The sequence below is a fragment of the Saccopteryx bilineata genome, chromosome 1 (assembly GCF_036850765.1).
Source record: "Saccopteryx bilineata isolate mSacBil1 chromosome 1, mSacBil1_pri_phased_curated, whole genome shotgun sequence".
NCBI lineage: Eukaryota > Metazoa > Chordata > Mammalia > Chiroptera > Emballonuridae > Saccopteryx > Saccopteryx bilineata.
The window spans coordinates 150934609-151006697 of NC_089490.1; the positions used below are offsets into that span (position 1 = coordinate 150934609).

Here is a 72089-nt window from a genome sequence, read left to right on the forward strand (position 1 = left end):
TCTCTGATCACAATGGCATGAAACTAGAAATCAATTACAATAAAAAAACTGAAAAACATTCAAACACTTGAAGGCTAAATGGCATGATATTTAATAACAAATGGGTTAACAATGAGATCGAGAAAGAAATAAGAAAACTTCCTTGAAACAAGTGAAAATGAAAACACAACAACCCAAAATCTAGGACTGTAAAAAATACAGTCTTTAATACAAAGGACTGTAAGAAATACAAAGGGGTGTAAGAAAGTACTATGAAGATCTATATGCCAAATTAGACAACCTAGGCAAAAATGGGTAATTTCCTAGAAATATACAATCTTCTAAAACTCAATCTGGAAGAATCATAAAACCTAAATAGATCAATTAAAACAAATGAAATTGAAACAGTTATTAAGAAACTCCCAGCAAACCAAAATCCTAGACCAGATGGCTTCACAGGTGAATTTTAAAACCAAACATTCAAAAAAGAACTAACACCTATCCTCCTCAAACTCTTTCAAAAAATTCAAGAGGAGAGAAGACTTTTTCAAGCTCATTTTATGAGTCAAGCATTATTCTCATTCCAAAACTAGGTAAACACACTACAAAGAAAGAAAACTATAGGCCAATATTCCTGATGAACATAGATGCTAAAATTCTTCACAAAATATTAGCAAACTGGTTCCAGCAATACATTAAAAAGATTAGACATCATGATCAAGTAGGATTTATCTGGGGAGGCAAGGCTTTGCAAAGGTACAGTATTTGCAAATCAATAAATGTGATTCATCACATAAAGAAAATGAAGGATAAAAATTACATGATTATATCAATAGATGCAGAAAAAGGCATTTGATAAAATCCAGCACCCATTTACAATCAAAAACTCTCCCGCAAAGTGGGAATACAGAGAACATACCTCAACATAATAAAGGCCATCTATGAACAAAACCACAGCCAACATCATAATAGGGCAAAATTAAAAGCAGTCCCTTAAGATCAGGAACAAGGCAGGGGTGCCCCCTATTCATCACTCTTATTCAACATAGTCCTGGAAGTCCTAGCCACAGCAATAGACAAGAAGAAGAAAAAAAAAAAGGCATCCAAATTGGAAAGGAAGAAGTAAAACTGTCATTATTTGTTATGACATGATACTGTATATAGAACACCCTAACATCTCAGTCAAAAAAACTACTAGACCTGCCTGACCAGGCAGAGGCGCAGTGGATAGAGTGTCAAACTGGAACATGGAGGACCCAAGTTTGAAACTCTTATGTCGCCGACTTGAATGAGGGCTCACCTACTTTATGCATGGGTTCACTGGCTTGAGCATGGGATATAGATGTGACCCCAAGGTTGCTGGCTTTAAGCTCCAAGGTCCTAACTAGCTTGAGCAAGGGGTCACATCACTCTGCTGTAGCCCCTTGGTCACGGCACATATGGGAGAGCAATCAATCAGTGAACAACTAAGGTGCCACAACAAAGAGTTGATGCTTCTCATCTCTCTCCCTTCCTGTCTGTCCCTATCTATCCCTCTCTCTGAGTCTGTCTCTGTCACATACACACACACACATAAACCATACACACACACCACAACACACACACACACACCCTACTAGACCTGATGAATGAATTTGGCAAGGTGGCAGGATATAAAATATTCAAAATCAGGAAATTTTTATACATCAACATAAACAGTCAGACAAGAGAAATTAGAAGAAACAATGTCCTTCACTATTGCAACAACAACAATAAATAAAGTACCTAGGAGTAAAGTTAACCAAGGAGGTAAAAAATTTGTACTTGGAAAATATAAGACATTGAAAAAAAGATCAAGGAAGATATAAACAAATGGAAGTATATACCATGCTCATGGATAGGAAGAATAAACATCACTAAAATGTCTACCCAAAGCAAACTATAGATTCAATGCAATTCCTATTAACATATCAATAACATACTTCACAAATATTTCAAAAATTTATATAGAACCAAAAGAGAACACGAATAGCCTCAGCAAGCCTGAAAAGGAAGAACAAAGTTGGAGGTGTCATACTTCCTCATATCAAGTTATACTACAAGGTCATTGTAATCAAAACAGCTTGGTACTGGCATAAGAACAGGCATATAGATCAATGGAACAGAACTGAGAACCCTGAAATAAACTCAAGCCTTTATAGTCAATTGATATTGACAGTTGGTACCTGGCCCGTCTGTACCTTGTTGTAGAGCGGGTGCAGCTACTTCAGGATGGGCACCAATGGCTGCGGAGCTGCAATCGTTGGGGCGCCTGCGCCTCCCCAGGACGGCGCCCCTGGCGGGCCTGACCAGGAAGAGTCCAGGGGGCACTGTGGTGGTCTTGCTGCAGTTGTAATCCATGCAGAGGATATTGGCGTCCCCAGCACGGGGAGGCGGTTGCATTTCATGAGCTCCAGCCAGGCTAGGTTGTACTGCAGCATGAGTGGAGAGCAGCCGGCCTTGGCGCGTCCCTTGAAAGAGACCTTTTCCCCTCTCTAAAATTTGCCCCAGGAGAGGTCATCAGCATCAGAAATGTAAATAGAAGTAACACTGCAAAGCTACCAAACAAAACAACCCCCTTCCCTCACTCAGGCCTGTGGCCTGCTACACATGCGCGACAGGGACACCTACTTGTGGCAGGCAGCTGCCGTGGCCCGGTGACCCAGTCCTGTCTGTGAGCACTGCGCTTGCCTTGGCATAGTCCCAAGTGGCCATGCTGCCGCCATTCTTGTGGCTCTGTTGCCAGCGACAGCAAAAGCAGCTGGTGAATTGCTGCCACAACTCCACAGTCTTGTTGGACCAAATCCAGATGCCAGACATGATACCCACTAGGAGGCACATGAAGTACTTGAGCATGAGCTCCCAGTACTCCAGCTTGGTGCACAGGTGGCTGGAGTCTTGGCCTGGGCACACGCAGGTGAGCGCAGCCTCCCAGCTCTCACAATAGTGCTGCTCAGGTAGCAGGCCATAACAATGCTGGCTGGCACTGTGTAGAGCAGCATGAAGATGCCAATTTGGATCATGAGCTTCTCCAGCTTGTCCGTCTTGGTGGCACCCTGCTTGATGACTCTACAGATGCAAAAAAGCAACACGAAACCTGCCAGGAGGAAAAGCGTGCCCATGAGCAGGTAGAGCACCAGAGGGCCCAGCATCAAGCCAGGCAGTGAGTTCAGGTTCTGGTTGCCCACATAGCATATGCCAGCCACTGGATCCTCATCCATGTGGATGAGGATCCAGTGGCTGAGGATGATCCAGATGGGAGTACTGTGTATAGCCTACGATGGCCTCATTGCCCCACTTCATGCCAACTGCAAAAAACCAGGCGAGCGACAAGATGACCCACCAGATGGAACTGGCTATGCCCAAGTAGGCGAAGTACACCAGCAGGAAGACAACAGTCTGCAGCGCAGGGCCCTTCCTCATAGTCAATGTGGCTGCTGTGCTCACACCCAAACCTACCAGGAAGCCCAAAGATGCACAAGTAGCACCAGCTGACAGGAAGATGAATGGGCACTCAGGAGTAAATGGGAAGCATTCCACATATTTTTCAGGAAGGTGGCCACCGTGGTGGGAAGTGGAGATAAAGCAATGCACTGACCACAGGTCCGACCATAAGGTGGCGAACGTGTGCTCATTTCTCAGGCTGAAGGAGGGCTGGGTAGCAGGGCACCCGCGCAGTGTTGGTACCTGGCCCCGTCTGTACCTTGTTGTAGAGCGGGTTGCAGCTACTTCAGGATGGGCACCAATGGCTCGCGGAGCTTGCATATCGTTGGGGCGCCTGCGCCTCCCCAGGATGGCAACCCTGGCGGGCCTGACCGGGAAGAGTCTAGGGGGCACTGTGGTGGTCTTGCTGCAGTTGTAATCCATGCAGAGGATCTCGGCGTCCCCAGCACGGGGAGGCGGTTGCATTTCATGAGCTCCGGCCAGGCTAGGTTGTACTGCAGCATGAGTGGAGAGCAGCCGGCCTTGGCGCGTGCACGGAGCGGCAGGGCAGCAGAGGCTTATGATAGTCGGGTAAGCAGATGGGCGTGTACATGGAGCACAGGAACAAGAGCAGGTCCGGAGAGCCCTGGATCTCCAGCAGCGGCCAGAACTGGTGCAACTCCAGGCCCGCCTGGTCCTGCGTGTTGTGGTGGAACTAACTGGTTGGGCATGTGCGTCAGGTTGTAGCCTTTGCCCCAGCACATTGGTACGATGATCTCCTGGCATCCCGGAGCCTTGGAGGAGGCCAATGCCTGGCCTGCCAGCTGCGCCAGGAGCAGCAGCAGCAGCAGCAGCAGCTGAGCAGAAAGAAGAGTCAGGCCGAGCTATAACCCCTCCCTCCCCTCGCTTCCCTCGCATAGCCCGCGCAGGACGCCAACGCAGACAGGGGAAACCTGGGCCAGGGCTGCCCTCTCCCCTGACTTGTGTGAGCCACCGGGCCTAGCAACCTGTTGGCTCTTCTTCTCTTCAAAAAATCCGCCCCAAGATAAACTGTCTCAGGAAGGGCTGCCTCCCTCAGCCCTTAGCTCTTTGCTGGATAGAGTTGAGGAGGGGCAGTTAGGGTAGTCGCGGGGCGGGGGGCAACGGGGTCTATCATGCCCAGGCTCCACTCGCAGAGAGGCGCCAAATGGTCTCCAAGACAAACATGAAAGGCTTAGTAGAAGGGGTGGGGGGACCCAATCAAGTGTCCCGCCCGGGGCGCCAGTTATGTTCGCTAAGCCACTGAGTTAGGGCTCCGATTCTAGGGAAAGTATTCTTTAAAAAATGAAGAAAAATTACTACTCCCAGTTAGAGGGGAGTCAACGTCTCAGTCCCCGGAAGCGGTCTCCAAACCTCAGATCAGGGGTCCCCAAACTTTTTACACAGGGGGCCAGTTCACTGTCCCTCAGACCGTTGGAGGGCCGGACTATAAAAAAAACTATGGGGCCGCGGCGGCTGCGGGGCGACGCGCAGGCCGGACCCACTGAAGCGGCGGCGCAGGGAGCGGGGCTGCGGGGGTCTCGGCGGCGGCGCGAGGGCGGCAGCAGAGCGCGGCCCCCCTAACCTCCAGCCGCGGGAGCGCACCACCCGCTGGGCCGGCCCGCAGCGATGTCCGGCGCAGAGAAGGCCGGTGGAGGCGGTGGCGGCGGCGCTGGGCGAGGCAGCGGGGCCGGGGCTGCCGGACGAAGCGGGCCTGGCCGGCGCCCGGCAGCTGCAGGAGGCGGCCGGCGACCCTGACGCACCGCCCAAGAAGCAGCGGCGGCGGCGGCATCGGGAAGCTGGAGGAGCGGCTCTACGCGGTGCTGTGCTGCACCGTCTGCCTGGACCTGCCCAAGGCCTCCGTGTACCAGGAGGGGGCCGACCCCAACCCGGCCCGGCCAGCGCCCCGGGCGCCCCGGGCACCACGTCTCCTCCGAAGCCAGGCCCGAGCCCCGGGATCCGGGACCCAGCGGCCGGGACTTCCGGCGTCTCTTTGGAAGCTCCTCATTTTTCTCTTCTCGGGACTTTGTTTCCTCCTTCGAACCCCCCTTCTTTCTTGTTCCGATTCCCCGTATTTCCCGATTCAAATCTGTCTCCCCTCTAGATGTTTCTTCTCTTTGCAGCTGCCCACACACACTCCGCAGCCCCCTCGCAAGCTGACCCCCGATAAAGCTGGTGACAGGTGCCCCCCGCCCCTCACTTCAGAGCTCGCTCCCCGCATTTCTCAGCTCTCCTGTTCACTCAGGAGCTCCTCTGTTCTTTTACCAGCCACCTCTCCCCTCAAAACCTGTCTCCTCGGGCTCCTCCTGCACCCCTACCTCCTCCCAAGTGGAAAAGTTCTCTTGGCCCCCTTTTTTTCTGGAAGAACTCTGAGGAGAGAGGGGGTCGCCTCTCCTCTTCCCTCTTCCATTTCCTTCCCCCTCATCCCTGGTCTGGATGAAACACCTGCATCCAGCCCCACAGTCTGGGTCCCTTCCCCAGGCGGACCCTGTGCCTTAAAAAAAAAAGAAAAAAAACTATGAACAAATTCCTATGCACACTGCACATATCTTATTTTAAAGTAAAAAAACAAAATGGGAACAAATACAATATTTAAAATAAAGAAAAAGTAAATTTAAATAAAAAACTAACCAATATTTCAATGGGAACTATGGGCCTCTCACTGACCACCAATGAAAGAGGTGCCCTTCCAGAAGTTGCGGCGGGGGCCGGATAAATGGCCTCAGGGGGCCGCTTTTGGCCCACGGGCCAGGCTGTAGTTTGGGGACCCCTGCTCCAGATTAAGCTCTCCATTCTCTTCTCTCCCCTCCACCTCTTGAAACCAAACTGCTGACACCCCGCCCCACCCCGCCTTCCTTACCACTGGGCCCTCCAGGCTGGGCCGCGGGGTCAAACAGATCAGCCCCCTCCAGAACAGTACAAAGGACCAGGGGGAACGGGGAGCAGGGAAGGCGCGGGCTCTCACCTCCGCGGATCCAGAGAGAAGATATGCTGCAGCTAGCCTGGGTTCTCCATCCCTGGGACACTCCACTCAGAAACGCGGCTCAGAGCCAAGCTGGCAGCTGGAAAATTTGGCGACAGACTGGGTATCCGAGGAGGCCGCACATGGCAGCAGGTGGAGGCGAAGTCTCAGAGAGATGGTCTGAATGCGATCGCCACAAGCTGGTCACTCACCCTCTCCTCTAGGGCCCCTCGCATGATGCGGGCGGGGCAAGGCAGAGGCAGGCCTTGCGTTCCTCCGGGGTTCTGAAGCCTCACGTAGGGCAAACACGCTGGCAGCATCTAGGCGAGAGGAAGGTGGTGTGTGGTGACCGGGAAACTCCACTCCTCACAGCACCACGAACAAGCGGCATTGGCCTCGCCAGGGACTGCACGGTGCCTGCGTGCCTGTCAACCGCGTCCCGGGCAGCCACTGGCATACTCCCCTGTACGGGGCCCCTTGCTCCAGTCAACTCCTGGGGCGGTGGCAGAGCTCAGGAGACGCCTGGCTCTGCTCCTCCCCGAGTACCTGGCACCTTTTAGCCTACCTCGCTTGGCGCTAAACAGTGCCCCGCAGTAAACTAGAAATCAACCACGCCTGACCTGTGGTGGCGCAGTGGATAAAGCGTCGACCTGGAAATGCTGAGGTTGCCGGTTCAAAACCCTGGGCTTTCCCGGTAAAGGCATATATGGGAGTTGATGCTTCCAGCTCCTCCCCCTTCTCTCTCTCTCCTCTCTCTCTGTCTGTCTCTCCCTCTCCTCTCTAAAATGAATAAATAAATTTTAAAAAAATTAAAAAAAACAGAAATCAACCACAACAGAAAAACTGAAAAATACTCAAACACTTGGAAACTAAATAGCACATTATTAAATAACTAATGGGTAAACAATGAGATCAAAGAAGAAATTTTAAAATTCCTAGAAACGAATGAATATGAGCATATATCAACTCAAAATTTATGGACAAGCAAAAGAGTCTTGAGAGGGAAGTTCATAGCATTACAGGCATACCTCAAGAAGCTAGAAAAGCTCAAATAAACAACTTGACCCTACATCTAAAAGAACTAGAAAAAGAACAGCAAGTAAATCCCAGAGCTAGTAGAAGGAAGGAAATAATAAAGATCAGAGCAGAAATAAATGACATAGAGGCTAAAGAAACAATACAGAGGATCAATGAAACCAGGAGCTGGTATCTTGGAAAAGGTAAACAATATCGATGAACCTTTAACCAGACTCACCAAGAAAAAAAGAGAGAGGACTCAAATAAATAAATTAGAAACGAGAGTGGAGAAATAACAACTGACACAACAGAAATACAAAATATTGTAAGAAAATACTATGAAGAACTGTACGCCAAAAAACTAGACAACCTAGATGAAATGGACAAATTCCTTCAAACATATAATCTTTTAAAAATCAATCTGGAAGAATCAGAAAACCTAAACAGACCCATTACAACAAATGAGATTGAAACAGTTATCAAAAAGCCTCCTAAAAAAGAAAAGTCCTGGGCCAAGATGGCTTCACAAGTGAATTCTACCAAATATTCAAAGACCAACTAACTCCTATCCTTCTCAAGCCATTTCAAAAAATTCAACAGGAAGGAAGACTTCCAAGCTCCTTTTACGAGGCGAGCATAATTCTGATTCCAAAACCAGACAAAGACAACACAAAGAAAGAAAATTATAGGCCAATATCCCTGATGAATGATAGATTCTAAAATCCTCAACAAAATATTAGCAAACCGGATCCAGCAATATATGAAAAAAATCATACACCAGGATCAAGTGGGATTTATTCTTGGGAGGCAAGGCTGGTACAATATTTGCAAATCAATCAATGTGATTCATCACATAAACAAAAAGAAGGAGAAAAACCACATGATAATTTCAATAGATGCAGAAAAAGCATTTGATAGAAGTCAGCACCCATTCATGATCAAAACACTCAGCAAAGTGGGAATACAGAAAACATACGTTAACATGATAAAGGCCATCTATGACAAACCCACAGCCAACATCATACTCAATGGGCAAAAATTAAAATCAATCCCCTTAAGATCAGGAACAAGGTGGTTGTATGAAAAGGAGAGAAGGTTAGCACTCCCCTTGACAAGGATGGAAGAGGCTCTCGGGCCTAACAACACGCATATGGTTAAGGCATTGCCACCTACTTCGTGGCATCTAACCACTGTTTTTAAGAAGATGTGGCACATATACACCATGGTATACTATTCAGCCATAAGAAATGATGACATCGGATCACTTACAACAAAATGGTGGGATCTAGATAACATTATACAGAATGAAATAAGTAAATCAGAAAAAAATAAGAACTGCAGGGTTCCATACATTGGTGGGACATAAAAAGGAGACTAAGAGACATGGACAAGAGTGTGCTGGTTAATGGGGGCGGGGGGAGGGAAGGAGGGAAAGGGAGAAGGGGTGGGGGAGGGGCACAAAGGAAACTAGATAGAAGGTGAAGAGGACAATCTGACTTTGGTGATGCCGTATGCAACAGAATTGAATGACATGATAACCTGGACATGTTTTCTTTGAATATATGTACCCTGATTTATTGATGTCACCCCATTTAAAATAAAAATTTTTATTAAAAAAAAATCAGAAACAAGGCAGGGGTGCCCCCTTTCACCACTCTTTATTCAACATAGTTCTGGAAGTCCTAGCCACAGCGAATTAGACAAGAAAAAAAAATGAAAGGCATCCAAATTCAAAAAAGAAGTAAAACTATCATTATTTGCAGATGATATGATACTGTATATAGAAAACCCTAAAGTCACAGTCAAAAAACTACTAGACCTGATAAATGAAATTCAGCAAGGTGGCAGGATATAAAATTAATACTCAGAAATCAGAGGCATTTTTATACACTAACAATAAACTGTCAGAAAGAGAAATTAAGGAATCAACCCCCTTTACCATTGCAACCAAAAAAATAAAGTACCTAGGAATAAATGTAACCAGGGAGATTAAAGACTTGTACTCAGAAAATTATAAAACATTGATAAAAAGAAATCAGGGAAGATACAAACAAGTGGAAGCATATACCGTGCTCATAGTTAGGAAGAATAAACATCAGTAAAATGTCTATATTACCCAAAGCAATTTATAAATTCAATGCAATACCAATTAAAATACCAATGACTTACTTCAAAGATATAGAACACATATTCCAAAAATTTATATGGAACCAAAAGAGAACACTGAATAGCCTCAGCAAGCCTGAAAAGGAAGAATAAAGTGGGAGGTATCACACTTTCAGGTATCAAGTTATACTATATGGCCATTGTACTCAAAACAGCCTGGTACTGGCAATAAGAAACAGGCATATAGATCAATGGAACAGAACTGAGAACCCAGAAATAAACGCACACCTTTATGGAAAACTGATAGTTGACAAAGGAGGGTAAGAGCATACATTGGAGTAAAGACAGGCTCTTCAACAAATGGTGTTGGGAAAATTGGACAGCTACCTGCAAAAAAATGACACTAGACCACCAACTTGCACCATTCATAAAAATCAACTCAAAATGGATAAAAGACTTAAATGTAAGCCGTGAAACCAGAAGCATCTTAGAAGAAAACATAGGCAGTAAGCTCTCTGACATTTCTCGCAGCAATATATTTGCCGAATTGTCTCCACAGGTAAATGAAATAAAAGACAGGATAAACAAATGGGACTATATCAAACTAAAAAGCTTCTGCACAGCTAAAGACAATAAGAACAGAATAAAAAGACAAACTACACAATGGGAGAATATATTTGACAATGCATCTGATAAGGGGTTAATAACCAAAATTTATAAAGAACTTGTAAAACTTAATACCAGGAAGACAAACAATCCAATCCAAAAATGGGCAAAAAAAATGAATAAACACTTCTCCAAAGAGGACATACAGATGGCCAATAGGCATATGAAAAAATGCTCAACATCACTAATCATTAGAGAAATGCAAATTAAAACCACAATGAGATATCACCTCACACCAGTCAGAATGGTGCTCATACAACAAAACAATACAGAAATAAGTGCTGGCGAGAATGTGGAGAAAAGGGAACCCTCCTGCACTGCTGGTGGGAATGCAGACTGTGCTCAGTCACTGTGGGAAAACAGTATGGAGGTTTCTCAAAAAATTAAAAATCGAACTGCCTTTTGATCCAGCTATACCAGTGTTAGGAATATACCCCAAGAACACCATAGCACTGTTGGAAAAGAAGAAATGCACCCCCATGTTTATGGCAGCATTGTTCACAATAGCGAAGATCTGGAAACAGCCCAAGTGTCCGTCAGCAGGACGAGTGGATTAAAAAGCTTTGGTACATATATACTATGGAATACTACTCAGCCATAGAAATGACGACATCGGATCATTTACAACAACATGGATGAACCTTGATAACATTATACTGATCGAAATAAGTAAATCAGAAAAAACTATGGGGGTGAGGAGAGGGAGGGAGATGGGGGAGGAGAGGGGCATAAAGAAAACCAGTTAGAAGGTGACAAAAGACAATTGGACTTTAGGTGATGGGAATGCAGCATAAGCAAATGGCAAAATAACCTAGAGCTGTTTTCTCTGAACATATGTACCATGATTTATCAATGTCACTCCCATTAAAATTAATAAAAAAAATTTAACCAAGGATGCGGAAGACCTGTAGTTGAAAAATTATACAACACTGAAGAAATTGAAGATATAAATAAATGGAAGCGTATACTGTACCAATAATAGAACAAATTAACATTCTTATAATGTCTATACTACCCAAAGCAATCTGTAGAATCAATGCAGTTTCTATTATATACTAATGCGTGTATTTCATAGAACTAGAACAATAATAAAAAAATTATGTGGAACCACAAAAAAAAAATACAGAGAAAGAAAGAAAAGACAGAGGAGTGAGTGGAGAAGCAGATGGTCGCTTCTCCTGTGTGCTCTGAGAATTGGACCTGGGACATCCACACACCTGCTGACACTCTACCACTGAGCCAACCCGAAGTCTAGCAATATTTTATAAGTACAAAATGACACTGCACTGGGCACTTCTGTATATAGGGTGAAACAGAAACAGACGTCCTTACCCTCATGGAGCTTACTGTTTCTTGGGGGAGAGAAAGATTTCCTGATGTGGAAGGAAGTTGAAAATTTTGAGAAACTGAAAGAAGATACTCCTGGAGCATAATGGACGGCATGAGCACTCAGTAGGGCAGGGGTCCCCAAACTACAGCCCGCGGGCCAAATGCGGCCCCCTGAGGCCATTTATCCAGCCCCCGCAGCACTTCTGGAAGGGCACCTCTTTCAATGGTGAGAGGAGCATAGTTCCCATTGAAATATTGGTCAGTTTGTTGATTTAAATTTACTTGTTCTTTATTTTAAATATTGTATTTGTTCCCGTTTTGTTTTTTTACTTTAAAATAATAGATATGTGCAGTGTGCATAGGAATTTGTTCACTAGTTTTTTTGTTGTTTTGTTTTGTTGTTTTGTTTTTTAAGGCACCAGGGTCCGCCTGGGGAAGGGACCCAGACTGTTGGGCTGGATGCAGGGTGTTTCATCCAGACCAGGGGATGAGGGGGAAGGAAATGGGAGAGGGAAGAGGAGAGGCGACCCCCTCCTCTCTCAGAGTTCTTCCAGAAAAAAAAAAAGGGGGCCAGAGAATTTTTCACTTGGGAGGAGGTAGGGGTGCAGGAGGAGCCCGAGGAGACAGGTTTTGGGGGGAGAGGTGGCCGTAAAAGAACAGAGGAGTCCGAGTGAACAGGAGAGCTGAGAAATGCGGGGGAGCGAGCTCTGAAGTGAGGGGCGGGGGGCACCTGTCACCAGCTTTATTCGGGGGTCAGCTTGCTGGAGGGGCTGCGGAGTGTGTGGGGGCAGCTGCAAAAGAGAGAAACATCTAGAGGGGAGACGATTTGGATCGGGAAATACGGGGAAATCGGAACAAGAAAAGAAGGGGGGGTTCGAAGGAGGAAACAAAGTCCCGAGAAGAGAAAAATGAGGAGCTTCCAAAGAGACGCCGGAGTCCCGGCCGCTGGGTCCCGGATCCCGGGGCTCGGGCCTGGCTTCGGAGGAGACGTGGTGCCCGGGGCGCCGGCCGGGCCGGGTTGGGGTCTGGCCGGCGGCCCTACCTGGTACACGGAGGCCTTGGGCAGGTCCAGGCAGACGGTGCAGCACAGCACCGCGTAGAGCCGCTCCTCCAGCTTCCCGCTGCCGGCCGCCGCCACCGCTGCCTTGGCCGCCTCGGCCGCCCGCAGCCGCTTTTTGGGCGTTGCGTAGGGGTCGCCGGCCGCCTCCTGAAGCTGCCGGGCGCCGGCCAGGCCCGCTTCGTCTGGCAGCCCCGGCCCCGCTGCCTCGCCCAGCGCCGCCGCCGCCGCCACCGCCGCCGACCCCGCGGCCGCCCGGCCCCGGCCGCACCGCGCCGGCGGACCCCGTCGCCGGACCGCCTCCACCGGCCTCCTCTGCGCCGGACATCGCTGCGGGCCGGCCCAGCCGGGTGGTGCCTCCCGCGGCTGGAGGTTAGGGGGGCCGCGCGCTGCTGCCGCCCTCTTCGCCGCCGCCGAGACCCCCGCAGCTCCCGCTCCCTGCGCCGCCGCTTCAGTGGGTTCCGGCCTGCGCGTCGCCCCGCAGCGCCCGGCCGGCCCCATAGTTTTTTTATAGTCCGGCCGTCCCAAGGTCTGAGGGACAGTGAACTGGCCCCCTGCGTAAAAAGTTTGGGGACCCCTGCAGTAGGGTGTACTCACCTGTTCTGTGGTCTGTCCAGCTGGCCGCCGCTGCTGTTGCTGTCCCTGGGTGTTTGGGGCTCAGGGTGCTGCTGGTGCCAGGCCACCTCTGCGGCCACCGCGGCCCACTGCTGCCCCAGGGAGGGCTGCGCACACTCGCGTGCCCGCTTGGACCGCTTCCAAGACCGCCCCAGCCTGGCTGCCACAGAGGGCTGGTCTGTGCCGTGGGCAAGTTTACGCATGGGCTTGGGGCTCCACAGCCTATGCAAGGGCTTCCGCCTCTGCGGGGAGGGGGGGGCTGCTCAGACTGCTTCTGGGGCTGCTTCAACTCCACTGCTGCCCTGGAAGGGTCCGCGTCGCTGGGGGTTGGTGCACCAGCTCAGACAAGGCTTAGCAGTGACCATGGCTCTCACCTCCACGGCCAGACCCACACGCGCTCACCTCAGATCACCCCCAAGGTTCTCCTGGCTTCCGCTGCCACTGAGGGCATGCCCACGCCACCGACAGGTTTGGGCACTGGCCCGGATCTCTGCAGGTGGCCGCTGTGACTTCTACCCTTGCTGGCGGGATCACACGTGCCCACACGGACCCCCTCTGCTGTTCGCTCAGGCCTCTGCCCTGTCAAGGACGGCCCTATGCCACAGGCAAGACTGTGTGCGAGCCCAGACCTTTCGCAGCGGCCTGCAGCGGTTTCCCACCTTTCGCGCTATCTTGCCTCAACCGCCCTGGCCTCCATAGCTGTGTCCTGGTGTTACAGCCGCCCCCTGCCGCCTCCAGTCTGGCCCGTCCCTCTGCAAGCATTCAGCCGCCGCTGGGGGGGGGGGGGGGTACACGGGGTGTTGTTGTGAACCATAAATGGCAGAACGCCATTGTAGATTTGAGGCTAGGCAAAGCGGCTGAGTTCTGCCCCTCCACCTCCATATTGGCTGTGAGGCTGAGTATTGGCACCCACTTCACTTGCTTCCTTGACTTGCTGGAAGCAATTTACATGCCCTGCCACTGACTCCTTGATTGTTTTCAGAGGTTGGTAGATTTCACTAATGCATCCTGTTTATGCCTTGGGAGAGTTTCTGTTTAGCCTTGGATGTAGTTACTTTGTATCAAAGACTTTCTTGGTTTGCATAGGGCTATATAATAAAGCAAGCTGGGGCTATGGGGCACTCAGATATTGCCATCATCATTTGAAGAGTCTTCCCTGTCCCATTTTTTCTTGATGAAAAAATAATAATAAATAAATAGATAGATAGATAGATAGAACAAAAGGATTGTGGGAGCCAGGCAGGGACTCTCTTAGCAGAGACTGCATTTAAAATGAGCAAGGTGACTTACGGGCAAAGAGGACCACTTTGCCTGGAGACAGAGAGATGAGCTTACAAAACACTCAGTAACAAGAGCAGAACTGGTAGGCTGGAGCAACATTGCGGAGGGCCTAGGGCACCAAGATAAGGAGCTGGAATATTGTTTTCCGTATTGACCAGGGGCAACATGCACAAAACAATGATTGGGAAGTGTATCTGGCCACCCTATCCTAGGTGGTTTAGTAGCAGAGGAGGTCTGAGGTTAGGAGACTCCTGGAGACTTCAGCAGGAGTCCAGGAATGAGGGAGAGAGGCCCAAGCTAGGTCGGTGGCTTGGAAAACTGGAAAGAAGAGAGACAGATATTAAAGCTTTATTCTTCAGTCAGTCTTGCTGGACACACTTTGACATTGTCCACACAAGTGATGATTATCTTGGGTTTTATTATCTTGAGTTTACAAGTGTATAATATTGCTGCTTGTGCAAGGACATGGAGGCCAAAATGACAACTTCGTTCAGTTGTGATCTCTGGCTGTTTGTCCACAGACTGTTATCGACTGAAAACTGGTGTCAACATGCTTCCATCACATTGTGGTGCGCCCAGCCTGCTGTTGTGCCCACAGAGAAGTCATGAACATAAATCCACTTCCTGAAAGCAAAGGCTAGAGATAAAAGTGGTTCTTAAAAGTTATTTCTCTAGTATTGATAGAACTTCATGGATGGTTTTCATTTTTAAAAAGGGGGCTTACTGGCCCTGGCCAGTTCGGCTCAGTGGTAGAGCATGGGCCTGGCGTGCAGGTCCCAGATTTGATTCCTGGCTAGGGCACACAGGAGAAAGCACCCATCTGCTTCTCCACCCCTCTCAACTCCTTTCTCTCTGTCTCACTCTTCCCCTCCTGCAGCCAAGGCTCCATTGGAGCAGGGTTGCCCTGGCACGAGGATGGCTCTTTGGCCTCTGCCTCAGGCGCTAGAATGGCTCTGGTTGCAACAGAGCAATGCCCCAGATGGGCAGATCATCGCCCCCTGGTTGACTGCCTCCCCGTTTCCAACTTCAGAAAAATACAAAAAAAGGGGGGGCTTACTAAAATAATAACATGCAGGTTATTTTAAACCCATTAAAAATTGCAGTAGATTGTGGGAGCTCCTCCACGGTGACAGGAGGACACTACGGAAAAGGGAATATGGTGTAGGAAGCACGGCTTTGCCTTGGGGGCCAACACCTGCTGTGCCTTCAGAAACTACTGGCTATTATTATCATTGTCTACCTGACATTTTCAAATATCTAACAATGACCTTGTGCTTTTTCTTGACCCTTTAATTATTTACTGGTTCGACTTCCTACCAGACTGTGCTATGCTTAAAGGCAGGTTTATAAGTTCTTTTCATTGTTTTTCTTCTTTGCTGGCAAAAGTAATACATTCTTACCACCCTCAAAAAAAAAAGTCAAAAATATCTGCCTTCATCTCAACCTCTAAAGATTATTTTTGTAGATTGTTGTTTCTATACAATCGAAATTGGGGCACACTGAGGTTCCTTTTTTGTCAAGGTCAGGAGAGTAAATATTTTTGGATTTGCAGCCATGTGGTTTATCTGTCACAGCTACTAAACTTTGTACCTGTAACAGTGAAATTACCATACACAATAACTAAACAAATAGTATGGCTGTGATCCAACCATACTTTATTTACAAAACAGGTTTTAGCCCATTTGGGCTGGTTCCTGTTCTGGACAGTACTTGCTATTTAATATAAATATAATGTGAACCACTTATATAATTTATATTTTCTTATAGCCATACTAAAAATTTTTAGAAAAAGAGAAATCAATTTAATAGTACATTTTTATTTAGCCCAATAGATCCAAATATTATTTCAACTTGTAATCAAAATAAGTAATTATGAAAACATTTTACTTTTTGTTTTTGTGCTAAGTCTTTAAAATTTGTTGTGAATTTGTACTTATAGTACATCTTGATTAGAACTAGCCATATTTCAAGTATTCAGTAGCACACATGGCTAGTGGCTACCATCTTCAACAGCTTATCTGAAGAAGCTTCATAGTCTTTGTATGCATATAATTACATTCATTTTAAGAAACAAACGTAATATAATATGCATGCTTTTTTTCCACTGCATAATCTTTCTTGGAGATCTTTCCCTATTTTCTCAAGAAGATTGACCATTTTCTGTACACTTATAATATTTACTTTTTAAATTTATTATAATCTACTTTATCAGCTTCCTATCATGGGTATTTGTATTGTTCTTAATTTTGAATTGTTATTTAAAGTAGTTCAGGGATCGTCCTTCTACATTCAAGTCTTGGCACCTGTGGGAGTATATATTTAGAATGAATTCTGAGGAGTTGAATTGATGAATCAAAGGCTATGGTGACATATAACTTTTAATAACTGTGTCCAAGCTGGAGAGCTGGAACTCTGTCTTTCTTTTGTATCTAGCACGTTTGCTTTCAGTGGAGAATTATTAAATGAGTGATAAAAATCCCACCAATGAGAGAGAAAGAAGGAGAGAGAGAAATGATATGGAATAAAGTGGGGATGGTTAACTGGATATTAAGGAGACAAAAGTGAAACTCCCTGGGTTGGTATCCTGAAAGGTGTTGTTTAATACTGAGTTAAGCTGCTCTGCTCAGGTCCAGTTCCTATCTCTTTCAGAAGTTCTCCAGGCCTTGGGTCTCAGGCTGTGGTTTGTGTTGCACTGGGAAATGGTTCTCTAAGTCTGGAGACCAGATGAGCCCCAGGCTCCCCTGTGGTGGGCAGAACAGAGTTTCCAGTTAAGGGTGGAGGGGCTGGTAGGGGTTGGAGATGGTTAAAGGTGTTGTCTCCTCTCCAGGGCATTAGGGAAACCCCTGCTCTTCAGGGGTCAGACAAACTCTGGAATTCTGGGGTCCCATCTCTGGGATGTCTCTGAATAGGAAACCTGCTGCCCTTTTGGAATGAGAGGAAATGCCCTCCCCTAGACCCTGCATCCTGTCACCACCGTGGCTAAGAAGTTTCCACTCTTTAGTGGCCAAACACATGGATAGAAATTATGACTATAAAAATCCGAATTTATCCTGAGATCGTCCTTGTCCTCCTACCTGCTGAGAATTATTTCCTGGCTTGTCTCTCAAACATGGCTACGGCACACTCACCGCCCTGCATGACACTCTCCCAGGCAGTCTCTCTAACTTTTCTTCTCCAGTTATCCAACCCTCCTGCCACCTCAGCCCTAGAAGTTGGCTTTTCGTAGCGCTCCGGAAGGCAGGGCTTGCTTCTGCAATTCCCCAGAGCTGTTATAGTACCTGGAACATAGTTGGCACTTAATAGATGTTAGCTGAGTACAGGACAAAGTAATTCCCAGACTCTTCAGTGTTGCCCTCCAAACTTCTATAATGGAAATAACTCTCTGGGTAAGCATTGATTGGTGTAGCCAGGCACTGTGACAAGTAAATAAGATAGGCAGGGTCCCTAAGTTCATTAAGCTCATGACCTCAGAGACTTTTCTGACACATCTCGATCATTCTGTACTTTTATTCACTCAAATATTTTTTTTTCTTTTTTGCATTCTTCTGAAGCTGGAAACGGGGAGGCAATCAGACAGACTCCCGCATGCGCCAAACCAGGATCCACCCGGCATGCCCACCAGGGGCGATGCTCTGCCCATCTGAGGCATAACTCTGTTGCATCCAGAGCCATTCTAGCGCCTGAGGCAGAGGCCACAGAGCCATCCTCAGCGCCCGGGCCAACTTTGCTCCAATGGAGCCTCAACTACAGGAGGGGAAGAGAGAGACAGAGAGGAAGGAGAGGGGGAGGGGTGGAGAAGCAGATGGGTGCTTCTCCTGTGTTCCCTGGCCGGGAATCGAACCTGGGACTCCCAGACACCAGGCCGACACTCTACCACTGAGCCAACCGGCCAGGGCCTCACTCAAATATTTATTGGACACCTAGTATGTGCTAACATTAGCTAAACACATATGCTCTAATTTAGTCCTCACAAGAATCCTCCCACAAGGTCATATGGACTATCCATTTTATACTAGAGGAAAGTTGGACTAAGATAACTCACCCAAGTCCACAACTACTCGCAGAGAGTGGGGTCTGGCTCTGGCCCAGCGGCCTCACTCAGCATGTGCAGCCCTCTGTATCCTGCAGCTCCACGCCTGGCAGGAAGCATTCTGACCCCTGAGCAATGAAGGAAGAGCATTCTAGGTCCGGTATGCTCCTGGAGCCCAGCTGGAAAAACTGTCTGGGGAACTGAGAAGCTGGGTAGTGAGAGAGAAGACTAGAAAGGATGGGAAGTAGCTGATGGCAGAGTTAGTTCCCTGAAGTGCTGTTCTCTATACCCTAGAAACCTTAACCCTGGGACCTCTTCTTGTAGTTTCTAAATGTCTCTCTACTCTATATGTGCTGCTTCTTCTTTAGATTTTATTTATTGATTTTCAGAGAGAGAGAGAGAATGGAGAAGAGAGAAAGAGGGGAGAGAAGTGGGAAGCAGCAGCTTGTAGTAGTTGGTTCTTGTATGCGTCTTGATCGGGCAAGCCCGAGGTTTTGAACAGCAACCTCTCTACAGGTGCTTCTGAATGGAAGAGGCCCTGGGGTTCTCTGAGAGGCGGTGGCTCATGGTGAGGGCAGTAATAGAATCTAAGCACCCAGGCTTACTTCTCAGCATATGTTCATTTTTATATTCTGAAATAAAATAGAAGTCAGTGGTGCCATACTCCTTGGGTGGCTATAATCTGAGGGGGTTCTGCAGCATCTGTAAAAGAGCAGGCAACCGCTTCACTTTCAGGTGTTTATTACCTTCAGTTCAAGTTTCGGAGTCTTCCACTTCCTCCTGCTCCTAGACTTCTCCCAGCTGCCAAACTGTCCCCCCACCAAGGCCATGCAGTTGGGAGCAGGAAAAAAAAACAGGAGTAAGTTGTTTTTATTAAATAAAAGCTAAAAAGATCCAGGCAAAATGATTGTAATCATAATCACAGACACCCTACCAGATAAGAGGGGAAACTTCTGTGAACTAAGTCATGCTCACACTCTCCTCTCTTTTTCTGTTCCCTTTGAGCAGTGGACATTTCTGCCTTGGTGATGTTTCAAATCTGCCATAGGCAGGAACACAGAGGGAAAAATATCCCTGCCTATAAAACAAGGAAAAGTTAATGAAAGGGACTTAGAATTTGAGACATACTGGAATTGGCAGCAGAAAAAATCTAACACCGTGGAAATAACGACCAGGCATTAAGTCATTCTGGGGCAAGGCATCCATCCTGCATAGACTTAAAAATGTTGCCTCACCTCTTTCCTCCCCACTTGAAGCCACAGAAGAAGATTCAGGGGATCGTTATTATTAACAGGGGAATTTGAAGAGATACAAGTGAAAACACAACTCTTTGGACCTCTGGGAGAGTTCAGTGGCAGCAGAATAACACCGTGCAGGAGCAGCTATGGGGCCTTGTGGATGTGACTCCCTGGGATCCTGTCGTCCCTCTGCCTGTGCTGTTCTCTGCCCAGAGTTCAGAGCTGAAGTCTCACTGATAAAGTTTCCATCTAAAAACACTAAAGGGTCTTCCATGATCTTTCACATGGCTCACTTCCACTCCCACCACCATCCTAGTTCACCCACCAGAAATTTTTATTTTAGTTTATTTATTTATTATTTAGTTTAATATTTCTTTAATTTTTCCGAAGCTGGAAACAGGGGAGGCAGTCTGACAGACTCCCGCATGCGCCCAACTGGATCCAACCGGCATGCCCACCAGTGGGGGGATGCTCCTCTCCCCTGGGGCATTGCTCTGTTGCAACCAGAGCCAGTCTAGCATCTGAGGCAGAGGCCACAGAGCCATCCCCAGCGCCCAGGCCATCTTTGCTCCAATGGAGCCTCGGCTGAGGGACAGGAAAGAGAGACAGAGAGGAGGAGAAGGGGGAGGGGTGGAGAAGCAGACTGGCACCTCTCCTGTGTGCCCTGGCTGGGATTCGAACCCGGGACTCCTGTGCGCCAGGGCCGAACGTCTCTACTGCTGAGCCAACCGCCAGGGCCAATTTTATTTTCAATTACAGTTTGCATTCAATATTATTTTGTGTTAGTTCCGGTGTACACACAGTGGTTAGACAATCATACACTTCACAGAGTGATCTCCCGATCGTTTGAAATGCCCACCTGACAGCATACGGAGTTTATCACAGAGTTAGTGTCTACATTTCCTGTGCTGTACTTTATGTCCCAGGACCACTGGAGAATTTAGATACTAAGTTCATCCTGGGAAATCTGGACCTGGGTCCCCTGCCCCTGCTGGCAATGCGGACAAAGAAAGAATAAAACGCAAAAGACAGGGAAGTGGCTCCGTACACAGTGAGCTGGAGGAGACACTGGGAGAGCTTCCCTGGATTCAGAGTAGTCACAGATTCATTCTTCCCTAGCCACATTCAAAAGTCACAGTGAGGACTGTCCTTCCTCACTTACACTCCATGATGGGGGTGCTGCTGATGCTTTCCCACCTCAAAGTCAGGGTAAGATACCTGACAATGAGCCCATCCATACTCTTGTGTGTCCCCTGAACACATCTGCTCCTCCCTTCCACTTCTCTGTGGTCACAGGCAGACCTTGGAGACACTGTGGGTTCGGTGCTAGACCATCACAATAAAGCAAATGATCGCAACAGCAAGTCACACAAATTTTGGTTTCCCAGTGCATATAAAAGTCATGTCCACACTATACTGTAGTCTGTTAAGTGTTTAATAGCATCATATCTAAAATACAATGAACAAATTTTAATTAAAAAAAATAAAAAGATCTTAATTGCTAAAAAAAAAATGCTAAAGCATCATCTGAGGCCGTTGGGAAAATGGTGCTGATAGACCTGCTTGACACAGGGTTGCCACAAACCCTTTTCCCTTACTGTGTAAAAAAGACAATATCTGCAAAGACGTGCAATAAAGAGAAGTACCGCCTTCATTGCTTCTCTTTTCCATATGAGGAGACTGGGACCCTGAGGTGTTTGATTTACACAAAGACACAGAGCCATTGAAGGAGAAGCCTGGGCTGGCCAAGGTCTTCCAAACCGCACTTCACGGCATCTTCTGCTCTGAAATGCTGTCTCCTCCTCGGTCCAGCTTTAATCCCCCAAGCCCAGTTCTCTTTGCCTCCATTTCATCCTGCCAGTGGATCATGAAGCCCTGAGTAAAAATGTAGAAAACAGTTCATTTTAATTTATCTATTTCACTTCTAGATATTTACTTCAGAGAACACATATGCCCTCCGAAAAGGCTTGGATATGAATTGTTTCCCCATCTTTATTTATAATATTTGAAAACTGAAAACAGCCCAGGTACCATTGATAGATGACTACACAAATTGTGGTAAGGCCATGCAATGGAGGATTACTCACCAATAAAAAGAAACAAACTATTGGTACAGGAGACAGCACGGATAAATCTCACAGACATTGTGCCGAGTGAAACAAGCGAAACACAGGAATATAAACCACATGGTTTTTCTTATGTGAAGTTCTAGAACAGGCAAGAAATCAAATCAGCATTGACTTACGGGGGCTATAACGATGGGGGATGAACGGTGTTTGGGACAAGGAGAGGAGTAATGGGAACCAGCAGGAGGGAACATTATGGGTGATGAAAATGTTCTGTATCTCGATGGGGGTGGGGTTACAAGGTGTATGCATTTGTTAGAATTGATCAATCTGTATACTTAAGATCTGTCCACTTCAGTATTGTAAGTTATATCTAAATTTTAAAAATAGGATAAGAGGTAGCACATGACTGTTGCAACACTTTATACAGAGAAAAAAATGAGCACAAATTATTTTCCCACATGCAGATTTCAAATCTCAGTGCTCACTGCTGTTTATTATTTCCTGCACTAATCCTCCAAAGACTCTTTCTAGGTGTACAGATGCATATAAATGGGCTCACACTGTCCACTGGGCTGTAGCCTCGTCCATAACATGTAGCACTGAGGGAAGGCTTTATGTGAGATAAGCAAACAGCTTGAAATGACTATTTCTGAGTGTCAACCATTTTTTATTTTCATGTTAAATATTGTCCTTCCATGTTAGATTGCTCAGAAAGATTTTTGTGGATGCTGCTAAGAGGCAAAAGAATGTTCTAGTGACAGCATGTTTTTCTAAATGGTGTTTGGGTTTGGCTCGAGCCCCTTGCCCGTTCAAATGCAGCATGCTCCTTCAGGGTGACATCAGCAGGCCTTGGCCCTGACCGTCTCATTTCCCCCTCCAAGTTTTCAACTAAAATGTACCGAAGGATTTCTCTTCTTTTTGAAACCTATTTCCATGACAGCATTTGATGTTGCATTTTACTGTAAAGAAATTCCTTCATAACTTCTATTTGAGTACTATTGTTTTATTATTTGCTAATTTTTCCCATTTTTTGTATGTCCTATTTCGCTGTACAGAGAGAGACATTACATGTTGACACAGAGTGATGTGACATAAATATGTGACTTAAATGATCCAATGTGAAGTAAAGTCTAACTGCAGAGGGTCGGTCCTGACTTTGCACCTGTTGGTGCTCTCCCTCGGTCAAGGTCACGGCGATCTTGGAAAAAGCAGGCTTGCCGTGGAGTGCTGGGCAGCAGACAGGGAGAGCTGGAGAGGCTGCCAGTAGTCTCACTCCTCCGGGTTTGGCTTCTGGGTGAAGTTTGCATCGAAGGGCATTGGGCTCAGCTTACTGACCAGCAGTTTCAAGCGCCCTTCGCTGGGCCCCCACAGAAAGTGCTGGCTCACACAGCCAGCTGGTCAGCCGTGATAGAAGTCTGACTCCCTAGGAATTGTGGAAGTAGCTCACCTCCCCAGGCGGGAGAAAACCCGCTTTCCTACAAACACCTGAGAGCGCTGAGCTCTAAAGTGGGGGAGCCCAAAAGGGAATGTTGCTGAGCAGGAAGGAACCTTGGAATTGCCCGTTGTGTACCTTTGTAATCTTACCCTTTGCGATTTTGATTTTTATGTGAGAGGGTTATATGTATTTAATACATTAGTATTTTAGTACACACATAGATTTTATTAGTTAGTAGAACTATATTGGAAAACCATGCTTGAAAATTGTTTGCCGACATGGGTTCAAAACCAAAACAGCTTGGAGACTCTCTCATAGGAGAAGAGGAACACCGGTGGAGGTGGTGGCAGTGAGAGCCCGCCCCGAGGTTCCTAGGATCCAAAAGATAAACCTGCATTTGCCTGGGTCGTGCTTCAGGGAGAGGGGAACAGGCCCAAAGATCAGTACAACTGAATTGCTCTCCAATGCTCTTCCCACGAAAATAACACCCTGTGAGACTGCCTGAGAATCCGACAGGTTGTGACCCTCACGGAACAGCCCTCTCATCCCCTGAGCAGCCCCAGGCTGTGGCCCCAGCGATTCAGACAGACCAGCTCTCCTTCCCCATGTCATGAGCTCTGCTGTTCAAAGGAGCAAATGGCAAAAGACATTAAAATGTTGATCATCGCTTGTTCTATAAGAACTGCATGCTAAAACTGTTAAGGAAGCCCTATTCTTCAACCGTCAATGATGGAGATTTAAACAAATCTGTCATTGGTGAGGTTAGAGAATCAGGCATTTCCATATACACCCAGTGAAACTGTAAACTGGCAAAATCTTTCTGCATGCAATTTGAAAATACTCACCAAGTGTTTAAAATATATAGAGATCTACCTAGCCATCAACTTCTCGCCTCTGGTTGTTTTTTAAAGGAACTAAGCAAATTTGTAAATAAAGATTTAAATAGAGAAAACCTTGCTCTTCAACTACTTATTCATTCCACAAATATTTATTGGTGTTTTCATGAGGCAGACGCTGTCCTACATGCTGCAACATCACACAGAATAAAATAGGGCTGCTGCCCTCCTGCAGCTCATTAATGATCATTGCAGTGTTATCATAGGGAAAACTCAGAAGCTAATAAAATAACTAAAAGTAGTTTCCTTTTGCAGCTATGAATTACTATGCAGTCATCATAAATGGTATTGTGGAAGACACTGGAAAATATTCACATTAGGTGGTTAAGTGGGGAAAAGCAATTAACAAAATAGTGTGTACGATATAAGCCTTCTCATGGCCTTCTGCCATCAGAGAAGAGTCACAGCTCAGCCTAGCATTTGAGCAGAGGCATCTTGAAATGAAAAGACTTTCCTTTAGTGAGAAACAAAACAGAATAGAATATAAAAGTATTGGGAAATATAGCCATAATTTTTCCTGCTTCATGAATGTCTTCTGAGGATAACTCTAGGCAGAATTAGAGGAGTGGGTAACAACAGGCTTGATGGAAGGTTCTGAGAGGCAGAAAGACATCTCCAAAGAACTACAGCCCAAGGACGAGTCCGTAAAACACTGATGTGTTGTGGGAAACACTCACTGGCAGTTGCTGGCTTTGAGCTGGAGGAATGGGCAGCATCTATTGATAGAAACTAAAAAAAGACCCTCCAGGAAACAACACAGACCTGCTGCTCCTGGAAAAGGTTAAAAAAAAATGAAAATTTCCCTGGAACCTCTAGGAAACAATGCAGACCTGCTGCTCCCTGCAAAAGGTAAGAAAACAAAATTTCCCCTAGAACGTCCAGGAAACAGTGCAGACCTGCCACACACGTTGCTTTTCACCCAGAAAGACCTACTGTGGACTTCTGAGCTCCAGAGCTGTAAGACATTAAAACTTGTTTATTATATAAGCTGCTAAATTTGTGGTAACTTATTTCACAAGCAATAAGAAATTAAAACAAATGAGTGCGTTTCAATGTTTCCATTAGGGATATAGTATAATACTGGTTATATTTAAACTCAGTGTTTAGTTTTTCAGGATATTCATACTTTTCACAGGTGAATTGTATAATATCTTGAAAAACGCTAACTTTTTCTGTAGTAACTGCCTCAGTTTTGTTTGCTTTATTTTTGAAATACTAATGCCTTTGTGAGAAAGTTAAATGAGAAATACTTTGTCCTGAGACCTGGAGTGTGTGGGATGTCTTTATGCTACTTTCATATTTGATACCTATTTGGATGGGTATAGAATTCTATATTGAAAATTACATATTTTTTTTAAAAAATAGAAAAATAAAAATAACTACAGCCCAGCTGAAAATAAGCACCTCATCCAATATTGAAAAAGAACCAGTGTAATAAAACTGCCTAAAGCCAAGAATGAGAAGACACTCTTAAAAACAGTAAGAGAAAAATGACAGTACAAGTGATCACCAGTGAAAATAACAGTAAACTCTCATCAGAAACTATGTAGGCCACTAGACAGCGGGATGATATTTAAAAAGCTGAAATAAAAATGATAGACTTGTAAATTCGGCAAAATATCCTTCAAAAAAAAGAGACATTTAAAAAATATAAACAAAAACTGAGATAACTGGTCATTAGTAAACCTACCCTATAAGAAATACTAAAGGGAGTCCTTTGAACTATGTATAAGGACACTAAATAGTAATTCAATTAACATTAAGTGATAAAGGTGTCACCATTGGCCATACTAAGTGCCAGGAATATGGATGAAAAGGCCAGACATGCCACATACTTAGGACAGCTCTACTAAAGGCTTCCAAGATCTTTTAAGACAATATCAAGGTAGGAACAAGCATTAAATACTATGACTCTGTAGGATTTATCCTCAAAATGCAAGGTTGGTTTAACATCCAAATATAAATCAATATAATATGCCATATTAATAACTAAAGGACAAAAACTATCTCAATACACAGAAAAAGCATATGACAAAATGCACCACTCTGTGATTAAAAATAACAAAGCCTCAACAAACTGGGATAGAAGGAAACTTCTTTACGTCATAAAGGACATCTATGAAAAACACCATATTGGTAGTCAAAGACTAAATACCTTCTCTGTTATACCACAGCAAGGATGTCTGCTTTCATCACTTTTGTTTTAAATTGTACTATAGGTTCCAGTCAGGGCAAGAAAAAGAAAAGGTATCCAGATTTAAAAGGAAAATGTATATTTGCAGATGACATAATCTTGTATATAAAAAATTCTAAGAAATTCTCTCTCTCTCTCTCTCTCTCTCTCTCACACACACACACACACACATATACACAGAAACTGTTAGAATTAACAACAAGTACAAGATTGCAGGATACAAGGTCAATATACAAAAGCCAATTGTATTTGTATACACTACCAAACAATCCAAAATGAAATAAATAAAACTATTTTTTTGCAATAGTAGAATACTGATAGATAAGTTTAATAAAATAAGTACAAAATCTGTACACTGAAAAATAACATTTAAAAATTAAAAATCTAAGAAAGTGAATAGATAGCACATGTTTGTGGCTCACAAGAAATTATTAAGATGACAATACTTTCAAACTGACCTACAGATTTAATGCATTAGCTATCAAAAATCCTTGCTGGACTTTTTGGTGAAATTGGGAAGTTGATTCTAAAATTCAGTTGGAAATGGGAAACACATAGGGTAGCCAAAACAATATTAAAAAACAATAAAATTGGAGGACCCACAATCTTCAATATCAAAACTTACTACAAAGCTATAGGAATCAAGACTGCTATTGACATCAAGAGAGGCATGTAGATCAATGGAATGGAACTGAAAGTCTAGAAATGAACCCTTACGTTTTTGGTAAACAGATTGTTGTCAATGATACCAAGACAATTCAATGGGAGAAACAATAGCCTTTTCAATAAATGGTGCTGGAACAATTGGATGTCCACATGCAAAAGAACCAAATTGGGTCCTCATCTCCCACCAGACACAAAATAACTCTAAATAGATCAAAAGACAAAGTGTAAGGCTAAAACTATCAAATATTTTTAAAACATAGGAATAAATCTTTGTAACCTTGGGTTAAGCAAAGCCTTTTAGAAATAGCACCAAAAGCACAAATGACAAAATAAAAATAGAAAATGGGATTTTATCAAACTAAATATGTTTGTCCTTCAAAAGATACTGTCAAGATGGAAAATACAATCTATTGGAGAAAACTGAGAGGCAGTCAGATACAAACGCCCACATGCACCCGAACGGGATCCACCTGGCATGCCCACCAGGAGGTGATGCTTTGCCCCTCTGGGGTGTCACTGTGTTGCATCCAGAGCCATTCTAGCTCCTGAGGCAGAGGCCACAGAGCCATCCCCAGCGCCCGGGCCATCTTTGCTCCAATGGAGCCTGGCTGCGGGAGGGGAAGAGAGAGAACGAGAGGAAGGAGAGGGGGAGGGGTGGAGAAGCAGATGGGCGCCTCTCCTGTGTGCCCTAGCCGGGAATCGAACCCAGGACTCCCGCACACCAGGCCGACGCTCCACCGTTGAGCCAACCGGCCAGGGCCTAAATAGCTCTTAAATTGTATCATCACTTCCATTTTGTTTTTCTTTTTTAATCCCATTTAAGAAGGATATGAAAAATTTCAGTATACTTTTACTTTTATCATAATCTCCTTTCACTTTAATACTTTAAAGTTTTATCATTTAGTTGTTTTTGTTTCTAGATTACTGTTCTCTGAAATTATTTTTATATTTTTCTTCATCATAGTAATGGTATTTTGTTTTTGTTACATTAAACATTCATTTTATATTTATTTACTGATATCTGCAATCTAGATCGGTCATCCAAACAGAGAATCAATAAAGATATATTGGCCTTAAACGAAACACTAGAGCACCTGGATATGATAGACATCTACAGGACACTTCATCCAAAAGTGACAGAGTAGACATTTTTCTCTAGTGTACATGGAACATTCTCAAGAATTGACCATATGCTGGGTCACAAAAATAACATCAGCAAATTCAGAAAAACTGAATTGTACCAAGCATATATTCTGATCATAAAGCCTTGAAACTAGAATTCAACTGCAAAAAAGAGGGAAAAAATCCCACAAAAATGTGGAAACTAAACAAAATACTTTTAAAAAATGAATGGGTCAAAGAAGAAATAAGCGCAGAGATTAAAAGATATATACAGACAAATGAAAATGACAATACAACATATCAGAATCTCTGCGATGCAGGAAAAACAGTAATAAGAGGGAAGTTCATATCACTTCATGCCTATATGAACAAACAAGAGAGAGCCCAAGTGAACCACTTAACTTCACACCTTAAGTAACTAGAAAAAAGAACAAAGACAACCAAAATCCAGCCGAAGAAAGGAAATAATAAAAATCAGAGCAGAAATAAAAGAAATAGACAACAGAAAAAGTATAGAAAAAATTAATAAAACAAGGAGCTTGTTCTCTGAAAAGATCAACAAAATTGACAAACTCTTGGCAAGACTCACCAAGGAAAAAAGAGAAAGGACTCATATAAACAAATTCCGAAATAAAACAGGAGAAATCACCACAGACATCATTAATATACAAAGAATTATTGTAGAATACTACAAAAAACTATATGCCACAAAATTCAACAATCTAGAAGAAATGGATAAATTCCTTGAACAGTACAACCTTCCTAGACTGAGTCATGAAGAAGCAGAAAGCCTACACAGACCAATTAGCAGGGAGGAAATAGAAAAAATTATTAAAAACCTCCCCAAAAATAAAATTCCAGGCTCAGACAGTTATACTAGCAAATTCTATCAAACATTCAAAGAAGACTTAGTTCCTAATCTACTCAAAGTCTTCCAAAAAATTGAAGAAAAAGCAATACTTTCAAACACATTTTATGAGGCCAACATAACCTTCATACGGAAACCTGGCAAAAACAGCACAAACAAAGAAAACTACAGACCAATATCTCTAATGAATACAGATGCTAAAATACTAAACAAAATATTGGCAAATTGAATACAACAACATACTAAAAAATTAATACATCACGATCAAGTGGGATTCATTTCAGAATCTCAAGGATGGTTCAACATATGTAAAACGGTTACCATAATACACCATATCAACAAAACAAAGAACAAAAATCACATGATCTTATCAATAGATGCAGAAAAGGCATTCAATACAATACAACACAACTTTATGTTTAAGACACTCAACAAAATGGGTATAGAAGGAAAATATCTCAACATGATAAAGGCCATATATGATAAACCATCAGCCAACATCATATTACATAGCATAAAACTGAGGACTTTCCACTTTAATCAGGAACAAGACAGGGTTGTCCACTCTCTCCACTCTTATTTAATGTGGTGCTAGAAGTTCTGGCCAGAGCAATCAGACAAGACAAAGAAATAAAAGGCATCCATATCAGAAAAGAAGAAGTAAAGGTATCACTTTTTGCAGATGATATGATCCTATACATCGAAAACCCCAAAGACTCCACAAACAGATTACTAGAAAAAATAAGCCAATACAGTAAGGTCGCAGGATACAAAATTAACGTACAAAAGTCCATAGCCTTTCTATATACCAACAATGAAATATTAGAAAACAAACTCAAAAAAATAATCCCCTTCACGATTGCAAAAAAAATAATAAAATACCTAGGAATAAACATAACAAAGAATGTAAAGGACCTATATAATGAAAACTATAAAGCATTGTTAAGGGAAATCGAAAAAGATACAATGAGATGGAAAAATATTCCTTGTTCTTGGATAGGAAGAATAAATATAACCAAAATGGCCATATTACCCAAAGCAATTTATAAATTTAATGCAATTCCCATCAAAATTCCGATGACATTTTTTAAAGAAATGGAACAAAAAATCATCAGATTTATATGGAACTATAAAATACCCCGAATAGCCAAAGCAATCCTAAGGAAAAAGAATGAAGCTGGGGGCATTACAATACCTGACTTCAAACTATATTATAGGGCCACTACAATCAAAACAGCATGGTATTGGCAGAAAAATAGACACTCATACCAATGGAACAGAATAGAATAGAAAGTCCAGAAATAAAACCACATATATATGGTCAAGTAATTTTTGATAAAGGGGCCAACAACACACAATGGAGAAAAGAAAGCATCTTCAGCAAATGGTGCTGGGAAAACTGGAAAGCCACATGCAAAAGAATGAAACTCGACTACAGCTCGTCCCCTTGTCCTAAAATTAATTCAAAATGGATCAAAGACCTAAATATAAGACCTGAAACAATAAAGTACATAGAAGAAGACATAGGTACTAAACTCATGGACCTGGATTTTAAAGAGCATTTTATGAATTTGACTCCAAAGGCAAGAGAAGTGAAGGCAAAGATAAATGAATGGGACTACATCAGACTAAAAAGTTTTTGCTCAGCAAGAGAAACTGAAAACAAAATAAACAGACAGACAACTAAATGGGAAATGATATTTTCAAACAAGAGCTCAGATAAGGGCCTAATATCCAAAATTTACAAAGAACTCATAAAACTCAACAACAAACAAACAAACAATCCAATAAAAAAATGGGAAGAGGACATGAACAGACACTTCTCCCAGGAAGAAATACAAGTGGCCAACAGATATATGAAAAGATGCTCATCCCCATTAGTTATTAGAGAAATGCAAATCAAAACTACAATGAGATACCACCTCACACCTGTTAGATTAGCTATTATCAACAAGACAGGTAATAGCAAATGTTGGAGAGGCTGTGGAGAAAAAGGAACCCTCATTCACTGTTGGTGGAACTGTAAACTAGTACAACCATTATGGAAGAAAGTATGGTGGTTCCTCAAAAAACTGAAAATAGAACTACCTTATGACCCAGAAATCGCTCTACTGGGTATATACCCCCAAAACTCAGAAACATTGACACATAAAGATACATGCAACCCCATGTTCATTGCAGCATTGTTCACAGTGGCCAAGACATGGAAACAACCAAAAAGCCCTTCAATAGAAGACTGGTTAAAGAAGATGTGGCACATATACACTATGGAATACTACTCAGCCATAAGAAATGATGACATCAGATCATTTACAACAAAATGGTGGGACCTTGGTAACATTATACAAAGTGAAATAAGTAAATCAGAAAAAACTAAGAACTACATGATTCCATACATTGGTGGGACATAAAAACGAGACTAACAGACATGGAAAGAGTGTGGTGGTTACCAGGGATGGGGGGTGGGCAGGGCATGGGAGGAAAAAAGGGAGAGGGGAAGGGGAGGAAGAGGGGCACAAAGAAAACTAGATAGAGGGTGACGGAGGACAATCTGACTTTGGGTGATGGGCATGCAACATAATTGAATGACAAGATAACCTGGACATGTTTTCTTTGAATATATGTACCCTGATTTATTGATGTCACCCCATTTACATTAATAAAAATTTATTTACAAAAAAAATTTTTTTAAAGAAATGTACCCCAGAAACCCAGAAACTTATCTTTGTAAAAGATAATTTTCAGTAGCATCAAATAATATAAATATTGTAAATAAACTTAATAGAGATGTTAAAATCTCTATTAAGAAAATTAAATAATTTTACATTTTAAATTAATTAAAATGACAAATATTTTCAAATTCATTTCTTCAGATGCTCTGAAGCAGTATGGGGCTGGTGACTACTGTATAAGACAGCACAACTCTAGAACTTCATGGTTACAGGAAACTGAATATGTATTTTCAGCTCTGCCCGGGTAGCTCAGTTGGTTAGACCATCATCACAATATGGCAAGGTTGAGGGTTCAATCCCTGGACAGGGCACATACAACAATCAACCAATAAATGCACGAATAAGTGGATAAACAAATTGATCTTTCTCTTCCTTCCTTTCTCTCTCTAAAATCAGTAAATAAATTTTTCTTAAAAATGTATTTTCAGAGTTGATTGCAGAGAAGTATGGCATGGTGATCAAGACTTTTGAGCCTAGAAATAGTTTACATTTAGATAGAATTCTGTACTAGGAAGGTAGGAAGGAACATACAAGTTTTGTGAGATTGTGCCTGTATTTTTCTTTAATGAATGGTTAGTATTGAATCACTATTGTTTTTTAAACCCAATTCTTTGTATTTAAAAGACTCAAAGACAAGTCACCCAATAAAAAGTACCTTAAGAGGCACGTGGACACCAGTAGAAGACTGCTGTCGTAAGAGTACTTAACTATTTTTCTTCCCTAGATACTTACTGTTGCATTTTTTTTTCTCCTTTCAGGAAGAAGCAATTCCAGATGATGACTTCAAAAATCATCCCAAAGACAAGTTTGTTTCCCAATTTGTTCATACTCTTTTTAGTGCTACATAACTAAGAGCTGAATATGCTATATTAACTCGGTAAGACAGTTCTTTCATAAAGCATGTTTTCTGTCTTATACACAGAGTATGTTCTTATTTCAAATAAAAGTAGGTTCCTGAAATAATCATCAGAACTTTATTAAGAAAAACCTATCAAAGAAAGTAAAATATTCATATTTCAGCTTAATAATCATTGTGATTTAAAATGTTGTCATTGGTTTTATCACAAACAATTGCTTTCAGTGGTTCTCATCCTTTCTAATGCCGTGACCCCGCAATACAGTTCCTCATGTTGCGGTGACCCCAAACCAAAAAATAATTTTGGTGGCTACTTCATAACTGTAATTTTGCTACAGTTATGATTCAGGATGTAAATACCTGATATGCATTATGTATTTTCCTATTGCTTTGGGCGACCCCACTGGGGTCGCAACCCACAGGTTGAGAACCGCTGCAAAGGAGGGATTTTTGGTTCTTCCCTCCACACCTCAGGAGACACATGCACATGCAGTGTGCACACACACATGGTGTGCTGGTGGAGGGCGCAAGATGGGGGCAGCAACAGAACCATCTGGTCCCCTGGCAGACTTACTCAGTGTAGGTCTAAGCTGCATCCCAGGCTGTGTTCCCCAGGCACTTCTAATGTGTGCCCTGGCTGCACACTGTAGCCCACAATTCTCTATTCCTTGGCAGGTGGGTGTCAATCCATCTCTGCTGTCCTCTCATGGTTGCCTGTGACGTTGCCCAGAGTTATCCTGCCAGTAGGACCTGAGAAGGCTTTGCTAGTTGCCTGCTAAGCTACAGCTGTGTAAGGACCTTTGTGTCATCCATTAGAATTCCAATGGTAAGATTTTATTATTTGGAATAAAAGCCCTATTCTGGTACAAAGTGGTTAGGATTATATTATTCCTCCCTACAGCAAACCTAAAGGGAAAGTCAATGGCTTGGTCTCGAGGGAGAGAAGACTGAGATCAGGGCCTCCTTCTTTAGTATCCAGTTAAAATTTTGAAGAGGCAGCTTGTGCTTCTGATTAGAGATTCCCCTTCCCCAATTGGGCACTGGCTCGGACACAGGCCTTTTCAAGGAGCTACCAAACTTGTGGAATGCTGAGCACATTCTGGAGAAAGGCAGGAGTGGAATTTCCATATGAAGAGCTGGGTAATACAGGAAAGAGAGCAGCTGGGTTGGAAGAGGGGGAGTTCTTTGTAGACACGTTAAGCTTGATGTACCTGTGACAGCAGAGTACCAATGTCTGGTAATCATCTGAATATATGAAATTAGAGCATGAATCTGAGCTAGAGGTATGGAATCAAGAGCTGTTCAAATGCATAGAAAGCATTTAATAGAAAGTGGATAGAAGATAGAATAATGACAAAGAGTAGGTAATTCGGTGGTTAATTATGGAACAAGTAACTTCTTGGCAGCATGTCGCATATTGACCACACTCTTTCTTGAATCTCACTTCCCTTAGCTTCTCTGATTTTCCTCCAGTTTTCTCATCACTCTAGCCACTCCTGAGAACTTGTCCCTGAGTGCTGACAGTACACATTTAAATGCTGAGGATAGAGGAGAGAACATGTTCATAGAGTTCTTGCCTTTATGAAGCTTATGTCTAGTTAAGATAATATAAGTATTTTTTCTTAATGAGTGTTTTAAAAAAGATAAAGCAGCCCTGGCTGAATTGCTCAGTTGGTGAGAGCATCATCCAGAAGCACAGAGGTTGCCTATTTGATCCTGGTCAGGGCACATACAGAAACAGACTGATGTTCCTGTCTCTCTCTCTCTCTCTCCCTTCCTGGCCCTCCCACTCTCTCCCTCCCTCCCTTTCTCCTTTCCTCTCTCTCTAAAATCAAAACTATATATATATGTAAATTTTTTATTTATATGTAAGTATACATATATTTGTGTGTGTGTGTGTGTGTGTGTGTGTGTGACAGAGACATATTCAGAGAGAAGGACATACAGGAACAGACAGACAGGAAGGGAGAGAGATGAGAAGCATCAATTATCAGTTTTCCATTGTGACACCTTAGTTGTTCATTGATTGCTTTCTCATATGTGCCTTGACTGTGGGCCTTCAGCAGGCTGAGTGACCCCTAGAGACCTTGGGTCCAAGCTGGTGAGCTTTGCTCAAACCAGATGAGCCTGCGCTCAAGCTGGCAACCTCGTGGTCTTGAACCTGGGTCCTCCGCATCCCAGTCCAACACTCTATCCACTGCGCTACCACCTGGTCAGGCAGGCTAAATATTTTTTTAGAAAGAAGATAAAGCAGAATGAGGTGACGAAGTGATTAGAGGGGCTTGCTATTTTAGATAGAATGATCAGGAAGAGCCTCTGCAAAGAGGTAACATTTGAACGGAGACCTGACTGAACTGAGGAAGAAGCTCTGGCATTACAGGCAGAGGGGTAAGTGCAAAACCTAAGACAGGAACATGCTGTGTGTGTTCAAGGGACAGTGAGGTCTGGCCAGTGAGAAAGAGTGTGAAGCCAGGGAAAGAATGTAGGACACACGGGCACAGAAGGGCAATGTCCTAGCCTATAGAGCCTTGTAGCTTGCAGGCCATGTGCGTAAGTTAACACTTTGTTTGATGGGAAATCTTTGGCAGATACTGAGCAGGGGAGTGAAATGCTCTTAATTAAAGAGCTTATTCTGGCTGCTTTGGGGAGAACAGACTAGTTGGGAGCCAGGAGCCAATATCAGTGATACAGGTGAGAAGTGACAAATAGCGGTCAGATTGCCAATGACATAGAGATAACAAGTATTGTTAACAGATTGAAGCAGGCTAACTCAAAAGGAGGGTTTTGGCCCCAGCAACTAGGTAAATGGCAGTGTCCCTCGTGTTTTTGAGGAAGGCCCAAGAAGTGGAGTTGGTATGTGTGCGAGAAGGCACCTTAGTTAGCAACAGCAGTTGGAGTAGAGTGATAGTGGCGAGCAGACTAATGTGGGCTAAGGAGAGAGTGGGGGATGAGACCAGCATCAGGGCAGTTAATTCTGAGCGAGGTGACAGGAAGCATCCTGGGAGTTGTGGAGAGTGTGGTGGCAACAACATAAACAGTCACATTGGGGAAAATATCTGGCAGATGGAGGATTCTTCAAAAAGAGGTGATGTGGGAGCAGTGTTCTGCATAAGTAGAATGGGACTGATTTAGTGATAGACGAGTTAGCTTCGGTGAGGAGAGAAATCTCAATCCTACTGACACCGGAGGCCAGGTGGTGTGAATGAAAGAGTAACGGCACACACCAAGGCTGCTGTAAAGATGACAGGAAGTTGAGAGAAAGCCAAGATTGTATAAGTGCCTTTATTATTTCTATAGAGAGTTGAACCATATAAGGAGTTAATTAAGAGGTTATTCTGGCTGCTTTGGGGAGAACAGACTAGTTGGGAGCCAGGAGCCAATATCAGTGACACAGGTAAGAAGTGACAAATAGCAGTCAGATTGCCAATGACATAGAGATAACAAGTATTGTTAACAGATTGAAGCAGGCTAACTCACTATGAGTCATAGTGCTCACTGAGAGCACTATGTTTTGGGGAATGGGTGCAGAATTTCACTAAGAACATATAATGCTCAATAACCATTTGTTTTGGAAATCACAGTTGAGTTTGGAGAACATCGGCAAATCTGAGCTGTCGATCTGATGACCTTCAGACAGTGAACATACTCTCTCTACAACTGAACTTTTTTCTGTTTGTCGAGTGGCATATATACTCTTCTGCAAAGCACCCTTTGAGGTAACAAGTAATCAAAGCTTACTTCTATAATCATTACTCAGCTGTTAACTTTGCCTAGTACTTTGTAGAATAGACATTTAGTATATGTAAAAAAAAAAGTCATGAAATATCACGAGTTACCTGGCAGGTTTAGAGGAGTGTCTAACACAGACTGGCCTGAAACCAACAGAATTGACTACAGCTTCAGATTATGTAAGACAGAGATGAATTTCATAAAACTATAAGGAGGTGTGAACATTAAGGGATATGAGAAAGGCTGTCCTTTGTAGGCATGTGTGTTCCCCACACCCAGACAGGAATACTGCGTGGTACAGACAGACCAGCCTCAAGCCCAGCTGTTTGTATTGCTGTCCTGCTGTCCCTCACAGCAGCCACTGGGAAGCTCCGTTGACCACCAGTTTTATCGTTTGCTTGTGCCACAAAAGGAATGGTTATTGTGAAAAGATCTGTGTTCAGGATTTACATATGCAAGTATTAGGTAAAATCACCATATAACTACCACCCAGGTATGAAACACTCATGTGATAGTATTTATTGAACAACTTGAATCTACACTGGGCCTGTATATGCTGCCCTTTACAAGTGGAAAGGTAATAACACAGTGCATTTCTTCAGCAGGACCTTTGCTAAGATGTACATTCATTCCTGTGTCCAAAAGTAGAGCTGAATGTGACTTGGCCTCTGACTTTGACTGGCCAAGCAACCTCTGTAGAAACTAAAAATAAAAGGTATGTTTAAAAAAAGATGAAATCTGCCATTCCTAACAGTTCTTATCATAGCACTTAAACTGAACTATAGTCAAAGATTGGTGCTCTACTTTTGCAGGTTTATCTAGAAAGACTTGTAACTTCTGCCCTAGGAACTGGAAGAGGCTTGTTCTGGGACCCATTCACTTTGCCTGCAAGGTTTGTGGAGATGAGGCTGTGTGGAATGGGGGCTGCTGCCAGATCTTCAAGGGCGGTATGGTTGAGCCTGCTAGATAAAAACGCTGCCTCTGATAGGAGTGTTCTACCCTCTCTCACCACCTTACAGAAACTGTAGGTGACCCGTGCTTTACCGCTCCCTTTTAGACCCTGAGTAAACAGCTGACATCTTGTTAAACACTTAAGATAACAGACATCCTTTCCGCGGGAATTTATTTCTGTTCTCACAAGGCATTTCTGCTCCCCACAGAGCAAGCCCTGCTTCTCCAAACGCTCTGCTCGCCTCTATAAAGCCTCCTTTTCAGTCTCCAAAAGGAGACGTCAGGAACAGAAACTGAAACGGTCACGGACTCCCGATTGGCAGGTCGGGGCCGGCGAGCCCACTGCGCACTCGCGCGCGACCCGGGGAGGCAGGGTTCACTCCACCACGCCGGCCCGAAGCAACCGGTTGCGGCGGCCTCTAGACGCTCCGCCTCCGCGCAGCGGCCACCTGGGCCCTCCGAAGTTCGGACTGGCGCACCCCCGTTTTCCGCTGTGGGTTCGCGCCCCAGGCCCCAAGCGAGCCCGGGGGAGGGGCAGGGAGGGGCGCGTTGCGGGCCCAGCACGCAGGGAACTTGAGCTCCCGCAGGTGCCACGGCCCGGACACTTTCCTTTCACGCCCCTGGGACTGCCGCGTGCTGAACTGCCCTCAAGGGGCTATCCACCACCACCGCTGCTCCCCGCCGCGGAGAGGCGCCCAGGCGCGCTCCTGCAGCCCAGCAGGCCACCGCGCAGGTCCGCGGAGGTGACCGAGGCCCCGCACGGGCGCCATGCTCCCCCCCCCCCCCCCACTGTCCCCGCCTCCAACTGCCGCCGCCGCCCTTGGCGCCTCAGCCCGCGGTGCAGCCCTTTGGCTCCCAGGGGTTTCCTTGGCAAAGTTGCACTGCTGCGTCGAGGGGGCGCAGCGGGGTCCCCCGCCCCAGGCCGCCACTGCCCCTAAAGGCCACTGCGAGGGAGCCCAGCCAGCAACCCCGTTTTTTTTTTTTTTTTTTTTTCCTTAACTTGGAAACGGGGAGGAGGTCAGACAGACTCCTGCATGCGCCAGACCAGGACCCATCTGCTTCTCCACCCTTCCCCCTCCCCTTCCTTTCTGTCTCTCTCTTCCCCTCCCTCAGCCTAAGCTCCACTGAAGCAAAGATGGCCTGGGCACTGAGGATGGCTCCATGGCCTCTGCCTCAGGCGCTGGAATCTCTCTAGTCACAACAGAGCAACGCCCTGGATGGAAAGAGCATCAACCCCTCTGGTCCCTACAGAGCGACACTCCAGCTGGGTGGATCGTCGTCCCCCGGTGGGCATGCCAGGTGGATCCTGGTGGGGTGCATGCGGCAGTCTGTCTGACTGCCTCCCCATTTCCAACTTCAGAAAAATACAAAAAAAAATCCAACAAAAATAAATAAAGATGCTCATTCTGAGAGCTACACTCATGTCCTGACACTGCATCTTACAATCTCACTCTGAGAACAGGGCCCTCTCCTGCACTGTGCACATGTGCTCTCACACCACTAACAAACGTGCACATCCATTCGCCATGTCCTTTTACCAACATCAACAACGCTCACCAGAAATGTACCAGAACATACACACGCAACTCCACTAGAACATACATCCAATACTTCATCCTCATTCCACAGAGTTACATCATGTAAGTCACTCAAAATAGACATAACATACAGAGAATTCTGAAATATCACGTGATGAACTTTCACTCGACATGCTCACACAGGGCATGGCCGTCATTACCACTGCAGACTTCACACATAATCTACTTGCCTTCTGTTTGAAATGTTTATTCCTAGGAATCCTAGGATTATACCAAAATGTTTCATATATAATTAGAACTTCCAAAATGCCTGTATCCCATTCATCTAGTAAAGGCAATAGACCAGAGGGGCACAAACAAGGTCTGTATGGCAATGCCTAGATATGGCTCATGACAATCGAATCATTTCCATTGTGCTTTAGGGAGAAATAATGAATAGGAAGCAAAGGGAGGTTGGGGTCCAGATAAAGCCCAGAGATGAGAGGAGTGATTCTGCTCTTTGTAGATAAAAGGCTGCCCAGTACATTTAAAAATAAAAAAAATTTCAAAAGTCTTCTGCATGTTTTTTAATGGGGGCCCAAGTAGAAACAATATTTTTCCAAGAACAAAAAAAACACTTTATAAGACTGATGAAGGCCAAAATAAATAGAGGGCACTACTGGTATATTTGAGGAAATACTAGTAAAAGGGACTAAGGGGGTGAGAGTTTTCTCAGAATAACTTGAAAGAATATGTTAATATAAGCCAGACAAGGACATGTTACATTACATGGAGGGTGTGCAAGTACTAAAAACTAAAAACAGGACCAAAGTGGTAGGATCCTCCAGAAGTGAGATTAAAATACAGATGCCCACTTGAAGACCCTTCCACATCCACATGTTTGCACAGCCCACGTGTACACACTCATGCTCACCCTCAGCAGACCCATCGGCACTCAGATCCCATCGTTTGTTTCCTTACACTCTACCACATGCACCGAAATTCTCTGCACTCTAATTTTGTCTTTACCAGACAAAGATTAATAATTTCTTAACTTTTAAGACCGTAGGTTAGTAATACCTGCTATAAATTTTATGGCATTGGAAGACCACAATATATACTTTTGTTATCTAATTTATCCCTGTTGCATGTGGCATGACTATAATATCTTTTACAGATTACACTCTTCTAAGCTTTGGGTTGCTTGCAGTATGGGACTACTTGACAAGATATTCTTAACATTCTGTTACATTGATTTGCAATATGGACACATTTCTACTTGATGAATGCATAAGAGTAAGATTGCTTGGCCTCAGTATCCAGATTATGTCCTATGCACTTCAGGATTGGAATATCCATACTTTTATTTTCTAATGCAATCACATGTTACTGCATACATAACCTTACACACTCTTCTCTACACTCTCATTTAATCTGCCTCCACACTCAGCGCCTTTTGCATTGCCCAGGTATTTTTTCTTATACTCCTGGATTTTCACATCCTTTCATTCTTTAATTTTATCTCATATTTTACAAATATTCTGATCCCACCGGTTTCATAAGAATATGCTCTGTAAGACATTCTATATCTAAATCACCTAATATATAAAGCACACAATCTACAGTTACAGGAAATGCAATGCACACACATTAATAACTGCAGAACACACAAACACCCAGCACACATCTATCCTAAATTACACAAAATTCATCAATTTGCAGATTTGCAAACACCAATATTCATCCACTGAACCATGAGCCAGCGTTAACACCTCATAAACTTAAACACAAAGCACATTACATTCATCATACCTTGTTGCTACAAACGTGAATAATATATTCATACACCAGACATTCATGAATGATGATAATCTTAAACATTTCAATAACGACAAGTGAGCATATTTAACATTGACACAGGAAATGTGATATAATACTAATTGATAATTTCAACAAAATTAAGTTGTATTTATACATTGTTCTCTATATCTATATTAACACAGATTTCAATATAATTATATATATATATATAGATGTATGCCTGGGTGTAAGCAGAATTCTTTATAAAATATACACCACAGATCCCCAAATTGTATAATTTTTCCTGAGGGAATTGAGTTGACATCCAACTTCTACTTTTTCAATGCTGTCTTTCAGGCATGACTATAAGTTTTTGATGCTCTGTATAAATCTTCAGAATTATCACATAAAAAATTTCTAATCCCAATGATATCCATCAAGCTCAATATATTTTTTTTATAAATAAATTTTTATTTTAATGGGGTGACATCAATAAACCAGGGTACATACATTCAAAGAACACATTTCCACAAGCTCAATATTTTAATAAATGCTTAGTTATATTTCTGAGTAAAGATATATATATTTTTTTTTAGTGAGGGGAGGGGAGGCAGGGAGACAGACCCAGGATGCTCTACAACTGAATCAACCTGGCAGCCCACTACTGGGCAATGCTCTATGCATCTGAAGCCATTGCTCTGTTGCTAAGCAACTGAGCCTTTTTTTTTTTTTTTTTTTTTTTTGGTGCCTGAGGTGGAAGCCACAAAGATACTCCCAGTGCCTGAGGCCAACTCCAGGCCCACTTGCTCAACCAATTAAACCATGGCTGCTGGAGGGGAAGACAGAGAAAAGGGACAGCGGAAGGGGTGAAGAAGTAGACGCTTCCCTTGCCTCTGTGCCCTGAAAGGAAATCAAACTTGAAACATCCACACACCCAGGCAACGCTTTACCACAGACCTAAATGACCAGGGCTGCAAAAATTTTTTTTAATTAAAAAGTCACCTTAATTTATATGCAAGCAAATGTGATATGTGCTACAGATGCCTGATATATAATAGCCAATTAGCATATATTTTTTGAATTCACACAAACTTCAGAAAATATCACATCTTAGTTTTTTTAAATAATTCAATTTTTCAGACCTTGCATCAGCTTGGGAGTTACCACCATCTGGATAAACAGCAGGAGAAAATCATTTATCCTCAAGAAATGTCATGGAGAACCAGCATCCCTGTCCCATGGAGGACGGTAAGAGATATAAACAGGTGGGATCTGAGCTTGGACAAGAGAAGGTCTGAGTTTCTCAGCCCAGTACCTACCGATTTCACTGTCCCCACAAAAACAGAAATGATCTACGAGGAAGACGCACTAGCACTGAGGCTTTTGCACAGGGACACACAGGGAGTGTACCTTCAATGACAGGGCACAGAGCTTCATGACACATTTCTAACACAGGATCACTGGGACAGCTGTGGGTGATGAAGTCAACAGTGCATATGTAAGAGAGACGGCCATCATGAACTGTGCCCTCAGATGAGCACTAACTCATATCCTCACACACACACATCTCTGCCCCTTAACACAAGTTAGGGCCTATTTCTCCTTTATTCACTTTTCCCCTCAACTACACAAGCCTTCTTTAACCATCTATCTTTTTCCTTCTCTAGCAGAAATACATAGATATGCCCTTAATTTCACTGCTTAACACAATCATTTGGATTCACACATTTACAACTAATTTCATAACTAATTCACATCCCCTCACACACATACCCTGTTTGAAATCTCTTTCTCAAACTCTAGAAAAAAGATTCCCTTAATGAAATTGAGCTCTCCTCTGTTGCATTTCTAATCCATATTTCACTTCAGTTACAAAGCCTCAGATCATCATACAGATGCTCACTGTGCATCATACACTCATGTCCTCTAACACTCTAATACTTACAGTCTCACTCTGGATCAAGGTCACATACCTTCATTGTTCACACGTACTGTCACACCACTAACACACATGAACATGCTCATTCTCCATCTCCTTCTACCTCCATCAAAACAACTCACCAGATATGATCCAGAAGGTACACACAAAACCACCAGGACATAAATTCAATGCTACATTCTCATTCCCACAATATGATACCAGGTAACCAACTCAAATTACTCAAATTACGCATCACACAAAGGGAATTCTGAAATATCACATACACATGAACTTTCAAACACATGCTCACACGTGCATGGTCTTCCTTACAATACAGAATTCACACATTCTGCTTGTCATCTGTTCACAAATTTCATTCCTAGAAAACCATTAATAACATCAAAATGTGTCCTGTGTGGGAATCCCCAAAATACCTTTATCCCAGGCAGCTAGGAAAGCAAGAGCCTGGAGGGGCACACAAGGTGTTTGAATGGCGATGCCTAGAACTGGCTCATGTCATTTCCAATCATTTCCACTGTAGAAACACATTCACATGGCCAGACTATCTTCAAGGGAAACTGGAATTGTACTTTGGTTCTATCTCTATGTAGAAAAGAGACAGCATTTTGTTCCATTTACTAACAAGGTTATTTGTGCAAACTCAGTCAAGCACGGTATTCACTGACACAATCAATATCACTGTGCAATTACAAGTTCCATAATAACCATGCTATACTATTTACAACATGGAGGCTGTGTGTGCTCACTCGACAATCCATAACAGACTTATTTTGGTTGATCGCACAGAAGACAAACATATTAAAACCATGGTCCTTATTTCTATTGTTTTTATTTAACTTCTCAGCAGACGAGAATATACAAGAACATGCTTTGCAGCGAGGACGAAACAGTGTTGCCCAAAATCAAACACAAGATGATGCCTCAACTTCAGATGAATTCATCTACATTTCTTCGGAAGATGAGCTCTCAGGTGCTATAACAGGGAATTACTGAATAGGAAGCAAAGGCAGTTTGGGATCTACACAGAGCCCAGAGATGAGCAGAGTGATTCTGTCCCTGAAGAAAAAAGGGTGCCCAGTACACACACACACACACAAAGCCTCAAAATGCTTTTGCATATTTGTCAATAGGAGCTCCAGAGGAAGCAATATTTTTCCAACAAAAACAAGAACTCTTTATAGGTCTGTAGAAGGCCAAGGTGAACAGAGGACACTAGTGATATATTTGAGAAATACTACTTAAAGGAACTAAGAATATGAAAGAGTTTTCTCAGAATAACATGAAAGTACATGTTAATATCAGCCAGACAACAGCATGTTACACTCTGTGGAGGGTATGAAAGCACTAAAAACTTAAAACAGGACCATAGTTGTAGTAGAAGTGAAAGTATAATACAGATGCCAACTGGAAGACCCTTCCACATCCACATGTTTTCACAGCCCAAGTGCTCACATTCATACTCAGCCCTCATCAGACCCATTAGCACTCATATCCGTTTGTTTCCTTACACTCTACCACATGCATCGAAATTCTCTGCACTCTAATTTTCTCCTAACCATACAAAGACTAATAAATCTCAAACTTTTATGACCGTAGATTAGTTATATCTGCTTAAATTGTATGGCAATGCCACAAAACAATATATACTTTTGTTCTGGTTCCTTTCACTCATCATCATATTTTTGTAATTTATTTATGCTGCATTGGCATGACTTCAATTCCTTTACTTACTATACTCTTCTAAGTTTGTACTGTTTTCATTTGTGAGTACTTGACAAGATATTCTTAACATTTTATTGCATTAGCTTGCAATATGGACACATTTCTATTTGTTGAATGCTTAAAAGAGATTCCTAGGCCTCAATGTCCAGATTCTGTCCTATGACCTTCAGAACTCAAATCTTCATACCTTTATTTTCTAATGCAATCCTGTGCTACTGCACACATAACTTTGCATATATAACTGAACACATAACTTTGTCCTCACTCTCATGTCCTCTGCCTCCACATGCAGTGCCTCTTCCAATGCCCAGGTATATTTTCTCGTATACTCCTTCATTTTCACATTATCACATCTCTTTATTTTTCACCATATTTTACAAATTCACTAATTGCCCCTGTCCTGAAAGAATATGCTCAGTACACATTCCAAATAGAAACAACACAGTATTTAAAGCTCACAATCCATAGTTTAGAAAAAGCAACCCACACACGTAAAAATGTATGAAGCTGCCCTGGCTGGTTGGCTCAGCGGTAGAGCGTCGGCCTGGCGTGCACGGACCCGGGTTCGATTCCCGGCTAGGGCACATAGTAAAGGCGCCCATTTGCTTCTCCACTCCCACCCTCCTTCCTCTCTGTCTCTCTCTTCCTCTCCCGCAGCCAAGACTCCATTGGAGCAAAGATGGCCCGGGCACTGGGGATGGCTCCTTGGCCTCTGCTCCAGGTGCTGGAGTGGCTCTGGTCACGGCAGAGCGACGCCCCAGAGGGGCAGAGCATCGCCCCCTGGTGGGCAGAGTGTCGCCCCTGGTGGGCGTGCCAAGTGGATCCTGGTCGGGCACATGCAGGAGTCTGTCTGACTGTCTCTCCCCGTTTCCAGCTTCAGAAAAATACAAAAAAAATAATGTACGGAGCTAACACACAAACACCAAGCACACATTCTGTCCTCAGTCACACAAAACTCATCACATTTTCAGATTGGCAAAATCAATCACACATTAAACCTTGACCAGTGATAACCAACACTTTATGAACATAAACAAAAAACAGATTACATTCACCATGAGCTTTTGCTATAAATGTGAATAATATATGCACCGGACACATTCGATAGAGATGGTGATAATCACAAAATTTCAATAATAACCAGTGAGCGAGTTTAACACTGATACATGGGAAGACATAACAGTTCATTTCAGCAAGGATAAAATTTTATTTATACATTGTTTTCTATATCTATTTTTACATAAACTCTAATTTAAATCTATTTATGTGTGTATGTGTCTATGTAGATTCTTTATAAAATTTCTAACACATATCAACAAATTGTGTAATTTTTCATGAATGAATAGATTTGACATCCAACTTTTAGTTTTGAAGACTGTCTTTCAGAGAAGATTAAAGTTTCTGATGCTCTATATAAATCTCGAGAATTATCACATACAAAATTTCTGTTCCCGGTAACATCCATCAAGCTCAATATTTTAGTAAGTGTTTAGTTATATCATATTACCTGGTAAATGAACTTTTTTTTGTTTTTAGTCAGAGAAGGGAAGGCAGGGAGACAGACTCCTGCATAAACTTTGAGCTGGACCCACCTGGCTGCCAACTAGGCAGTGATGCTCAGCCCATCCGCTGTCTGTTGCTCCTCTGCTAAGCAACAGAGCCAAAAAATGTGTGTGTGTATGTGTATATGTTTTGTTTGTTTGTTTTTTAGCGCCTGAGGTGGAAGCCACAAATCTATCCTCAGTTTTTGAGGCCAACTGGCTTGAATGAAACAAATTATGGCTGTGAGAAAAGAATGAGACAAAGAAAGACAAAGAGAGACAGAAGGAGACACGGGGTGGGGGGGAGGGGAAGAAGGAGAAGGTTGCCGTTCCTGTGTGCTCTGACCAGAAATCAACAGCAGGACATCCACATGCCTGGCTGACACTCTACCACTTATTAAAATGGTCATAACTGTAAAGTAAATTTTAAATAAGAGAATCACTTTAATTTCTATGCAAGCAAGTGTCATGTGAGGTAATGATGCCTCACATAAAGTGAGCACTGAACACATACTTTTTGAATTCAAACAACTTCCAGAAAATGACTCATCCTAACTTTTTCTTAATTTTTTTCTTCTTTTTAAATATAATTCAATTTCCCAGACCTTGAATCAGCCATGGAGATTTCATCAACTGGGAAGGCAGCTGGAGAAGATCATTCATCCTCAGGAGATTTTACGGGGAACTCTTCCACATCCCAGCATCCCTGTCCCATGGAGGAGGGTAAGGAACATACACAGGTGGGATCTCAGCTTGGACAAGAGATGGTTCTAAGCTGCTCAACCCAGTATCTACTGATTTCACTGTCCCCTCAACAACAGGAAAAAGATGCAGGGCAGAGCAACTACTACTGAAACTTCTGCACAGGGACACATAGGGAGTGTACATTCACTGACAGGGCACAGAGGCTCACTACACATTCACAGCACAGGATCACGGGGACAGCTGTGGGGGACATAGTAGACAGTGCAGATATGTGAGCTAGAGTGTCATCACAACCTGTCCCCTTAGATGAGCACTAACTCAGCCTCACAGACACACACACACACAACGTATGCCCCTTTCTCCTTCATTCCCTTTCTCCCTCATATACACAAGCATTCCTTCCATCTTTCCTTCCCCTTCTCCAGTAATATTACGTACATGTGCCCTTAATTTTATTCCTTCATAGAATCATTTCAAACTCAACATTTACAACCAATTCCTTAAATATAATCATTTCATCCCCTCACACAGATAACCTCTTTCAAATCTGTCATTCTCAATCTCTAGAAAACTGATTCCCTCAGTGGAATAGAACTCTCCTCTGTTGCCTTTCTAATCCAGATATCCCTTTAGTACAAAGCCTCAGATCTTCATATAAATGCTCATTGTGAGACATATACTTATGTCCTCTAACATTCTAATACTTACAGTCTCACTCAGATAACAGGTCACATTCCTACACTGTCCACATGTGCTCTCACACCACTATCAAACATGAACATGCTCATTCACCATCTCCTTCTACCTACATCAAAAAAATAAAATAAAAATCACCAGATATGTTCCAGAACGTATACAAAACACCATCAGGATATAAACTGAATGCTACATTCTCAGTCCCACAATATGGTAACATGTAAACAACTCTAATTATGCATAACATACAGGGAATTCTGAAATATTGCATAGACATGAACTGTCACCCACATGCACACATGTGCATGGTCATCTTTACAACTACAAATTACAGAGATATACTGCTTGTCATCTGTTCACAGATTTGGTTCCTTGAAAAACATCCATAACATCAAAATGTTATCTCTCTTGAAATTCCCAAAATACCTTTATCCCAAGCAGCTAGGAAAGGCAAGAGCCTGTAGAGGCACACAAGGTGTTTGTATGGCGATGCCTAGAAGTGGCTCATGTCATTTCCAATCATTTCCATGTGGAATCACATTCACATGGCCAGACTATCTGCAAGGGAATCTGGAATTGTATTTTAGTTCTATCTCTACGTAGAAAGAGACAGCATTTTGTTCCATTTACTAACAAGCTTATTTGTACAAACTCAGACACCCATGGTATTCACTGACACAATCAATGTCACTGTGCATTACAGGTTCCATACTAACCATGCTACACAATTTACAAGGCTGTATCTGCTCACTCGACAATCCATAGCAGACTCTTATTTTTGTTCATCGCACAGAAGAAAAACAAATATTAAAATCATGGTCCTTATTTCTCTTTTCTTTTATTTAACTTCTCAGCAGACGAGAATATACAAGAACATGCTTTGCAACGAAGACAAAACACTGTTGCCCAAAATCAAACACAGGATGATGCCTCTACTTCAGATGAATTCATCTACATTTCTTCGGAAGATGAGCTCTCAGGTGCTATAACAAGGAATTACGGAATGAAAAACAAAGGGAGGTTGGGATCGACACAGAGCCCAGAGATGAGCAGAGTGATTCCGTTCCTGTGGAAAAAAGGGTGCCCAGTACACACACACACACACACACACAAAGCCTCAAAAAATGCTTTTGCATATTCGTCAATAGGAGCTCCAGAGAAAGCAATATTTTTCCAAGAAAAACAAGAACTCTTTATAGGACTGTAGAAGACCAAAGTGGACACAGGACACTACTGTTATATGTGAGAAATACTAGTTAAAGGAACTAAAAATATAAAAGTGTTTCCTCAGAATAACATCAAAGAACATGTTAATATCAGCCAGACAAGAGCATGTTACACTCTGTGGAGGGTATGAAACACTAAACACTTAAAACAGGACCAATGTGGTAGTAGAAGTGAAATTATAATACAGATGCCAACTGGAAGACCCTTCCACTACCACATGTTTTCACAGCCCAAGTGCTCACATTCATGTTCACCTGTCATCACACACATCAGCACTCATATCCCCGTTTGTTTCCTTACACTCTACCACATGCATCGAACTTCTCTGCACTCTAATTTTCTCCTAACCATACAAAGATTAATAATTTCTCAAACTTTTATAACCGTAGATTAGTTATATCTACTTAAATTTCATGTCAATGGCAGAAAACAATATATACTTTTGTTCTGGTTCCTTTCAGTCATCATTATATTTCTGTAATTTATCCATGCTGCATTGGCATGACATTAATTTCTTTACTTACTATATACTCTTCTAAGATTTCTATTGTTTTCATTTGTGAGTATTTGACTAGTTGTTCTTAACATTTTATTGCATTTATTTACAATATGGACACATTTCTATTTGTTGAATGCTTAAGAGTTAGATTCCTAGGCCTCAGTGTACAGATTCTGTCCTATGTCCTTCAGAACTCGAACCTCCATACCTTTATTTTCTAATGCAATCCTGTGCTACCGCACACATAACTTTGCACATATAACTGAACACATAACTTTGTCCTCACTCTCATGTCCTCTGCCTCCACACGCAGTGCCTCTTCCAATGCCCAGGTATATTTTCTCGTATACTCCTTCATTTTCACATTATCACATCTCTTTATTTTTCACCATATTTTAAAAATTCACTAATTGCCTCTGTCCTGAAAGAATGTGGTCAGAACACATTCCATATCTAAAGCACACAAGACATAAAGCTCAGAATTCAATAGTTTAGAAAAAGCAATCCACACACTTAAAAATGTACGGAGCTAACACACAACACCAAGCACACACACTCTGTCCTCAGTCATATAAAACTAATCACATTTTCAGATTTGCAAACTCAATCACACATTAAACCCCGACCCAGTGATAACCAACACTTTATGAACGTAAACACAAAACACATTACATTCACCATGAGCTTTTGCTATAAATGTGAATAATATATGCACCGGACACATTCAATAGACATGTAATCATAAAATTTCAATAATGACCAGAAGCATGTATAGCAATGAAACACAGAAACTGAAATAACAGTTCATTTCAGCAAAAATAAAATTTTATTTCTACAATGTTTTCTATATCTATATTAACATAAACTCTAATATAAATCTATATTTATTTATGTGTGTATGTGTGTAAGCAAAATTCTTTATAAAATTTTTAACGCAAATCACCAAATTGTATAATTTTTCATGAGGGAATAGAGTTGACATCCAACTTTTAGTTTTTAAACACTGTCTTTCAGAAAAGATTATAAGTTTCTGATGCTCTGTATAAATCTCCAGAATTATCACATACGAAATTTCTGTTCCCACTTACATCCATCAAGCCCAATATTTTTAATAAGTGCTTAGTTATATTACTGGGTAAATGAAGTTTTTTTTTTCAGTGAGAGAAGGAAAGGCAGGGAAACAGACTCCTGCATACACCCTGAGCAAAACACACCTGGCTGCCAACTAGGCAGTGATGCTCAGCCCATCTGCTATCTGCTGTTCCTCTGCTATACAACATAGGAACACCAATATGTTTATATATATATGTTTAAATATATATATACACATGGTTATATATACATATATATTTATAATGTATAAATAGGTAAAATATATATATATATAATAAATATGTATATTTAGTGCTTTAGCTAGAGACCACAGAGGCATCCACATTGCTTGAGAACAACTTGCTTGAACCAAACAAGCTATGGCTGTGGGAGAAGAAGGAGACAAAGAGAGACAAAGAGAGATAGAGAGACTAATGGAGCAAGATGAGAGAACAAGTAGAAGGTCACCTTTCCTGTGTACTCTGACCAGAAATCAACAGCAGGATATCCATATGCCTGGCTGACACTTTTAACACTTACGAAAATGGTCATAAGTGTAAATGAAATTTTAAATAAGAGAGTCACTTTAATTTCTATGCAAGCAAGTGTCATGTGAGGTAATGATGCCTCACATAAAGTGACCACTCAACACATACAATTTGAATTCAAACAACTTCCAGAAAATGCCTCATCCTAATTTTTTCTTTATTTTTTTCTTCTTTTTAAATATAATTCAATTTCCCAAACCTTGAATCAGCCATGGAGATTTTCATCAACTGGGCAGACAGCTGGAGAAGATCATTCATCCTCAGAAGATTTTACGGGGAACTCTTCCACATCCCAGCATCCCTGTCCCATGGAGGAGGGTAAGGAATATACACAGGTGGGATCTCAGCTTGGACAAGAGATGGTTCTAAGCTGATCAATTCAGTATCTACCGATTTCACTGTCCCCTCAACAACAGGAAAAAGCATAAAGACAGAGCAACTAGTACTGAGGCTTCTGCACAGGGACACATAGAAAGTGTACGTTCACTGACATGGCACAGACGCTCACCGCACATTTACAAAAAAGATCACTGGGACAGCCGAGGATGACATAGTAGACAGTTCAGATATGTGAGCTAGAGCAGTGGTCCCCAAGCCCCGGGCCACGACCCGTACCAGTCCGTGGGCCATTTGGTACCGATCAGCACAGAAATGATAAGTAACTTACATTATTTCCTTTTTATTTATATTTAAGTCTGAACGATGTTTTATTTTTTAAAAATGACCAGATTCCCTCTGTTACATCCATCTAAGACTCACTCTTGATGCTTATCTCGGTCACGTGATAAATTTATCCGTCCCACACTTAAGGCCATTCCGTGAAAATATTTTCTGACATTAAACCGGTCCGTGGCCCAAAAAGGTTGGGGACTACTGAGCTAGAGGATCATCACAACCTGTACCTTCAGATGAGAACTAACTCAGCCTCTCTCTCTCTCTCTCTTTCACACACACACACACACACACACACACACACGCACACACATCTCTACTCATTCATACAAGGTATAAACCATTTCTCCTTTTTTCACTTCTTCTCTCAAACACACAAGCCTTCATCCCCCACCCACCCTCTCGTTCCTTTACTGGATTCACACAGTTACACAGTCACCTTCATTCTTTCACACAATCATTTGAGACTCACTCTCTTACAAACTAATTCCATAAATCATTCGCATTCCCCTCTTTCTCAGCCAAATTCTACAAAACCCACTTGCCCTGATGGAAATGAACTTCAGTCTGTTGTCTTTCAAATCCCTATCCCACTACAGCCACAAAGCCTCAGCTCTACACACGCATGCTCATTCTCAGGACACACTCACGTCCTCTAACACTGTCTTACCATCTCACAGTGTGAACAGGTCCTATTCCTTCACTGAGTATTCTGAACTATCTCATGTACATGATCTTTCACGCCACATTGCTCACACAGGCCATGGCCATTTTAACTCCTACAGACCTCACGCTCATATCCTAGTTTTCTCATGTTGGAAATTTTCTTTCCTAGGTATCCTCCAGATGCCTGTATCCCAGGACCTGAAGCAATCAGAGGTTCCCCCACCCCATTCACCTGCCTCCTCTCCATTCTATCCAGTTAATCAGAATAAGCCCTTTACATCTTCAGCACAAGGCCCAGAGGAAAGGGTCATGACAATTTACTACACGCCTGTCCCATTGGGGAGCGTTTTTACTATGTCAGGGGATACACAGGAAGGACCGGTGCCTCCTTCAAAAGAGATGAAAATGGTGGAAATGACCTATATTGAAAAGGTCCATAAAAACGTCCCCCTCTCTCACATGTCTCGAAAGAGACACCTAACTGACAGTGACCCCAGCTTAGACAGCACAGCCCAAGGGAAAAGGAAGAAGGCTGACAGTGTAGCCAAGCCTCCAGCTGGGGAGGAGTATCCCAGGGCCAAGACGCCCGAGAGGCTGGTGACCCCGGAAAGTGGCTACAAGTGCTTGACCTGCTGCCGGGTCTTCCCCAGCTTGGAGGCTCTGCAGGAGCACGTGGAGCACGGGGTCACTGAGGGCTTCAGCTGCCGTGTTTTCCATCGTACTCTGGCCCGTCTCAACCACAAAAAGCATAGAGAAGAGAACAAGAACATCAAGATGGCAACATTCACATGCCAGAAGGAAAAACATTCCTGCATGAAGACAACTCAGTATAAGTAAACAGCCCCTAAAAGAGGACGTGAAGCACGTTAGACTCTATGAAGAGGCTTCACTATTTTTAGCAGCCATAGAACCCTCCTTTTTATGTACAATATATTTGCCCCCTCCACCATTAGTACCATAGCACAAATACGAGTAGACAACCCCTGCTAGTGAAATCCATCACTTTCCTGAGGGAGAAGGCAGATCACAGCCCCTAAAAGAGAGGAAGTGAATCACCTTAGACTCTACTAAAGGTGCTTCATTATTTTTAGCAGCCACAGAACCCACCTTTTTATGCACATCTACAACCATCATCTCCACTACTATATACTGTCAGTTTGAACACACTACCCCTTTTTTAAATACACCCAGCACTCTCCTGAGGGAGAAGGCAGACCACACCATCCCCAATATTGCATGTTCTCTGTCCAAGTGTAACTCCCGTCCAAAGAACATCCATGGATACATGCTTCAGTGAGAGTGCAGAGTCTACAGAGTTTTTAATGCTACAGATTTTAATTCCCCAGCCCTGTACTCACCCCCACATTTCTCTGAAATGTGGTCTTTGTTGACAATTTTGCACATTTTTCTATATTATTTCTTTAAAAAAATATCCCTTTTTCCCATGTCCCTCTATATATTTACCTACACAGTTATTTGGCTGGAGGACAGACATTACTATTGAGAGAGAAGCAGGGATGATAAAAGCAACTATACTGCAGCTCTTCAGTTCTCTGACCTTGTGGACACAGCAGTGCATATCCACTTCTGCACATACACATCCATAGGGAAGGATGACACACAAAATGAATTGATTCATAATTATCATATATATGCAGTTATCCACAATACCATAATGAAGTTTTAATCTTAGTAACTTTAGAAGGGTAAAAGCTACCAAATTTTGAAAAACATAATTTGTGTGTTTGCTTACTTGCCTGTTTTTTATACTTGTTTAACTTTGCACATTTCAAAGATAAATTTTAATTTTTGTCACTGTGCCATCTTCAGGGGCTCAGAAACAAAAAGTGAAAATTTTAAAAGTATTATTTACACTTCGCTAAACAGGAGAAGAGAAATAAAAATAGTCCCACTTTTAAATGATCATTACAATTTTTATTCCCCTTCTCCTGTATACTTTTGTGAGTTGTGCAGTATAGTTGCTGTCAGTTTTATCTGACTAGTATGTTTTACACTTTCCATTGAAAAGAGGGTCTAGATTCTGGCCAAATATGTGGGCAAGTGGAAAGACTAGCCAATTAAAGCCATTACTCACAAATTGGCTTTCATGATCGACCTGGGGGTAAACACATATCCGTGCTGGACCAATACGCACTAATAGCTGGGGAATTAGAAGAGACAGAGATTGTGGGAATACTGCTGAGTTATCCTTTGTCTGCAACTCATATTAAGGTTTATACATTGCTGAACTTCCTTCAGGTCTACTTTTTGAAAGACATCGCTGTTTTAACTGCTACTGTAATTCACTAACCTTATGCACTAATATTTCAATAAACTTTTTTTTTCCTCAATTTGCCTGTGTCTTTTTTGCTATTAGTAACACAATGTGCCTTCACTGATGCAGTTTAGCTCCAACATGATAATTTCTCCCATTTTAATAGTTGAAATGATCTAATCTAGAAAGGAGTAACACATATACCTCTGACTTCATATTGAAACTAAAGGGATAATCTTGTACTTAGATTGTATGCTATAATCTTGATTAATTAGGATTGTCCATTAAAAATATTTGGGTGTATAAACAAAATAACTGCAATGAACAAAATCGACTCCCATAAAGTATACCTGATATTAAATTCCTTACTACTGCTCAGTAGCTTTATATACTCTGAGGCATTACTGTCATCCTGAAAATGAACATAATAATACCTAAAATAAGAGTGATTGTGAGGGGAAGAGACACAGATAAAAGCACCTAATTGAGGGTCTGGCATAGTTCACAGGAAACAGTTTTTTTTTCATTCATTTTTGAGATTTTTTTTTTACTTATTAGCAGTTTGATTATCATGTATCTAAGTAGAATTTAGTTTTAGTTTATATAGTTTTCAATCCATTGAGCTTTAAAATTTTTTACTTTTTGAGACCCTGGTCTAGACAGATAAGAAAGGTGCCACCTGTAAATCAATGTATATATACCATCTGGATTCCCTGACTTGTATTTACAGCCTAGTTGGTGAATAAGTGATTTGGGGGGTTCTTGCTCCCCAACTACACACACACAACACCACCACCATCTACTGCAACAGGTTTGACAGAGAGCAGTGATTTTGAACTGATGTGCCCCAAGAATGTTGAAAACATTCAGTACCTGACTGTTTAGTCAGGGGCACTGAGCTTTTTCCTTAGACTGTCAAATAATGACAACAGACAACACAATACCATCCGGTGTGAATGCCCTGTCTTGAACCATAAATGTATAAGTCATATAACAGAGTTGTATCTTATTGGTCATGTGGCATACTAAGGTTGTGTTTAATTGGTTAATTCTTGTTACTAGAAATCCTTATATACAGGTATAGGCACTTGGTTTTTTAAAAAAGTCACTTAGGAGCAAAAAAGTAATTACTATTGGCATTTTTCTGGGTAACTCAATCAAAATTATACTTTTTTTTTGGTCAAATCAGCAAAAAATATATTCTGTGTGTCGCAGAATTTTTGTAATTAGTTTATGTGCGCCATAAGAAAAAGATTGAAAACTACTGGTATAAACAGAGCTGATAAAACAAAACACTGTCTTAGGCAATGCCTCTGTTCCTTTGGTGATAGAGACAGAGAGAGAGAGGGACAGACAGGAAGGGAAAAAGATGAGAAGCATCAATTCTTCATTGCAGCACCATAGCTGTTCGTTGATTGCTTTCTCATATGTGCCTTGACAGGGGGGTGGGCTACAGCAGACCAAGTGACCCCTTGCTCAAACTAGATGAGCGCACGCTCAAGCTGGCAACCTTGGGATTTTGAACCTGGGTCCTCTGCGTCCCAATCCAATGCTCTATCCACTGTACCACTGCCTGCCCAGGCGCAATGCCTCTGTTCTTATATGTATTTCCCTTCATTTCATCAAATGAATTATGAAACAATAACAAAATCAGCAGGAGAAACCTATAAAGTATATCAAGTAAAGAAAATTTTCATTAGTTCTGTTTCTGGTAATTGGAATTTGCTTTTCTTATTAATAAAAACATTACCGGCCCTGGCCGGTTGGCTCAGCGGTAGAGCGTCGGCCTGGTGTGCGGGGGACCCCGGTTCGATTCCCGGCCAGGGCACACAGGAGAAGCGCCCATTTGCTTCTCCACCCCTCACCCCCTCCTTCCTCTCTGTCTCTCTCTTCCCCTCCCGCAGCCAAGGCTCCGTTGGAGCAAAGATGGCCCGGGCGCTGGGGTGGCTCCTTGGCCTCTGCCCCAGGCGCTAGAGTGGCTCTGGTCGCCGCAGAGCGACGCCCGGAGGGGCAGAGCATCGCCCCCTGGTGGGCAGAGCGTCGCCCCTGGTGGGCGTGCCGGGTGGATCCCGGTCAGGCACATGCGGGAGTCTGTCTGTCTGTCTCTCCCCGTTTCCAGCTTCAGAAGAAAAAAAAAAACAAAACAAAAAAAACAAAAACATTACCCTTTGTGTTTCAAGTACATCTGAGAAATCTGATAATAAACTCAGACTACTATCTCCTCAGATACTCTCAGAAATGCAACCAAGTTAAAAATTAAGAAAGTATATATAAATTAAATAGTTTCCCTTAAGAAGGTAATAAGAAACACAAAATAAAATGCACATGAGCTGAGCCCCTTTGAGAAGTTTTGGGACAGCTATTCCCTTGAAAGAGCCCTTTCCCCCTCTCTCCAATTTGCCCCAGGAGAGGTCATCAGCATCAAAAATGTAAACAGAAGTAACATTGCAAAGCTACCTAACAAAACCCCCTTCCCTCACTCAGGCCTGTGGCCTGCTACACATGAGCGACAGGGACACCTACTTGTGGCAGGCAGCTGCCATGGCCCCGTGGTCCAGTCCTGTCTGTGAGCACTGCGCTTGCCTTGGCATAGTCCCAAGTGGCCATGGTGCCACCGTTCTTGTGGCTCTGTTGCCAGCGAAGGCAATAGCATCTGGTGAATAGCTGCCACAACTCCACAGTCTTGCTGGACCAAATCCAGATGCCAGACATGATACCCACTAGAAGGCACATGAAGTACTTGAGCATGAGCTCCCAGTACTCCAGCTTGGTGCGAGGCTGCCTGGAGTGTTGGCCTGGGCACACGCAGGTGAGCGCACCCTCCCAGCTCTCGCAATAGTGCTGCTCAGGTAGCAGGCCATAACAATGCTGGCTGGCACTGTGTAGAGCAGCATGAAGATGCCAATTTGGATCATGAGATTCTCCAGCTTGTCCGTCTTGGTGTCACCCTTCTTGATGACTCTACAGATGCAAAAAAGCAACACGAAACCTGCCAGGAGGATAAGCGTGCCCTGAGCAGGTAGAGCGAGCACCAGAGGGCCCAGCATCAAGCCAGGCAGTGAGTTCAGGTTCTGCTTGCCCACGTAGCATATGCCAGCCACTGGATCCCCATCCATGGAGCTCAGTGCCACTTGACGCTGGGGATGAGCCAGATGGGAGTACTGTGTATAGCCCACGATGGCCTCATTGCCCCACTTCATGCCAACTGCAAAGAACCAGGCGAGCGACAGGATGACCCACCAGATGGAACTGGCTATGCCCAAGTAGGCGAAGTACACCAGCAGGAAGACAACAGTCTGCAGCGCAGGGCCCTTCCTCTCATAATGAATGTGGCTGTTGTGCTCACACCCAAACCTACCAGGAAGCCCAAAGATGCACAAGTAGCAAGCTGACAGGAAGATGATGGGCACTCAGAGTAAAGGAAGCGTTCCACATATCTATCAAGAAGGTGGCCACCTTGGTGGAGGTGGAGAGAAAGCATGGCACTGACCACAGGCCTACCATAAGGTGGCGAACGTGTGCTCATCCAGGCTGAAGGAGGGCTGGTAGCAGGGCACCGCGCAGTTGGGTACCTGGCCCTTCTGTACCTTGTTGCAGAGCAGGTGCAGCTACTTCAGGATGGGCACCAATGGCTCGCGGCGCTTGCACATCGTTGGGCCTGACCGGGAAGAGTCTTGGGGACCCTGTGGTGGTCTTGATGCAGTTGTAATCCATGCAGAGGACCTCGGTGTCCCCAGCACCGGGAGGCGGTTGCATTTCATGAGCTCCGGCCAGGCTAAGTTGAACTGCAGCACGAATGGAGAGCAGCTGTCCTTGGCGCGTACACGCAGTTGCAGGGCGACAGAGGCTTATGATAGTCAAGTAAGCAGATGGGCGTGTACATGGAGCAGGAACAAGTGCAGGTCCGGAGAGCAGTGGATCTTCACCAGCGGCCAGAACTGGTGCAACTCCAGGCCCGCCTCGTCCTGCGTGTTGTGGTGGAACTAACTGATTGGGCATGTGCGTCAGGTTGTAGCCTTTGCCCTGGCACATTGGTATGGTGATCTCCTTGCAACCCGGGGCTTTGGAGGCGGCCACTGCCCGGCCTGCCAGTTGCGCCAGGAGCAGCAGCGGTGCAGAAGAGTCAGGCTAAGCCATAACCCCTCCCTCCCCTCGCCTCGCATAGCCTGCGCACGGGGCCAATGCAGACAGGGGAAACCTGGGTCAGGGCTGCCCTCTCCGCCGACTTGTGTGCGCCACCGGGCCTAGCAACCTGTTGGCTCTTCTTGTCTTCAATAAATCCGCCCCAAAACAAACTGTTTCAGGAAGGCGCTGCCTCCCTCCGCCCTTAGTGCTTTGCTGGATAGAGTTGAGGAGGGGCAGTTAGGGCAGTAGCGTATGGGAGGGCGGCAAGGGGGTCTATCATGCCCCGGGGCCACTGGCAGAGAGGCGCCAAATGGTCTCCAAGACAAACAAGAAAGGAGTAGTAGAAGGGGTCGTGCCGGGAGCCAGTTATGTTCCCTAGGCCACTGAGTTAGGGCTCCGATTCTAGGGAAAGTATTCTTTAAAAAAATGAAGAAAAATTACAACTACTCCCAGTTAGAGGGGAGTCAACGTCTCAGTCCCCGCAAGCGGTCTCCAAACCTCCAGATTAAGCTCTCCATTCTCTTCTTTCCCCTCCACCTCTTGAAACCAAACTGCTGACACCCCGCCCCACCCCACCCCGCCTCCCTTTCCACTGGGCCCTCCAGGCTGGACCACGGTGTCAAACAGATCAGCTCCCTCCAGAACAGTATGAAGGACCAGGGGGAACGGGGAGCAGGGAAGGCGCGGGCTCTCACCTCCGCGAATCCAGAGAGAAGATATGCTGCAGCTAGCCTGGGTTCTCCATCTCTGGGACACTCCACTCAGAAACGCGACTCAGAGCCAAGCTGGCAGCTGGAAAATTTGGCGACAGACTGGGTATCCGAGGAGGCTGCACATGGCAGCAGGTGGAGGCGAAGTCTCAGAGAGAGGGTCTGAACGCGATCGCCACAGGCCGGTCACTCACTCTCTCCTCCTCCAGGGCCCCTCGCATGATGCGGGCGGGGCAAGGCAGAGGCAGGCCTTGCGTTCCTCCGGGGTCCTGAAGCCGCCTGTAGGGCGAACGCGCCTGCAGCATCTAGGCAAGAGGAAGGTGCTGTATGGTGACCGGGAAACTCAGCTCCTCACAGCACCACGAACAGGCGGAGCTGGCCTCGCGGGGACTGCACGGTGCGTGCCTGTCACCGTGTCCTGGCAGCGGCTCGCATACTCCCCTGTAGGGGTCTCCTTGCTCCAGTCAACTCCTGGGGGCGGTGGCAGTGCTCAGGAGACTCCGGGCTCGGCTCCTCCCCCTAATACTCGCACCTTTTAGCCTACCTCCGGTTGGCGCTAAACAGTGCCAGGCGGTAAAGGCAGCTGAAGCAGCGGAGGAGTCATGGGCTGCAAGTCGTCTACCCTCTCCAGCTCCCCCCTGGCACTGGCTTTTAATGCCCGCTGGGAGGCCCCGCCCCTCGAACTAAGGCTCCGGGGTAGGCTGTGGGCTGGCTCTCCGAGCTTCCCAGCTCACTGCCCCTAGAGCTTAGCCTCCCCTCCCGGTGCCCTCCGGTCCCGCCCTGAGTCGACCCCCGTGCAACTCCGGCCAATCGTGGGCCGGGAAGCGATGAGGGCAGGGTGAATACTTATCAAGCCTTCCTGAGACCAGGGATGGAAAACCCTATGTACTGGTTCCAAGGAGTTTCCTGATGTTGCCCACGGGTATTGGGCTCAGTTTCCCGTAATGTTTTAGCTTATGAACTTTTGCTCCTAGGGTCCCTATCAGATCTCCTCTCTTCAGCTAAACATTCTTACAGAGTCCAGCATTTGTTAAAAAGAACTGTTTCAAGAATCAATCTTAACAGTTCTACCTGTCTCTTCTCCATCCTGTCTCACATCACATGAGCTCAGGTAGAGAGAAAAGCAAATGCTTACTGATCCTCTACTGTATGATGGACAGTGTGTTAATTGTGCACACCTTAATACAAGATCTCAGATCCCTGCAACAATTCTATGAGGCAGGTATTCTGTACAGAGAAGAAACAGAGGTTTAGGAACTTAACCAAGGTATCCGAACTAATGATAAATCCTCCAGAAAAACCCCAACCTAGATCTTGTTCCCTGCAGTATTCCGAGTGCCAAACACATAGTAGGCGCTCAAATGGCAAATCCCAGGTAGTTGGGCCGCAGCATCAACAATTTTTTTTACATTTTATTTATTTATTTATTTTTTAGAGAGACAGTGAGTCAGAGAGAGGGATAGACAGGGAAAGACAGACAGGAAGGGAGAGAGATGAGAAGCATCAATCATTAGTTTTCGTTGCCCATTGCAACACCTTAGTTGTTCATTGATTGCTTTCTCATATGTGCCTTGACCTCCGGCCTTCAGCAGACCAAGTAACCCCTTGCTGGGGCCAGTGACCTTGGGTTCAAGCTGGGGGGTTTTGCTCAAATCAGATGAGCCCGCGCTCAAGCTGGGGACATCGGGGTCTCGAACCTGGGTCTTCCGCATCCCAGTCCGTCTCTATCCACTGCGCCACCACCTGGTCAACAGGATCAACAATTTTAACCACACTCGCATGTACAACAGGTATCTCCAAGGCTTCAACCATTTTTTTTTTTTTTTTTTTTTGCATTTCATAGCAAAATCTTATGGTTGTGGCAAGTGATTTTTTCCATCTTTGCAAGACTAAAGCGATGTTAATCCTTTAAAACCCTAGGCAGTTCCCAGCAAAGAGAGAAGCAACGCTGGCTCCAGGCTCTTTAATGGGCAGGGCGCTGGGACCCCTGGGGACTGCGGGTTGCCTAGCTGCACCTGCCAGCCATGGAGGTGGGGGAGCGCAGAAGGAGTGGCCACGGTCTGCGGAAGGCCTGCTGGGCGCCCTGACTCTGGGGCACACAGTGGCGCTCTCAGATAGGTTTTTATGCTGCAAGTTTTAAATGTCCTAAAAACATCTCTATCTACACTGTTCTAATTAGGTTGGAACACTGAGGTGTTTAGCGTACTTGAGATTTATTCACATGCTTAGAAGGAAGGTCTGAATTGTTTCCCACTCCCCCACCTCTTCCTTCTGGGAAGGAGGTGAAAAAAGGTTGGAGGGCCAGGAAAATTGAAGGATTCAGGATTGGACTCAAGGGGAGAGATAGGCTGCGGTTATTATTCTTGTGTCCTGAATTCCGTTTTGTACAGATTAAGAGGCTAAAAATGGCAGACGAACCCTCTCCCTCCCTCTTACCAACAAGGCTTTGTGAGTGCCCGCAGATAAGTTATTTTGTGCTCACTCTGTTACAGATGGCACTGCTCTCAGGTTTACAGCTAACTGCCTTTATGCCCGGGAAGGGGCTTGGTTATGCTAATATGTGTTGGGGGAGGGCTTTTGCTCCCTCAAAAAGTTTTAAAAGGAGGAGCTAGGAGGCCATTTTGGGGAGGTGAGACCGCATTCTTCTAAGCTGAGAGGAGGACCACCTGTTGTAGCAGGGTAGAGAGGCCACATGGCGGAGAGGAGCCAGCCAAACTGGCAGAATGCTGAAGGAGAAGCCAGTTTGTGCAGGAGAAGGAGATGGGGAACAGAGGCGAATAAGTCTGGTGAGGGACTTTGATTCTAGGAAAAAACTGGAAAAAGTCAGTGGCCTTGGAAGTCCTGAATGGAAAGTGCCCCCACCCCGCCCTGTGTATTTTCTCACCCGCAGGTTGCGATCATGAATAAAGGAAAATGGCTCACCAGTTTTGGGCTCCACTCTTTTCTTTGTGATCTGTCCAAATTAAATTCGAACCTAAACCTGCATGGGCCAGGCGGCTGTGATGGTGGCTGTGGCTACTGGCTGTAGAGAGAGAAATAACGAAGAATATGTGTATTAACCTCAGCCTCAGAGTTAAAAGGAATAAATATCAATAGCATCACAAACATTGAAACTACTGATAAATATGGTCTACATGTACATTAAGTCTTTTATTCCCTGGAATTCTGCAGGTGTCCATACTTTATCTTTTGGGGGTTTTTTTTGGAAATACTTGGCACTTTGCGTCAGCAAATTTCCCAGGGTTGAAAGTAGTGGGAGTTGAAAAGCCATGAAATAACAGTCAGAAAGAAAGGGAAACACAGTGAAAAGTATGTGCACACTGTGAACATGCCAGGGGAGGGCGATCTAATTCTGTGTCCTTCATGCAACGCATATATTATTGGGGGTGGACAAGTGTTGGGTAATAATAAAAATTATTTGAAGTTGGAGAATGTTAATCACTCCCGCTGGAATTTATGCAGAATACGTGTGTTATTTCGCATGGTTCTGACTCAAACAATGTTACATACTGGTTAGTAAACCTCTCTCTGCTTAATCAATAGCAAAATGTTATTTTTGCTTCATTAGTAATAACAGCATAAAACTTCATCAAAAGAGACTTATTTTTCATTGTATAGTTTTTTATATCATTTGAATGTTTGCTTTTTTTACATATATTTAAAGACAGTTTAAAATATGGTGATTGTTTAAGAGGTGTTAGGCACGGTGTTAAATAACTTGTTTGTATTAGCTAATTTAATCCTCACAACAGATAAACTGGCACTGTAATGACTTGCTTGAAGTTACTTCGTCATTGAAAAGGATAGAAATCAAAATTTTCTCCTGAATCATAATTTACTATCCAACAAACTAGAAAACACTAAATTATTTTTAAGATGCATTCTAAACACCAAACATTGGCAAACATTCTATTTATTGTTTCAAATAATTTTCCATCCATCTATTTAATAAACACCAATTTCTGAGTTAAAGACACTGCTGCTATATTAGACATGTTTCTACAAAGCCAAATTCATGAAATTTAATTTAAATTGTTATCCAGGGTATATTTATTAATTGATGAAAATACAGATGATGATGCTAACTGGCTACCCCATTTAGTAAATGCATGACATTTCAAAAGTTTTGAAGTATTGGTTTTGGATTCTGTCTTCGGGGAATAGTGACAGTGTTTTCATTCTTACTAGACTTGTGTTGATTTATACATGTATTATTCTGTTGAGACACTGGAACAGTCTTAATTAGATGCCTTCAATAAAGTTATGAAATAAATGGATGAATGAATGATAACTGAGATTAACTTTTTAAACTTTGGCAACTGGCATTGAATCCTTGAGTACAGCTTACCTTATGAACTGTATCTGAGGTTGGTCATACACTGTTAAATGCAGCATGAGTCCAAACCTTGGCTCTTCCTTAACCAGTTGTGCCAAGTTAGGCAAGTCACCTAACAGCTCTGGGTCCTCTTTCCTCATCTGTAAATGGAGTTACAAATAGTTGTCTACCTCATCGAGTTGCACTGAGGGGTAAATAAATTGATACAGTAAAGGGCTTAGAACCATGTTTAGCACCTGGTAAATCTATATAGGTTTTAGTTTTAGTTTTGTTTTGTTTGTGAGAGAGACAGAGAGAGACAGAGACAGAGAGATGGACAGATAGGGCAGACAGACAGAAAGGGAGAGAGATGAGAAGTATCAATTTTTCACTGCAGTCCCTTAGTTGTTTATTGATTGCTTTCTCATATGTGCCTTGACTGGAAGTCTCCAGCCAAGCCAGTGATCCCTTGCTTAAGCCAGCAATCTTCGAGGTCAAGCCAGCGACCTTGGGCTTCAAGCTAGTGACCTTTGGGCTCAAGTCAGTGACCCCGCACTAAAGCTGGTGAGCCCACACTCAAGCCAGTGACCTCGAGGTTCTAAACCCAGACCAATGCTGATGACTTACAGGTGAAGGAGCACAATATCCTAATTAGTCACAAGTTTAGTTCCAGGTTTGTAAAAAAGAGTCTCTCAATTCTATAAGTGGCGAGGAGTATCTGCTCAATGGAACACAGTATAGTGGGAAGAACACTGAGTAGTTCATGGACAATCTTGGATTCAAGTCTCATCGTGTGAGCCAGCTGTGTGCCCTTGGGCACAACACTCAGTCTCTCTGGACTTAATTTTCCTTGATTATAGAATAAGGGGATTCAACCAGAGAGTCCTGTGATAACTTTTTGCCTGTAACATTCAATGAATTCTGTGTTTTTGCTAGTTATTTCAAAACATCTACTACCTGAATTCCTGGGAAGAAATAGTTGGTGCTTTAAAGAGTGCCTTTACCTCTAGAATGGGGCTGGAGAGAAAACTCTCCCCTTTAAAAAGATCCGCTAGTTTTTAGAAAACAAATGTTATCTTTTTCCAAAAACAGAATCCACATTAGGCTTTAATTACCAAAAATAAATCCCTGCTGTAACTATTAAGTGACAGTTCTTGCACCCTGAGCTCTTTTGGTTTGGGGAGGCATTCCTAGAGCTCCCTCTGTCTTGCTTTCTATTGATTTGACAGCGGCATTGCTGAACATTGGTGCTGGGACAGTTTCTCGCCAAGAGATGAGAATAAATGGGTGGGGTGACAGCTTCTCCTGCATGATGTCTTCAGGAGGAAAAAAAATATTGTCTCACTGAGTAATGCAGGAGGAGGAACTATTCAGGCAAATCTCAGTCTGAAATGTCTTCCAGCCCCACTTCGCCATGCAGAAGGACAAAGCAGTCACCATGTGGGGCTTAGGGACGCATGCAGTCTTGTCAGCCTGGACTCACTTCGCTTGTTGTCTGGTCTGCTAAATACTTCTCCAACAGTTGTGATTCTTAGAACTTTGTGGACTCAAGCTCATTTCTTCAGCTCTGCTTCTTATTTTCTCTTGCTGAATTTTCACTTTCTAACCCCAAGTGGGAGATCTGCCTCTCATTTTAAAATTCATTACACAATCACCACTATTGAAAGGCTACCATGTACTGGGAGGACAGATTGCTTCTCACTGCTCAGGGTTGACAAACTCCATCAATAGCAAAAAATAGCATGACAAAAAAAAAAATAACATGACAAGGCCCTGTTCAACAGAATTTATTTGCAAAGTTCAAAAAAAAAAAAAAAACAGCACAGAAAAAAAAACTTGAGGTTCATATAATTCTTGGAGGGTATAAAATCTTAGATGAAAATGGCAGACAACAAGTAGGAGAATAACAGCAGTGAAATTAATAAAATAGTATTCTCAAGAAAACCCCTGACCTAACCAAGCTGTGACACAGTGGATAGAGTGTTGGCCTGGGACGCTGATGACACAGATTCATAGCTCATTTGTTTATAGCTTGAATGATATTCTATTGTCTAGATGTAAAATATTTTACTTATTTCTTCACATACTGAAGGACACCTTGGTTGCTTTCAGGTTTTGGCAATTATGAATAAAATTGCTATAAACAGAACCTTGACTTGGGGTGGTGAACACACAATACAGTGTATAGATGATGTGTTGTAGAATTGTGCACCTGAAGCCTGTATAACTTTGTTAACCAGTGTCATTGCAATAAACTCAATTTAATAACTGTTATAAACATCCGTGTACAGGTTTTTGTATTGACTAAAGTTTTCACTCCTTTGGGTAAACACCACGAAGTGTGATTGCTGGATTGTATGGTACGAGTATGTTAAATTCTGTAAGAAACTGCCAGACTGTTCCAAAGAGGCTGTACTATTTTGCATTCCCACTAGCAATGAATTAAAGTTTCCGTTGCTCCACATGCGCGCCAATATTTGGTGTTGTCAGGCTTTTGGAGTTTGGCCATTCTATAGTCCTGTAGTGGTCTCTCATCATTTTAATTTCCAGTTCCCTAATGACATCTGTTGTACAGCATCTTTCCTTATACTTATTTGCCATTTGTATATCTTCTTTGGTGAGGTGTCTATTCAGATCTTTTAACCACTTTTTAATTGAAATTTTTTTATTGCTGAATTATAAGTTTTTTGTATATTTGCATATGTCTTTTATCAGATATGTGTTTTACAAATATTTTCTCCAACTCCATGGCGTTCTTATTCTCTTACATTGTCTTTCACAGAACAGACATTTTTAATTTTTTTTTAATTTATTTTTTTTTATTTTATTTATTTATTTTTAGAGAGGAGAGAGAGACAGAGAGGGATAGAGAGGAGAGACAGAGAGAGAGAAGGGGGGAGGAGCAGGAAGCATCAACTCCCATATGTGCCTTGACCAGGCAAGCCCAGGGTTTCGAACTGGCGACCTCAGCTTTTCCAGGTCGAAGCTTTATCCACTGCGCCACCACAGGTCAGGCCAGACATTTTTAATTTTAATGAAGTCCAACTTGCCAGTTTTTCTTTCATGCATTGTGTTTTTCGTGTCATGTCTAAAAGGGTTTTTCAATGTCTGGGAAACAAAACTTGAAGAGATCATTAGACTCCCGAAAAAAGCTTGAAAAAGCCTGGGGAGATGTCATGAGCGGTACTTTTAGCGTGTGAAAGTGACTGCTAGCTCTGCGCCAACCCAACCATAAGTACCAAAGATCTGCAGACCCTTCCTGCCTCTGTCTCAGTGCCCTGCGCTGACTGTGTCCCGGCTTACATCTGCCAGCATGGACCCACCAGTTTGACCTTTGTGAGAAGGAAGGATTTAGATTTAGTTTTTGGATATATCATTGCTCCTTTATCCTTGAAAATTTTATTAAATAAGAGAATTTTCTAAGGTAGCAAAGTATTCAAGTCTTTCTAACAAAGTTTTTCAACCATTCCAGTCTTTCTAACGCAGAAGCAGAGGTAAACAACTCTGGTTTATTTTAAAAAGACAGTTAAGTTAAATATGTTTTAAAAGTTCTTTGACTCTAATGTAAGAAACTTTAAATTGTCAATGGCATTTGTAAGGAAGAACAAAAAAAAACAAGTTCGGCCCTGGCCGGTTGGCTCAGTGGTAGAGCATCGGCCTGGCGAGCAGGAGTCTTGGGTTCGATCCCCAGCCAGGGCACACAGGAGAAGCACCCATCTGCTTCTCCACCCCTCCCCCTCTCCTTCCTCTCTGTCTCTCTCTTCTCTTCCCGCAGCCAAGGCTCCACTGGAGCAGAGTTTGCCTGGGCGCTGAGGATGGCTCTGTGGCCTCTGCCTCAGGCACTAGAATGGCTCTGATTGCGGCAGAGCGATGCCCCAAGATGGGCAGAGCATCGCCCCCTGGTGGGTATGCCGGGTGGATCCCGGTCGGGAGCATGCGGGAGTCTGTCTGACTGCCTCCCCATTTCCAACTTCAGAAAAATACAAAAAAAAAAGCAAGTTCTAACTGTTTGTGGACATGTAGAAGATGGCAATTTCCCAGGTACCCTTGTTCTTTTGGTTTATTTGTTTGTTTATTGATTTTAGAAAGAGGAAGGAAGATAAAGAGAAACAGGAACATCAAGCTATTTCTGTATGTGCCCTGACTGCGGATTGAATCAGGAACCTCTGAGCTTTGGGATAACACTCCAACCAATTGAGCTATCTGGCCAGGGTAAACCCTTGTTCAACTATATACCCAGTTCTTTTATACCAAGCAACTTTTGTAATTGTCACTTACAGGATTTACCTTCTTGACCTCATACTGCCATGGCTGGTTGTTTGTAACTGTATCACAGAACATCTGACAGCCCATCTTGTGCTAAAATTGTTTCTTAATCTACCTCGATGGGGGCTCCTTTAGGGCAGAAACTAGTGGTTTTTACTACCTAGCCCAGAGTTTTTTATGTAGCAAGCCTCAATAAGTACTGTTGAGTTCATTTGTTAAATATCTAATAAGACTTACTGAGTGCTCAAGTTAACTATATTTTTAAGGAGGCACATTTATAAAAAAATTAAAATAGGGAAATGAAGAAGGTCCAGGGAAACCATCGTTAGGGTGGGGGCAGCTGGCTACAGAGCCGGGAGGTTTGAGCCGGTGCCTGCTTGTCATTCTTGTTCTCTGTTTACTCTGCTGCAGCAGCCAAAGTGCAGCCTCGTGTGAAGTCAACAAGCAGTGCAGGAATTTCCGTGCCCAGTCTCACTTCACCATGTGCTCTGGGTACCTATGCTTTAACCCTGGCCTGGGCTTGGAGGCGAGAAGCAAAATTAGCTTAATTTAAAGATGGCTTGATATTTGAACCCTGAGTAGTTAACATAAGTACCTCTGGTCTTCATCCCTCTGAATCAATGCCCTCTGCCTGTATAATTTTGTTAACCAGTGTCACCCCAATAACTTCAATAAAAAGGAGAAACTGATTGATAGTACAACCAGAACAACAGTGAATTGGCACTGGGCCTTCGACAGAAAACCAGGGAACAACTGATCAGAAAAAAGGAACGTCGGGGTAGGCAGAAACCAGAGCCATTCACCACATCCCATTTCTCCCAATCCACACACAGCCCTGCACATAAATGTGTAGGGGGAGGTCAGAGATAGATGGAACAGACTTTAAAGCTGTTGTGTAACTACTATTCAAGGCCCACAGCCAAAAGCCACTGTCAAAGTCACGCCCCTTTCATACACAAACTCACGTAAGCAAGAAATACACAAATACAAAATTTCTCACAATGCCTAATAAAAACTACAACCAGCCCCAGCATTCTGAAGTAAGGCTCATCAAGTGAGTGACAGGGCATTGGAAAAGTGAATGGCATTTTGTGCTAAAGCAGGAGTTGAGAGAGAGAGAGAGAGAGAGAGAGAGAGAGAGATGCTTAAATCAAACCACAGTACTATGAAAAGGCAAAGTGCAGGCGGAAAGGATAATTTCTCAAAAAGTACCTTTCTGACTAAGAGAATGGATTGATCGCACTAACTGTTCTGTAGAGGAAAGTTCCCAACAATGAATTTCCTTGTCATAATCTCATAATCATCTAATATTGCTTACCAGCTATTACTCTCACTTGTCATGTTCCACATCCACACCAAAGGACAAACAGTATTAGAGATTTCTTCAGTCATATTTCATGGCACTTCTTGAAGGGGGTGGATTTTGTATTCAAGTGCAAACCGAAGTGTTCCAAATCTATCTAGGCTCATAAAAACTATAAATGGCCTGCCTTGGGGCATATGGATGCCCAGTGGTGCTATAAAATGTAAGGTTGGCTGGAAATACTGCTGGAAGCCACACTTGTTTAGAAAATTTACTTATCCTTACAACCACATTTAAATTAAGCTGCTCCACATAGAATCAGATTGCTTCTACTGAAGCACCTGTGCTGTTCCTTCATGCTCCAAGTCAACTCAGCTCCAGTCCCCTTCCTTCTCTGATCCCTATAAGTTGTAGCTACATTTATTGAGTGCCTATTACCTCCTGCTAAACTTCACATAATGTCTCAGACTATTACAACAGTCCCTCGAGATGGCATTATCATCCCCATTTTAGAGACAAACCACGACTCAGCACCATTGAGTTGTTCTCCCCACACCCCACAACTGGTGTTTGGCAGAATCAATCATTAATTCTGATTTGTCTGATTCAAAAGCCCACAACATCTTCAAATCTCTCGCATGGCCAACCTGGCCAGTTAGCAAGTTCTGCCATTACTTCCTTCAAATATTTCTTGGGTTGACCATTCCAACTATCCCATTCTCATTCCAACCTTCATTACCTCATGTCCAAATCGATGCAACCACATCCTGATTCATCCCCATAATCTCGATCTCTTCTTACTATAAAATCTCCTGTAATATTATTATCTTTATCTCCAGAACCCTAATTCTTTCCCAAAGTCTTATCAGAACAAGTGTAGACATTTCTGCTGGAGTCTGCTAGCTTGACAGCAACTTCTGTCACTCCTATACCTATAGGCAGGCAAAGCTCTGTGATCGGCTCTACCAACTTCAGAGTACACCGCTTGCTGTCTCTGCCATATTAGTATACTCGCTCACACCCTCGTGACAGAGAGACTTAGAAAACAGAGACACAGATACACAGAGCTAGAAATACAAGATCCTGGCTGGTGGTTCATTGGACAGATCATCAGCCCAGCATATGCACTTCCCAGGCTTGATCCCTGATCAGGGCACACATGAGAAGTAATCATCTACTTCTCTTCCCCTCTCTCTCACCCATCTCTCCCTCTTTCTCTCCCACAGACAGTGGCTCAATTGGTTCAAGCTGTGCCCCAGGGAACGGAAGATAGCTTGTCAGCCTCAGGTGCTAAAACCAGCTTGGTTGATTTGAGCATCAGCCTCAGATGGGGGTTGTTGGGTGGATTCCAGTTGGGGTATATGCAGGAGTCTGTCTCACTATCTCCTTTCCTCTCATTTATAAAAAAAGAAAAGAAAAAGGAGAGATAGAAAGAGAGAGAGACACAGAGATAGAGACATAGCTAGAGATAAAGAGAAAGAATGAGAGAGAGACAGAGACAGGGATAGAGATTGAGAAAGGCAAGACAGATACAGAGACACACACTGACAGAGATACAGAGACATAGATGCAAAAAGTGACTTACAGATAGATATAGAGACACACACAGAGAGGCAGAGAGAGAGGCAGAGACATCACAGACACAGAGAAAAGTAGATATAACCATAGACCCTGACCCACTCACCCTACACCTGAGTGCTGTGTGTGTCCAGGCACTCCTGATATTGTCAAAGCTGTCTTATTGAGCTCTCATGTTCTCAGTGTAATCTTTTCAATCATCTTAGGAAACACAAAATTTTTATCCTCACGTTATAAGTTAAATACTATTGGCTCTTATAGATTCACTTGCCTAGCTCATAAAAGACAGAATATTTCAACGCAGATGTGCCTGGTTCTCTGTTCTAAGACTGTGTACACCAGCAGTTCTCAACTGGTGATTTTTCTCCCCCAAGAACACTTGGCAATGTCTGGAGATAGTTTGGATTCACACAGGCGATGAGGGAAGGATGCTACTGCCATCCAGTGAGCAGAGGCCAAGGAGGTTGCTAAACATGCTGCCATGTACAGGCCTAAAGAACTGCCTGGCCCGAAATGTCAGTAATGCAGAAGAAACTTGGTCTAAACATACAATCTGATCCTAACACTCAGTTTTCTTCCAACTGCTATAGCCCACTCTAGTCCTTCTCTTCTAGACAGCTAAATCACCTGCAGTATGTATTTATTCATTAGTCAAAAATGCATTTACTGAGAGTCTTCTAATTAGTAGACACTGGGAAAAATGATTAAGACATGGTTCCTCAGACTCTATTATATAAACAGACAAGAGACATGGGAACATATAGCTTCAAGTCAATGTGCCAGGAGCCATGCTGAAGACATATGTAATGTTTGTGGGATGGGAACACAAACAAGGAGCACTGAAGGCAGGCAATACAGTACCATAATTCTTTTTTTTTGGTATTTTTCTGAAGATGGAAACGGGGAGAGACAGACAGACTCCTGCATGCGCCCGACTGGGATCTACCCGGCACGCCCACCAGGGGCGACACTCTGCCCACCAGGGGGCGATGCTCTGCCCCTTCGGGGTGTCGCTGTGCCGCGACCAGAGCCACTCTAGCGCCTGGGACAGAGGCCAAAGAGCCATCCCCAGCGCCCGGGCTATCTTTGCTCCCATGGAGCCTTGGCTGCGGGAGGGGAAGAGAGAGACAGAGAGGAAGGAGGAGGGGGGTGGAGAATCAAATGGGCGCTTCTCCTATGTGCCCTGGCCGGGAATAGAACCCGGGTCCCCCGCACGCCAGAGTACCATAATTCTTAACTCTGAAATCAGAAAGGTTTTAAGAACTGAAACAACTTCTACATAGCAAAGGAAGCAATCAACAACATGGAAAGACAAACTACAAAATCAGAAAAAAATATTTGCATTCATATATCCAATATGAGTTTAACATCCAAAATATATTAAGAACTCATACAAGTCAATAGCAAAACACAACCTGATTTTTAAAATGGGCAAAGGACCTGAATGGACATTTTTTTCAAAGACGACATTGGGGTAATTTCAAAAATATCAAATTGTCACATTATACATTTTAAATATATAATACAATTTTTGTCAGTTATACTTCCATATTGCTTAAAAAATTGAAATAAGTTTAAAAACTGAACAATTTTCCTGTTAAGTTTAGCACCAAAATCACTTCACTTATGGTAA

General features: G+C 43.4%; 1 non-coding gene and 2 pseudogenes across 1 annotated transcript; 1 reads left to right on the plus strand and 2 right to left on the minus strand.

The window, feature by feature from the left end:
- Window positions 1–2601: 2601 nt before the first annotated feature.
- On the minus strand, window positions 2602–5230 carry LOC136319376 (frizzled-5-like; annotated as a pseudogene).
- Window positions 5231–8489: 3259 nt separating this feature from the next.
- Window positions 8490–8616, plus strand: LOC136321330 (U6atac minor spliceosomal RNA). The gene has a single exon (XR_010728593.1). It is a non-coding gene; the product is annotated as a U6atac minor spliceosomal RNA (small nuclear RNA).
- Window positions 8617–21486: 12870 nt separating this feature from the next.
- On the minus strand, window positions 21487–58296 carry LOC136334255 (frizzled-5-like; annotated as a pseudogene).
- Window positions 58297–72089: the final 13793 nt, after the last annotated feature.